Source organism: Aulostomus chinensis, chromosome 3, assembly GCF_037954235.1.
Source record: "Aulostomus chinensis isolate RoL2024-O1b breed Wild chromosome 3, RoL_Achi_v1.0, whole genome shotgun sequence".
Taxonomy (NCBI): Eukaryota; Metazoa; Chordata; class Actinopteri; order Syngnathiformes; family Aulostomidae; genus Aulostomus; species Aulostomus chinensis.
The window spans coordinates 14,704,959-14,777,047 of record NC_141322.1 but is presented as its reverse complement, the minus strand read 5'-3'; the positions used below and the strand labels follow the sequence as shown (position 1 = coordinate 14,777,047).

Genomic DNA, 72,089 nt, shown 5'->3' with positions numbered 1-72,089 from the left:
CATGAACACTCAAACAAAACAACCCCTAATTTTTGTAGAATTATTCAATATTTGGCCTCCAGCTCAATTGTGTTGCATTTGTTTTTATAGCGAACAACAGGTTTGTTCGCTCTCCTGTGTAGAAAGACCTCAAATTAATTAATGTCACTTAATTAATCAGATAAAACCTGTGATATATCACATTGATGACGGAAAGTCTTACTGAAATCTATTAAAAACATGTAGGTGGATGTTGTTGCACGTTAACTTGTACTGTGAGGGAGCATAGTTGCGTTTTTAAAGTGTTATCCAGCCTACCCAACTATTCAAGAATGCACTAGTTTTCTTGGCAACTGATTCGTTGTTATGTGAATAAATTAGATATTTTACGGCGTAGTGAAAACACATAGGCACTTTCCATTAAGGCTGATAGTGATAGGAGTGTTAAGTAAAGGCTACTGGGTTCAAATAAACAAAGCTAACTTGGTCTCTTTAGTGAATGTGCACTATTATGCAAGGAGTTAATCAGGTGAATCCATTATCTGACCTTTGAGCAGCAGTTTGGTTCTACAAATCCATATCTTTAACCTCTGTACTCCTCAAATTACAGGATGTACTTTAATCAATTACAGAGGTTGGGGATATTTATTACGGGATATTACACTGGCACAGGATCATGCACACATAAATCCAACTTCATTCCTTTACAAAATAGTGTCCAAATGAAAAATCTAAATGAATTTGAAAAACAGGATTTTTACATTCTATAAGGGAACTGGTCGCAACCTGCTCTTGGCCTGCGCTGCTATAATACTTGCAAAATAAATAATGATTTATACTCTTGGTATTATTTAATTTATAGCTTACAAACGTGCACACACCATTTTCTGTGGTAGATGGAGAAGTTTGCGTCATGTTTAGAGATGCAATGATATAGATTTTATCAGTACTGATTTAATACACATCAGCTGATACTGATTCTAATACTAAAGTTTATTTTTTTATTTTTTAAAAGATCACTATTACTTTTTTTCATGAAATGTTTATGGTTACATCATGAGGCTGTTGTACCACATCACCTCTTACTCAAGGAGAAAAAAAATATAAACACAAAAACATTCAATTAAATGTATATCAAAGCCAGTTATTTGGAATGTGTGTATGAACGACGTGTGATGTGATGCGTGAGTTCATGGTCCAGCGCAAGCCAAAGCATGGATCAGCGCCATCATCCTGATATCCAATATGTGACCATTGGCAGTATCGGCACCTGATATTCCCGATCTGATATTCCCTCCCAGTTGGGTCAGTGGAGCTTGTAGAAGTCAGGTTAGTTGTTTAAACGGCTTCACAATGCTTCAGCCAAGAAGAGAGAAGTATGCTTCACTGACTCAGTGTTTTGCAACATGCTGTGTCATGTCTGCTAGTGAAAGTGCACACTCAGCTTCACACTGCCATGACTGAACACACCAGCTCATAGCTGCTCTGATAGCTGTGCGAGCACCTTTCCTTTAAGTGGTAAATGGACTCATTTTTATATCGCGCCTTTCTACCTTACCTCACACACTGATGGTTGAAGCGGCCATGTTGCCAACCTACTCATCAGGAGCAATTAGGGGCTCTTGCTCAAGGGTACTTTGTCACGGTCACCGGGGGTAGTGAGGATCAAACCAGTGACCCTTTGGTTGCTAGATGAGCCATGCCGCCCACAAGTGAGGTTGTTCATGATTTACTTCACATTATTTACATTTCACCAACATTAGCCATTAGTTATTACTTATTCAGTTGTTGGTGTTTCTTCCAACATAAACAGCTACTTTATTTGGTCAGTTTTACATGTAACATGGTTGTGCAGCTGTGTGTGTGTTTTTGAAAACTTCCTCTTAAAAAGTACAATTTGTACAAGCTAGCATGTCTTAATTCACACTCCAAATCAACAGGGGGCAGCATTTGACCAGAAAGTTGGGGTGTCTGTCCCATTTGAGAAAAAAAAAAGGATTGTTTTAAATTTTTTAGAATGAGTTGATGGTGAAACTTTCAATTTACAGCTTGATTTACTTCCCAACACTTACAGTTCATAAGCTTTTGTTAGTTAACGAAAGAATGAGACGAATAGAAGCACCTGCAAGGAGCTGCCTCTGCTTCTTGAGCTGATGTAAATAGCCACACGTTGATTTACGAAATACGATGAGTGAAATAGTAGCGACGTGATAGCAGATATTTGGCATTATTTCAAAAAGCTGAGGGAACATTTGTTTTACTTTAAAACAAAAAAAAAAAACGTGAACATTGTCACAAGATGTTTTCATTAAAAGGATTTGTGCTTTGATTTGAGCTGTTTGGAATTATTCAACAATTAGCTAAACATAGTTAGCATTTGTGTTAGTGTTTGTAAATCCTAACAAGAAAATAAAAGAATTATCAACTTTATTGGTTCAGTATATTTACAGATCATTTCAGAGACCCCTGATGCATATGAAACTTTCTGTTGTTTATCCATTGCAATGGAGGTAAGAGTTAATAATTGTTTTAGTGATATCACCAAGCTACTAGCAGGCTCTGTGATTTGTGTGTGTATGTGTGTGTGTGTGTGTGTGTGCGCGTGTTTGGTCCCTCAGGTGTGCTGGCACTCTGGACCCTCATCACCCACGTCATGTACCTGCAGGACTACTGGCGGACTTGGCTGAAGGGGCTCAAGTTCTTCTTCTTCATCGGGTGTGTCTTCTCCGTGCTTGCGGTCGTGGCCTTCATCAGCTTCCTGTCTGTCGCCATCCACAACCATGAGTGTAAGTTGATCCAGCGCAGACCCCTGCACCTACTGGGGGGTCATCATCACCACCACTGTTCCTCTCAGTAACTGACATTTTAGGGTGGCTCACGAAAGAAACATGAGGCTTTTGCAAGTTGCAGTTGGTGATCACGATCCTCATTAAATCAGACTGCAGTTATGCGTCCTGCGTCTCACGCGGGGTCGATAAAACTCAGTGATGGGACTTCTGAGGTTGTTGTCAAATTCTCTTCACAGTTTTCATGATGATTTTTTTTTTTAAAATGTCTGCAAGTCATCATGTTCCCAAATGTAAGACATTTGTGTGCTGTAACAAATCTCCTGGGAGATTGAATTACTAATTTAGTATTAGCTCGCGAATACTAGCTAGTTAGCATGATAAGTGTTTGAATTTTATGTTTCAAGTATTCAACACTGCAGATTCTTGACACGGCTCCATGCATGAATGTGTTTTCAACATAGAACTGTGTTTTCCCTCTTGGTTAACGGTGCCCTAGATGCTTCATTCAGGCACATGACGTGTGTCTCTGCTGCAGCCATCATGTAGCGGTGTTGGGATCCATTCAAAACCCAGGATGAATTAGGCTTTTGTGATGCTATATCAAAAAAGGCTTCATTGTATGTGTGTACTTATTTCAACTAATTTTATTTGTGAATCATAAAGTCACTGATGAGTTTATCACTGGCACTTTTCACGCAGTGCAAGTTGTGTCCGTATTCTTAATACATTTACAGAGACTCAATAATTCCCTCAAGAGCAACCTCTCGGCAACAGCCGTGAGGAAATACTTCCTTGTATGAGGAAGTAACCTTGAGCATCCATCTGCCTGAGAGGGAGAGAGATCAGATATGTGCCATGCACCTTGGGGCACATGCTTTTCACATTCATGCTTCTTGCATGTCTTTACATTGCGTCAATGTGATGTGAGATAAAAGACAAATTGCTTTTATTAGTCTGCTTCCCATCATGCAAGCCCTTACATGCTGTTGAAAAAAGAAGCATCAGAAAATACTTCTCTTTAGTTGATTACACTTCAGATCAACAAGCTCCATAATCAGTTGCTTGAAACACTCAGTAGACCTGTGACTCTGCTCCTCTGTGAGCCAAAAACATGTGTTGAGTGACGCACTCAGCCTGAGGGGTCTCCTGCATACTGAACCAGCTTATCAACATTCCTGATACCTTCTACAACTGAGTGGAAAATGACAAATCATTCCTATCAGTCATTCTAAGTTTTGCCCCCACCAAAAAATCATTCCTGCAACTTGTTGTGGAGGCGTTTGAGTGGCCTGTTGGAAACCTGACCTGGACAGCAGCAGGCCCTCACTAACCCTGCTGGCTGAGGCTAATAGGAAACGCTCCCAGGAGAGTGGAGCCGTTGCAGGATAGAAGCCTGGTGGTTTGGGACCAGCACATATGATTAAATACACATTGTAAACCCTAAATGTAGCAGTGCTTCAAATTCCTCTGTGTGGCCAGTTTAGCATGGAGCTGCTTCTAAAACTGCTTAAATGCTGGATTCTAATCTGTGTGTCTGCCCCCCCCCACAGCCCTGACTGACCCCAGCAGTCTCTACCTGTCTTGTGTTTGGAGCTTCATGAGTCTGAAGTGGTCCTTCCTCTTGTCCTTGACTGCTCATCGCTACCGCAAAGAGTTTGCTGACATCAGCATCCTCAGTGATTTCTAAGGCTCTTGACCGCCACACAGTAACTCTACGGACCGGCTCGCAGCAGCGTGGTGAAGGGATGGAGGACACCTCAGAGGGATCGGACTAGTGGCCCTGGTTACCCCGGGCCCATCTCTCAGCCAGTCAGTGTTTTCATCACATTTGTTAGTGAACCGGTCGCTATATAGACACACCAAACCCTGTTTTTTAGGATCCTTGATAGGTTGTACTCTGCTGGATCTTCACGACCCCTACACTTCTGCCTCATGACACCATGAATCGAAAACAGGGGGCTCTGAAACGAACACCTCAGTGTTTTCTCTTGCAGTTTCATGCATAGCCACTAGAGGGTCTCACTCTTCCAACAATACGACAGAGCGTGTTCTTGAGTCCCAACTTTATGGTATTGCCTCTGTATTTGTTTCTGATGATGACGAAGTTCTGAATGAGTGATGAAGTATTCGTACACATAAAAATAGCTTTTTCACAGAGCGACAACTTTTAAATCTTTATAATTAAGTGTGGATGTACATCATCGTGTGTTGCTCCCTGACAATTCACCACTGATTGTGTGTCAGGTCAGCCAAAAACCCCTCAGCATCAATAGGAATGCGTTCATGTGCAATCTCAAATCAGCACCACATGTCCTGGTTTTTATTTTTATATATATATATATATATATATATATATATATATATATATATATATATATATATATATATATATATATATATATATATATATATATATATATATATATATATATATATATATATATATATATATATATATATATATATATATATATATATATATATATATATATATATATATATATAATGTCCTTGGATCTGAGGTATGACTCTGCATTTTCTATATTATGAAGGATTTTTGTAATGTTTTTTATCAGTGGAACAAAATCAGCGTTTGAAAATGAGTGTAGATGGAATCTCACGGAGGGTTTCAGCTCTCAGAGCAGTGATACCTCTAATATGCATGATTCATGTTTCATATTGTCACATTTATAATATTGTTGCTCAGTGAGATTACTTTGTTGCATTTCTGTATGTCTGCTATGTTTGAAACATGTATCACCTGATTGAAAGTGTATTTGTAGAAGGGTGTGTGTGTGTCTGTGTGTGTGTGCGCGCTCATATGTGCGTGTGTGTGTGTGTGTGCGCGCGCTCATATGTGCGTGTGTGTGTGTGTGCGCGCGCTCATATGTGCGTGTGTGTGTGTGCGCGCGCGCGCGAGAGAGAGCAAGAGAGTCACGGTAATAAAATATGTTTTCTGACAATGCCTCTGCATGAAATCTGAAAACAGCCACGCCAGCAGCTAATAGCGCTTCTTCTTTTTTAGGGAGGAATGTGTTTACAGTTTCTGTTCCTCCACAACATTTCTTTATTTTTCAAAAGAACTGAACAGCAAAAGTGAATTATTCTCCACATTTTCAGGTTTCCGGGTAAAACGAGAAAGAGCCACAGAGGCAGATTGAAGGCATTCTTCTTCCTCGTGAGCCTCAGCCACAAGGGTCAGTGTCGGGCATTAGAGTGGGATTTGCGCCATGAGAGGAATGAACCACTTCTCCCACCCACCCAAGACACATTTCTGAAGAAAAACACCCCACAGCATTCCAATCACAACAGTAAATGCAGAGCAATAACCTGCACTTTGAAGTCAGGCAATTATTTCATCCATCCATATTTTTATTTTGCCCCTCAAAGGGAAGCTGGGGGATGGTTTTAGAGTTTTTTAGTGTATGATTTTTGTTGAGGCAGTCGCCTGATAAAAAGACTTTGAAGTTGATGTGAAAAATATGTGAGTGAATTATTGCCGGCGGAAAAGTTGTACGAAACTCCTGCTATGCTAATCTGGTGTGGAAATTATTCCGAAGCTGCCTTTATCATTATTTCTTTTTCTTCTTCCTTCCTCTGTGTTATAAGGACATTTTTTTGGTGGTACTTATATCTTAATTTCATTACACTGGGTTGTTTGTTAGCCTCCAGAGTCTCATTGCATCAAGGTAGTTGCAATGTTGTGGTTAAATCACCATAGTAACATTTTTTATCTGCCTGTTATAAACTCCAACATTAAGAAGCTGAAAAACAATCCGGCTCACTTTCCACTGAGCAAGCTGGGGGTTTTGGAACCGAATGCGTCCTATTAAGTTTATACACCAGCCCGTAAAATGTGTGTGTGTGTCTGTGTGGTATGTAAAGAGAGGGAGGGGTCTCATTTTATTCAATTATGGGACTCCTTTCTACCCAAATCAAGGAAGGAAGTTGTCTCAAGTGTTGAATGCAGTCTGGCAGAGTGCGGTGAGACTGGAAACAATAGTTTATACTTTCAAATATCCTAAACATCCTGCACAACTGGGCACTAAAAAGCCACAATTATTTGTTTGACAACAGCTGACTTCAAATCTCTAACATTTGGTCTATTGAAAAGAATATTGCTTTACATTTGACACACGCTTTTTTACGCAGATTCTCTGGTGTCCAGCTGTCTGCACCTTTGAATCGGCACCCACATTAAAACGGGTGCAGATTTGACATGATTACAATGTTCTCGCTGTTTTTTAAGAGCCCTGAAAAGATATATTGAAACATTTTGCTGTAAGAAATTTGGTGACACTCCACCAAGAAGTCCATGAAAGTCCTGAATTTAGAGAGCTACTTAAATACTACGTGGAGTTAACCTGTAAATGAATAAAAACTGCATTTACTTTCTGTGAGGCTCAGCCAAAACACATTTCCTCTTTTACTTTACAAATTTGATTTTTGAGGTCATTGAAATCCAATATTTTTTTCATCTGAATGATGTTTGTGTAGGAGGACCTCATGGTGCTCTTTGGATGGGATGTAAACAATTAAAATGCCTTTAATAATGTGGCACGGCCATATTAAACCTTTTAAAACTATGACGCAGTTTGGCATCAAACCTTTGTTGAAGAGGCAAAGAGTTCTGGGATTTTCCGGTGATGTTCCACCATCGGGGATCTTTTGATCAGGCAGGATGTGGTGGCCTTGAGAGGTTGTGTTAGGAGTCATTTTGTCACCCAGATCTGTTTGACACCCTGTTAAATGCTTGATGCCAAAAGACTGAATCTCATCTGAAAAATGTGCACCACGAGGTTTCCGACAGCCTGCAGAAATATATTTTATTTGATAAGTGAAATCCTGTCTTTTCAGCTGACCTCAGACCTCCAGGTCACAACAAGCCGACTGTCAGCCAGCTGACTGGTATTGGGAGATCACCTGATGACCATCGGCATGACAACAACCTGTGCAACCAGGTCAAAGATGGCAGGAGATCACCCAGAAGCTGGGATAGCTGATCGCCACTTGCTAACATTCAGCGTTAGCATCAATTGGGGGTCCAATTAGTGTTGTGTGCTTCTGGGTTCTTTTGCGTAAGGTGGACACGTGGTGCTGTGCTGGGTAACTTTATTAGAAGGAAACTAATTCTTCTCTTTGAAGCAGCTCAGACAGCAGGATCATTGGCACAGACCCGGTGTGAATATTTGAAGTTTCCTGCTCCGCATGTTCACGTGGCACTGGTGAGAGAAGGCTTAAAAGCAGCATTATGTAGTTGTGTTGAGCAGCTGCACCGTCTGCAGTACAAGTACTGCAGTACAGGTTGACTGACTCAAGGTGAGTCATTTGAAGAGTCCCGGATTGTTGCATCACGAAGTGAAACACCTGATTTTGACCACAAGTCCAGAAACATGTCACGTGTTTTACCAGAGGTAAAATGACTTTTGAACTCGTGAACTTAATGGATTTTATAATTGTGACGGTCCATCTGGATTCACTGCAGTTGTGTACCTCAAATGCAGCGCCGTCTGAGCGACTAGCAGTGAGCGAAAGTCTTGTTTTTCTCCGTTGCCTCCTTCGGCGATGTCCTCTTCTTTCTGCCCGTCTTGATTTCTGTTCTGAGAACGCTGAATCGTTGGTACCTGCGAGCTGGACCACGAGTCACTTGTTGAGTGTCTGGCAAGCTGAAGGTGCAGGAGCTCAGAAGAGGAATGAAAAAGCCATCGTATGAGTTATCGCACAAGTCGGCGTGTAGTCAGGATGATGCTACTGTGAAAGCTGAAAATGCTGCATAAATGTGACCTTCATTATAAGTTTTCCCACCCTACAGTTCCCTTCATTGCTACTGCTCCTGTATACTTCGTTTGTCGGTGTTACTGCATCATCCACTGATGACTTGTAGTTGTACATTGCTGAGCTGCTGCACATCTGTCGAACGATAGCGGCGAGGGAAAAAAAAATTCCCTTTGAGATATTGTGTGGTGTGAGTAAGAAAATGGCAGAAAAGTACTTCTAAATTGTACTGAAGCGCAGCGGTTGAGTAAATGTCCCTCTCTAAGAAGACTCACAGGTTTCACTTACGTCTGTGACGTGTGAGGGATTCGATTGCGAAATACGACCGTTGGTATCAATGATACAAACCTGAAGCATCTGACCTAAAAAAAGAAGCATCAGAGAGGGGAAAAAAAAAAAAGCAAAATGAAAAGCAAACATCTTGAATTGGTAGAAAACCAGATGGCCTCTTTGACATTAAGAAGCCGCTTTGGCATTTTAAGAAGGCAGTCCCAGAATGATTTCCGAGGAACTTCCGCAAATTGTGGTACAAAGCCCACAGATATTTAAGCAATATCCATAGCAATTTACTGTTTTATTTACAAACTGAAACACATGTTTCTAGACCTTTGCAGCCGCCTTCCTTCCAGTCTCTCCTTATTACCGCACGGATTTACTGCTGAATGATTTCTCCCACACTCGTTTCTCTCCTTCGTTTTCTCTATCAGTCCCCACTCATCAGTCAGTCAAACCTTTTGTCTTGAGCACAGCACCTTCACACTCGCCTCCCCTGACTCTCAGTGTGTCTGGACTGTCTGCGCCTCTGGAACTAACTTGCATCTGAAACATTTTAGAGAGACACATATTTGCTGTTTTAGAGCACAAAGGGATCTGCCATGGCAGAGGCTGTTTGAAGTGGCTTCACAGGGGGAACCAGAACCAGAGCGAGGGATTTGAAAAACCATAAAGAAATGTTAGCGCAATGTAACTTTGCTAGGATCACCTAATCTAATGGAAGTGGGGATTGATTCAATGTGAAGGCGTGCTCCTTTGAAGCCGGCTGCGGCGCTCTGTTGATGTTTCTAATGCAATAGCTCTGTTGTAGAAACGCAGCATTCCTCTGTACCTTGCAGACAGACAGTGCTTCACTGTACCTTTGGCTGCAGTGGATGCGTGACAGTGCCAAATCCAGGAGATCCCGCGTTGACACTGCTTCCAGTAACTAGTATTTGAAGTGTGAGATTAGAGACGGTACAGTTTGACTCCTTATCTAAAGAAAATTATTTGAAGTTTAGGGGTTGTTTATGTAGAGTCTTTAGATTGAGCGTTTCAAGGTATTTAGAGGTAATCCTACATTCTTAACGGTTTTTGATATAAAGCATAAGAACCAGGATCCAAAAACGTAATGTATGAAAATGTTAGTGGACCATTGGGACAGAGCGTGTTTGACTTAATACATCTATCTAAACATGGGAACCTTTGGAGAGCGGAGAGGATGGATTCACTTAAACGTTTTCATCATGGCTTTAATTTTCCCTTTTATCTAGGATTTCAATATTGTACTGGACGGTCTCATCGTGGTCTCGCCACAGTGTCCAGACGTCAAAGGTTCACCCGTAGAGGCTTGATCAGGAAGATGCAGAGGCCACGCGGCCGTTCGCCTCAGCAAAGACGGTGAACATGTGACTCAGCGCAGAAAATGACTTTCATGTGATAACATCCTGGGTCGCATCAGATGAAAATACTCATCCTTTTGTACTCCAACCATTCTCAGACTTAAGATTGCCACACATCCCAATATGAAACCTGCTCCCCCGAACTTTCAATCGCGGCTCTGATCCGACACAAAGATGAAACGCGTCCTGATGTAGTTTTTATTTCATATGCAGAACAATTCGATGAACCTTTTTTTTCCCGATCCGTGCATCTTGATCGTCTTTAGTGAGCTTTCTCATCAAATCATGGACGCTGTCAAATTTCTGTTTGAAGTTTTTGTCCAAAGATAAGTTCAAGCTTGTAATCTTTTCATCAAGCATCTTCTCCAGGTTATTATTCATTCCAACGATACGCTCATTTACTTCCCCTAATTCTTTTATGAAGACCTGATTTTCTTTTGATTCCCACTTTTCTCAGCGCTGGTTGCGTTATACTTGCAGATTCTTCAGCGAGTAAATCATACAAAATTGATTTGTCTTTCCAGGATGTGATTAATCTCGATGCAAGGTCTTTGTTTGGTGTTTTATCCAAATTAAACTAAACTAAACTATTCATCCATGCACGTAAACGCTATTCATAAAGCAACAAAAATGTGAGAAAGCACAAATCCTGAATGGTTGAAAATGCATCCCAGCTGTTTAATGCTCCACAATGATAAGCCACCTAAAAGTTTCACAGCTTCACAATGTATTAAACATTCAATCATAACTATTTTCATAGTTGTCTTTCATTTAAGTTCTCAGCAAAAAAAAAAATAAAAAAAATAAAAAATTAAAATCGACCTTGTAGTACCATCATGGCCCACTAGGGGGCTGCTGCCTTCACAAAGGGAATTACTGTACTTCAATATGAGGGGGGAAAAAAAAAGGAAAAAAGTCTGTTCTGTTCTGAGGTGTTCAGGTTCCTTCCTGTATGTTTCCCATTATCACGACACACGACCTGCTGTTGACACGTGACGCAACACCAACACAACCTTTCCCTCTCTCACACTCTGTCACACACACTCACACACACGGAGACAATTTCTATGTTAATGAAATGTCATTTCAACCTTCCGATGCGGCATCCTTTCCAAAGGGATCACAAGTGGTGTTATTCGTGTAATTTATGCATTGCCACTCAGTTTCAAACTATAAATAAATAACACTCAAACTTTTGGTTTGGATATCTGGCTACATCTAGAAAAGGAAGTCCATTTATTAAAAAAGTAATTTCAAACCCTCCTATTATTACCAGAAAGATTAGCACCATATTTCCCAACAAAGCAACCACAAATGTGTTCCTAATGCTGACTCGTGTGTAGAGCAACGTAAAGCCATTAGTTATGACCCTCAAATCCTCTCATGTCCTGGAAAGTGGTACTAAAATTTGTCCACACTGGATGTCCGCTTGTAACAATCATGCACTGCTTCCTCCTCGACAAATGTCCCAGAGTGAGACGCATGAATTACACCCCGCACACTCCTGCCCAGCATGTTGTGTTTCCAGCTCAGCTGTGAGCTCCGCTGGGACGGTTGGTAATGTGCCATGGTCGGACCCCAGCACTTAAACACTGTAATCAGAGCCAGGGCAGGATATTAGCTAAATTACACATGAAAGCAGGGACATTTGAAGGAAGCTTGAGCACTAAATATTATGATAAATTACGGTCTAATGCGAGAAGATAAGTCAAAGCTAAACAAGAATAATACCAGCAGGCACGCAGCGGGGGAGGGATGGTGTTTTTGATGTAAGATGGCAGGTTGTTATTTTCGTTTTTGTTTTTCATTCATTTCAAAAAACATTGAGGTGAAATAAAAATTGTTGATAAAATTTTGATAAAACCGTCTTTCCTCATGATTCATTTAGTCACTGTTTCAGAGATTCCGATCTGAGTAAATGATGATCACCAGATGGAAGTTGCTATTTTTCCACTGAATTAGTGATAAATGCCCAGACTGCTGCCTCTTAAATATAGCACTACATGACTGTTTCCTGACAAAACTCAGTTTCTTGAGAATTCAACAAAAAGACAGAAGTAGATAGAAAGTACTGTGATTTCACATACTTCCTATGGAAGAGCTGTGGTAACCGGATCCTTCACGCTTAGGTGATTTCAGATTGGGAAGAGGAGTAACACACTTCTGCTCCTCCTGCTGACAGGTGAATGATGTGCAGGTAACGTTAGCTTAGTTTGACGTCAAGCTTGGAAACAGCTTGCCTACGTGTGCTAAACCCACCTGTCAGTATGTTCATTAATTAACATGTTACACAGGTATTGGTGAACAAAGTTCCAAAAACACCTGAGGAACCCAGAATGTCCCACAGGGAGCGTTTTTGAGAACTCTGAAAAACAGGTTTAACATCACTCGACATGGCAAAAAAATTTGTGGTGAAAGATGAGAAACAAACTCGCTCCGACTCGGAGTCCTTTTGTGTTTAATTTAGTTTGTACAGGTCAGTCCAGTTGAATGTCAAACAAGCAACACTTCACAGTTTACTTTTGTAATTTGTCTTGCAGCGAGTGTTGTGTTGCTAATGCCTCGTGCACGCTAGATCTCCAAGTCACATCTGATTTTAAAAACTTGGGAGACCTGAAAATTCATACCACATGATCGCAGAGAGTGGATTCCATGCAGAATCTCCGTGAAACTCACATGATCAGAATGAAACATACATGGCAGCAGGCGGTTGTTGTAAACTGTTTTCTGTTATTGTTGGTCTCAACTGTGGCTAATGCTAGCCTCCGTTACAATTTAAATACTCAACATCGGTTGGCTCGCCCCAGACAGCTTGCTCCCAGTGGCTATCACAGGTTCAGTATTGTGTTCCTTTGACACGACAGGATTTTAATTTCCATTTGAGCTTCAGATCCAGGTGAAAACACTGAGATCAGGTCGGTAACCCCACACGTCACCTGAACAGGTGATCTGCTCAGATTAGCTTTGAATCAGGAGCATCCCTTCGACCGTTGGCAGCGGTGAAGTTGCCCTAGAATCCCATCGTGCGTTTTATCATTTTATTTGGAGCTTTTCTGCTGTCAAATGACAAATTGGCATTTTACACACCGTTTTTTTGTCTAGAAAAGTAAAGGAGGAAAAACCATTTTAAGAGCTTTTTAACCTTTGGGCACAATCATGTTAACAGCTTCCCTCAAAGTATTTATGCTAAACAAAGTTAGGCTAAACTAAAAGCTGCTGGCAGTGGCTTCACATGGTCGTGTCATAGTTGTGTCAACCTTCTCTCTCTCTCAGCATATTTCCCATGATGCCGAGCTGTTCCTTTAATCCAGCGGGTCATCAGCCAGAGAGGCAGGTGAAGATCAGATTTTGCTCAGCGTCTTCATCATCATCATCACTCAGCTTCCTCTCGGACTGCTTATCATCCACACCTTTCATCCTCATTATCAGTTTGTAGCCCCCCGCCCCCCACCCATCATCGCCACCCCCCACCTACCAAGCACCTTCAACCCCTTCAACCCCCCCCAACCCGTCCTCCTCCCGAACCACTCTAAGTGGATACCCCACAGGAAGGGCTTCTCCAGGGGGGAAATGGGTCCCAGATGTCTGCCTTTGTGCCACTAGGCTCCTCGGGAGGGATGGAGCTGTGGAAGGATGGGTGAGGGGGGCGTTGGTGTGTGTGCGTGCGTGTGTGTGTGTGTGTGTGCGCGTGCGTGCGTGTGCAAACATCAATAACAGCAGCCAAGAGGGTGAAGAAACTCCCAGGGTGAGGCTGAGGAGGAATTTTATGATTGGTTCCTTTTGTTGAGCCTGTATGGATTTCCAAACACATCAATTATAATTGGTCACACTGTTGCGCACCTACTAGCTGGGTCCATCGCCGCGCCGCTCCGACCTTTTGCCATATGATGGTAATTGAATTGACTGCATTATGAACTTAAAGAAACGTTTTTTTTCCCTCCTCCTTTTCCTGGAGCACTTCAAAAGTTTCAACATGGCCGCTCTTAGGGGCCGTATTTCATTTCAGAGCGAACCATATGGCGGAGAGACGAAAGAGACAATACGTATCTGTCTGCTTTGATGTTTAAGCCCCCTATCTGTGAGTGTAAGCCAATATATATATTGATATATAGATATATCTATGATCTATTTTCAGCTCTAGAAAGGGTTAATTATGACCCCCGTGGAAATAAAACAATGAGGAGAGCGAGGCCTGAGTGTTTAGTGAAACATTATGTCAAGACTCTGACAGGAAAATGAAATGTGCAACATCAATCAGCCGACGAGGACAGAGATCAAACGAGCCTCCACACTCCTGCATCTGGTTCTGTTTGGACAGCCTCACTTTTTTCCCTCCGTCTCCCGCTCCTTTCTTGTCCTTTCCTCTTTCCCCCTTTTCTTATTCTTCTCCCATTCTCTCTCTCTCTTTTTTCTCTCCCTCTGTTCTTCTACAAAAACGTCCGTGCCACGACATTCTTGTTGGCCCGTTCCCTTTGTTAGCTCATTTTTTCCATCATGGTGGCACGACGCCATGTTTTCACTGAAGGTAAAGCGGCAGCAACAATGACTTTCCTGTCCCTCCGCTGTCTCTACCAGAGCTCCCATTAAACCCAACTCTAATACCAGTTAATCCTAGAGTTGACTTGGCCTGTTATGTAAATACAACCTCGTATAATTCACTGTCTCCCCTCTTTGATGGCCAGATGAGTCCTTTTTTTTTCTCTTCTTCTTTCTTCCAAGTTGATTGAACCCAACTGGGATGGAGCTACTTTCCGTTGAATGAATGAAATGTAAACCAGCGCAATCATGGGGCTCATCAAAAATCTTCTGAAGCGCTCTCCCCGCACACACACGGCCCTTCAATCCACCCAAGGCTGCTCCAATCACGTCCGTATTGTCAGCGAAAAACCGTCAAGATTAAAATAAAGGACGAATCCTTGAAGCATGTGTTGGTGAATGCCATGTCTTTACACTGGTGTTGGATTTGTGACAAATAAAAGTGCTGAAACAGGAAGTCTCCTATTAAGACTGCCGTCATCAAAAAGTACATTTTTAACTCCCCCTAACGTGACCCAGGCGTGACTCACTCATCGTGACGCATGACGGTATAAATGGACTCGATGTTGGGAAACAGATCTGGATTCAAAGGTAGCTTTACGCAAGAGTTAGTCATTTAAATTGCAGGTTGTGCTATCTGGACGCCCTCGGCGGTCCAGTAAGAACCAGCGATGTCATTCCTTCGAGAGGACCCTCTGCTGTGTCACGACTGCCGGTTAGGAGAAAACGTATTTAAATGGCTGCAGACTGGAGGTGGAACATGTGTCTGCTGCCCCGAGGACATGGATCGCACAATTAGGTGCTCTCTCACCTCTGCAGACTGAGGGTCTCCAGGCCAGGGGGGTCAGGGGGTTACTCGGGGTCTGTGCATCCGACAGAGCGAACCAGGACAGCTGATGTCTTCGAGCCCTGCTCAGGTGTTAAGACGTCCTCAGAGGTCTTAGCTCATCTTGGGAAATTCCCCCCGTTTGCACAACCTTGCATGTGAAACCCCTGCAGAGTAATGAAAAATCGATTTTGCGCTTTACAGGACTTCACACTCTGTCATCGTTTGTGCCAATTCTCAACATAAATTCCACATCATAAACTGCATTAAACTGTAAACGCCCGTCCTTTTATTCTCACCGTGATCACGCGGTTCAGCAGATCAGCTTTTATGGGATCGACACGGCCGGGATGACAGCTGATGACAGCTTTTGTTAATTCAAACTGTTGCTAAAGTTGAAAAATAAAGAACATTTAGCACGACATCAATGCGTGGGTCTCTGTTACTGCACATTTGCTCCAAAAAAAAAAGAAGAGCTTTCCGTAATGGTTGTTTACAGTAACGCACGCAATTCAACATTAAAGTTCTCCTCTGATCACTTTCAGAAATAAAAGGTTTGGATTATTTCTGTCCTATTGATGAATCTGATGAATGAGAGTGCAGACACGAGGGTGCATGTGGACTGACGCTCCAGCCCAAATCTGGAACCCATAAAGGCTCAGACATCCCTGCAACATTAGCCAGAGTCCTTCTTATTGGCTGGGACGACCACTTACCCCCTTCCTCTATCGCCCGCCCTGCTAACGCACACTTCCTGCTTTCCCGCCTGGCTCGGGCCGCACCACGCCTTCTGGAAGTCCGCTGGGCCAATGAGACGAGGCTGCAGGCCCTGGATTAGCGTTTGGGTTTAAAAGGAGCAGAGGTGGACCGGCTTGTCAGATGGTTTGTTGTTGTTCCGTCTGCCAGGTTGAGAGGGGAATGTGAAAGTGACAAGTTTAATAAAGCGATCGGGGAACGGGACGTCCTGATGTTCAGTCCGATGGAGATTCAGCAGCCGTGACTTTCTTTGACGGGGGAAAAGATTTTTCTTACGCCGGCCTGTCAAGCTGAGTAAAAAGAGAGTTTCTGACTTTGCGGTGGACTTTGGAAGGTTTTCAGAGGACGGTACAATGAGAGAAGAGGTGTCCTGCACTAACTCCCCAGAAGGAGGCCTGGGGGCCAGCGAGGAGGAAATGGAGAGGGGGTCAAAGAAGACCCTCCAACCAGGAAATCGAAAACGATCCCCACACCCCAAGAAGGACAACCTGGGTCAAACGGAGGAGAGCGGCACCAGCAGTCCCACCAGCCTGCTGCCGTCGGGGCCCAAGAGGTTGAAGAAAAGCCCCTCGTCAGTGGTGACTCTGGCCCCCACGTCACTGGGCCCCCGGCCAGAGCAGCCCTTTGAGGACCTCCACTCTCAGCGTGTCATTGCCAACGTACGGGAGCGCCAACGCACCCAGTCCCTGAACGACGCCTTTGCCTCACTACGCAAGATCATCCCCACGCTGCCGTCAGACAAGCTGAGCAAGATCCAGATCCTGAAACTGGCCTCGCGCTACATCGACTTCCTGTACCAGGTGCTGCAGAGTGACGAGATGGACGCTAAGCTGGCCAGCTGCAACTACCTGGCCCACGAAAGACTGAGCTACGCCTTCTCCGTCTGGAGGATGGAGGGTGCCTGGGCCATGTCCACCAGCCACTAGGGTCCCCTCCGTCTCCTCAACCCTCTCGTGTCCACATCTCCACCCCGCCGCCTCTGTCTGTGTTTGCTTCCTGACCTCTGACCCTCTTAAACCTTCCAGTCTGATCTTAATCTTTTTTTTTTTTTTTTTTAAATTTTAATCTGAAATCTTTGCATTTCCTGCTTGATCTCATGCTTGTCCAGCAGCTGGACCACCCTCCCCCCAACCATGTCTCCCCTGCAACCGCTCCACCCTTGTTTGTCCCACAGTTTACAGTCCGCTGCAGCCCCTCAGGTACACACACACACACACACACACACACACACACACACACACGGACACACATGTTTATTTTGACTATATAAACACTGAAGGAGCATTTTGGTTCAGAATTTGTCTTCAGTGCAGCAAATAAATGCTGAGTGAAAAGTGACGCTTCTCACTCCATCGCTGATGAAACCGAAGCACAAACATTAAAAAAAAATACATCTCCTGAATATTTTTTTAAATGTTTCTGCATGACACGAAGCACATTATGCAGGAATGTTTCATACACGCTACAGAGTCTGAATTTGCCAAACATAAAATATTATGAACAAATTATCAAACCGCCCCACAAACATTTAAGTGTGTTTACAGGTTGAGTGAGTCAGTTGGATTTCCAACTCCTGAAACTTAGCATTCAGGTTCATGAAGATAAACACATTTTCCTTTTTGAAATTTCTTTGCAAAAATAAAACGATTTATGTAAAAGAAACAAAAATGTCAAGTATAAAATTCTGTCCGTTTTTTTTTTCCCTTTCATAAACGTTTCAAAGTAATTTCACTTTTCCAAAGTATTTTGTATCAGATCATTTTATTTGTGCCATTATTTTGGGCGATTGTAAGAATTTAATATGGCACCTGGAGTTACCAGCTGCTTGAGTGATGTTGCATGAAAGTTATTTTGTTGTTTTGCGGCTCAGAAAACGTGTGAACAGTCAGATTAAAAGTGAGAGGCGGATTCAAGAGTTATGCTGCCATTTTTAGGCCATTCAAGTAGGCAGCTGAAGATTAAACTGGCAAATCTTGAGGAAACGTTCGCCAACGCATTTCATGATAAATGATAGCAAATTGAAATGAGCACCATTGTAAAATTGAAATTGAAAACATGGTGTCTCAACATTCAGAGAAACTTTTCTGTAAAATGCTTTCTGCGGCTGCTGAGTTTAAATCCACAACCACAAAAGCATCAGCAACCTGGAATAATAATAATAATAGTAATAATGATAATAATAATGATAATAATAATAACAACAATAAGAAGAAGAAAACTAATAATATTTATAATGATAATGGTATTAATATTGGAAACATGGATAAAAGCTTGGTGGTGTGTCCCTATTTTCTAAACCCATCAGGCTTCTCTGCAGTTTGACAGACCTCTGATGTATCAAAGACAAATGTTGTGCTTCACAATCTTCAGGATCGACTTCACACCGTTTCTTTTTCAAACATTTTAACAGAAACCAGATTCCTGCTCAGGTATGGCATGAAAGGAGGAAAAGAGTGAAAGTGAAGAAAGTGCAGGCCCATCTCTCTCTCTCTCTCTCTCTCTCTCTCTCTCTCTCTCTCTCGTCTCTCTCTCTCTCTCGTCTCTCTCTCTCCCTCCCTCTCTCTCTCTCTCTCTCTCTGTCCCTCTCTCTCTCTCTCTCTCTCAGGGTCTTGTATCCAGTGTCGTGCAATCAGGCCGCGTCGAGGCCCAGACAAGCAGGAACCTTTAGATTGGAAACAGTTGTGAGCTATTGGGAAGGTGTGTGTGCTCGGGTTAGGGTCACCAACACGGACGTGTATGTGTGTGTGAGTGAGTGAGTGTGTGTGTGTGTGTGTGTGTGTGTGTGCGTGTGCGTGCTAGTTTGTCATAAGCTTTAATTAGCTCTGCAGCAGTATGTCTGTGTGTGTGTGTGTGTGTGTGTGCATGCACACCAGAATTAGTAAACACACTTGCAGATGTTGTTTTAGTGATTTTTATCTCCGGGTTTTAGCTGTTGCAACATTTTGTCCTGCAGGAACATGAACAGCATAAATCCCAAGGAGAGGAACCCACTTTTAGATGACGAGTCAACAGACATGAATGCACACACACACACACACACACACACACACACACCTGTGAACAGACATGGAAATGATTTCATGCAGCATTCACACGTGCGCACACACACACACACACACACACACACACACACACACATTTCTAGCTGTGGGGGAATGAGTGGAACAGATAATTCTTTGAAGCATTGATAACAGTCTTCTACTGTAGGATGGTATATTGCACAGGGACGCATGACGCTGTCCAGACACACACACACACACACACACACACACACACGCAGCCGCTGGCCATGTGCACGCTGCAGGTGTTCCCCTGTGTTATTATTAAACCTCCAGTGGCCTCTGCAGTAGACGCTGAGGGCCTCAGCATTGTGCACACAGAGCCAAGGCCCCTGCACGTGGAGCAGAGCGTCCTTGAACGCAGCGCGGGAGCCATTAGCCTCCACTTTGCCTGCTCTGCCTGTTATCAGCAGCTCTGCAGGGGCTGTCACACAACATGCTAGAAAGTCAACAGGCCAAAACGTCTTTTCAGAAGTTTAGGAAACAGAGGCGTGTGTGTGTGTGAGTGAGTGTGTGTGTGTGTGTGTGTGTGTGTGTGTGTGTGTGTGTGTGTGTGTGTGTGTGTGTGTGTGTGTGTGTTGATTTAGCTGCTCACGCTTCGTTTTTTTTAACTGTCTTATTTGAAGGAATGACTGACTGGTCTCAGAAGAAATGCAAATGCAAAAGAATAAATAAATCAAATTATCCTACAAATTATAGAGAGCAACAGTCGAAACATAAGAAAAGCAGCAGGTTTTTTGCAGCGCTCTAGTCTTTTTTCTTAATTTCTTCTGATTGAAATTGAAATATCTGATACTCTGCAGGCTCGTTTATGGACCAGTTCTCCTCTTCTGGATCTCATCTCAGGAGTTGGTTACTTCAGCCAAATGAAGATGCATTGAGAGGATAAAAAAAGAACTTTTCAAATCAGTATCGGGCTGTTTTCTCAGGAACTAAATTTCAGATGTTTGATCCGTCTCATACAGAAGTTAAAATCAGCTCATATATATCTGGGAGAATTAGACGAGGTATTGTATTTTATTAGCGTGTGTAAGCTCATCAGTCATACGTGTGAAAATCAACAAAACGTTTTATATAAGAAAGGTGCCGTCAACATGTGGATGTCTTTGAAGGAACGGCCGTTTTTAGATCATGGCGTCATCCCTGCAACAGTGCTCTTGTCATTTGGATGTGAAAAGGAAAAATATTTTGTTGTTTCTATATTCCCTTGGAGAGATGCCACACACACACACACACACACACATGCACACAAGTTCAGAGTGGTCAGTCCTCTGATGAACACAGGACATGTGTGAGTCTGGCTCCAGAATAAGAGAATTGTTCTGTTTGAGCTGGAAAAAACAATACTCTTCTTTCTGTTTACACTATAATCAAAATGCCCGTCACTGCTCTTTCCTCTGTTGAAACCCCTGGCCCTGCTGCATGTGTGTGTGTGTGTGTGTGTGTGTGTGTGTGTGTGTGTGTGTGTGTGTGGGTGCGTGTGTGTGTGTGTGTGTGTGTGTGTGTGTGTGTGTGTGTGTGTGTGTTGTACAGTTTGGACTGACCAGCTGTTGGATGCTCTTCTGTGCATATTAAATCTCTGGCTGTCACTCTGGACTGATCTGGGACCAGATGTACAGTCCTCTGCGGCTCATCTGTGTTTTAAAATCATCCAGAAGTTGTGGTTTCTGATAGTCATCTTTATTTTTAGAGAGCCGAGCGCAGGCATGAGGGTTGTGTGTGTGTGTGTGTGTGTGTGTGTGTGTTGATTGTTGTGTGTGCATGTATTTGTACATGTTACGTGCATGCGTGTGTGTGTGTGCGTGCGTGTGTGTGTGTGCGCGTGTGTCGGCCATGCAGCTGCAGGAATAGTGAGCCACAGAGGAATGACTTCTTGTTTGACACGTAGGCAAGCGAACGCCACATAACCGAAGATGAATCAGGATCTGTCAAACATTATTCAAGTGCTGAGTTTTATTCACTTAAAGGCGTGACTTCCAATAATAGCATTTTAGTGTGTAAAAAGGAAGAAATACAACTAAAAATACCTCAAGAAGCACCTTTACGTTTTGTTGTTTTATAAACATTTGATGTCCATCTGCCTCTGCTGATAAGAACTATAAATAACAACATAAAACCCTGAAATATGATTTAAAAATTAAGCTTCATTTTCACTAAAACAAAGAAAATTTTGTGCGAGCAAAAAAAATATTTACCGTCAAAATTCAAGTTAAAAGCAAAAACAATTAAATTCAACTGAAAGATTCCCGTTTACGGCGTAGTAATGTCATGTGACAAGACAACAGCCGCAAACAGTGGAGACTTGTGTTCACTGGACTTCGTCTGTGTCGCTCTCCAAGCGTGGAGAGACAGGCTCTAATTATGGAGAACCGAGAACGCTCCGAGAAATGTTTGTTAAAAACAAGAGAGGAGATGGTTCTTTTTTCCACTAATCAGAGAGAGGCGGTTGTTTATTTCTCCCTTTGCGTTTCTCACGTTCACCACCACCTCAAGTGTGAAATGTCTTCCTGTGTGTTCACGTGTGATGCTCACGCTCCTTTTATCTCTCGTCTCTGCAGAAAACTGACAAATGGAAAATTCTCTGCTCTCAAAGATGAAACGTTTCCCCGCCTTGCCAGTCGTCCCCCGCTTTTTTTTTTCTTTTTTTTTTAAACAACAACCTTTGAATAAACTCTTTCCTGCTTGGACACGTGCTCGACTCATGACACTGAGATGTCTTCCTCAAGCTTCATTGCTCATCAGTGAGTGTTTGTGAGGAGACACGACGGTCAAGCACTGAACCTTTCTAATGATGAACAAACTCACAGCTGGCCTGCGGTGACAATGAAAACAAAATGGCTGCTGGTTCGAGTGCCTTGAGTAACAACACCGTGATCACCGTCATCCGCTCGCTGACGGGTGAAGGCGGATGACTCAGTGCCGGACAGACATTTAAGATGATAATGGCACTGAAGTGGTCAGAGGGCGGTCACAGCCAATGAATGTTTACAGCTAAAATGCTAATAAGCTAATCGCTCTCAAAGGCCCAACATGTGGGAAAAGGAAGAGCACGAGGAACCTGATCTTCTCTGTAGTAACTGGATAGCTTTATTGTGTATTTTGTTGTGTATCTGTTTGTGAATTTAGTGTATGCACACTGTATTACTGCAACTCGGCTTTTGCATCAAACATGTCAAAGGGAAACTGTCTTAGTAAACCAGGAACCACTGATCACGGTTGAGCCGCTCCTACGTTGTAACACAATCAATGTACGTCTGCTACGTCCTGCAGCTTTAACAATTATCTGAGCGTTTCCTAAGAACAACATCCAAGTAAAGGAATGAAATGACTACAGCCACATTATAGAGGACTCACTTGTAATCATAAGTACTGAAATTGCTGTTTAATTTTTTTTCTGCTTGTGATCATCTTTATTGTGTCAGCTCCTGTGGTCAATAAATCGATGATTCTAAATGAAGTGTGTGGTGAAAAGTGAATAAATAAAAGAGCATTTAGAGAGAAGTGAATGAATACAACAGACCTTTATTAAAGGGGTTTTTTTTTGGGGGGGAACAAAAAAAAAAAAGAGTAGAAAAGACAAACACAAACAGGCGAATGTATTTACACTGTACAGAAACGACATCAGACAGGAGAGAAAACTGAAGTGCAGTTTTAATGCGGATCCAGTTTTTTTTTTTTTTTTAAGGCTACCTTCACACAGGTTGGTCAGCATGATACTTCAAGGCACATGGGCTCATCGTTTGGTCTCTTAAGTACACACACACACACGATACGACTGAGATCAAATACAAAAATAAGTCATTAAGTGGGCTAAAATCGTAAGACATGAGTTAAGTGTCAAAGTAAAGCGGAGCGTGATATCCATTCATCTCGTTTCACATTTTCATGACGTTAACGTCGGCGTGTTTTCGCACACGATCCAACAAAAAAGAACGATAGAAACAAAAGAGCAAACATTCTGGATTTTTCAAAAATAATCCGTAGCACCGTCAACCTCGTGTTGGACATGCAAAGAGCACTTCAAAGACAGAATCTGAATGTATAAATAGATTTTTTTTTTTTTTGATAAATGGTTTTGCTTATAGATCTGTTCTGTGCTTTTGGCGCTTTTCAACAGTTTGGATAAATAAAAGAAACATTCACAAACCCTTGAAAGTTTTTGAAGTTCTTTAAGCTATGCCAGTCCAGAGACGGCACATTGTTCTCATCAACTTTGGTTAAACTCGGAGCTGAACCTGTGTCCACTTGTCTGGATAAGCACCCATCTGAGCGGTGGCGCTCCGTCCTACATGACGACGGTGCCGTTTGGTTCGGGGACGGTCGGCACAGCAGCCTCGTGTCCCAGAGGGAAACTCACTGTGCCCTTGTTCATAAATACAAGTAGAAAAGAAGTTTACAAAATACAGCAGGAATGCTCATCCACAGGTAGAAAAAAATACATCAAACATCGGATTTTAAGACCCAAATCAGCGTGACCCTCGTTCCCCGAGGGCACAGTAAGTGCACTTGGTGTGTGGCTTTGGACTCGTGACAGAAGATCAAGCGTCACATCTATAATCGTTCCTCAGGCCTCATGGGAGTCTTTGGTTTTGACTGACATGATAAAGACGCTGGTTCTGACCCCATGTTCATCTCTCACGGCGTCTCTACAGCACAGAGATACTGTAGATGGACTTTGTCAAGACGGCTGCGTCTTCTTCGGTCCTTCAGGGACAATAACAAGAACTTGCTGCATGTGCTCACCCAGCATGCCAAGAAAGAACTAAAATATGTGGACATACAAACCAATATGAAACATATGTATCTCAGGCTTCGCCGTGGCTTCACTCGCGCTGGACACAGACGTGTGAGCCAGGGGTCAAACTGATGAATATTCAAACCGAGTCCAACTGATTGTCAGCGTGGAGATGTGGCTGTGTTGTGTCTGCGTCACATCACAGTGCGAGAAGATCAGAGAAGCTCCTGATCTCTTCCTTTATTGGACCCTGTCACACGCACATGCGTGACATCACAATAAGTGCAGAGGACACGTCTGCTCTCCTTCACAGGCACATCCTGCAGAGACGACTCCTTCCACTCCGAGCAATTGGCTCCGGTAAGCCGAGGTGACCTTTGACCCCGTCTTCAAGGTTACAGCAGTCCAAGTGGTCTCGCGCAGGTCTTGTGGGAGTCATTTACAAGGTGAATGTTTAAAAGTAACAGAGCTGTTCAATGTCAGGTGTATGCTGATGCTACATCACGCTGCTCCCAGAGACAGAGACACTCCTACATCTCTCAATGGTCTCTGAGTCCAGTGACTGATGCCCAGGTGTGTTTGAGTCAGAGTGGTTAGATGGTGGTGAGGTGATGAGTACAGTGGTCGCTTCCAGTGATGGTCCTAATGCATAGCTTTATATAGTTGTGTGTGCGTGTGTTTGTGTGTGTGTGTCCACTGAGACCTATTTGGGGACAACTGTCAGGTGATTCCTTCTTTACGGTGACTGACATTTCTCTGTCAGTTTTTCTTGATGTTTCCTGAATAAACGAGAGAGAGCGGGGGAGAGAGAGAGAGAGGGGGAGAGAGAGAGAGGTGTTTTATGACTCTCACATTCTGCTGAGACAGAGCTGATCAAACCTGACGTCGCTGTCCTCACCTGTCAGCTCCCATCGACAGCGAGGCGATGCCGCTGATGGCCTCGCTGTGCGAGTCTCGTCTCAGCCGCCGTCTCTGGGCCTGCAGGTAGGACAGGTCTGCCGTGGCGGCTGAGTCCTTCACACTCTGCCAGTACTCACCTGCATGGAAACAAGCAGGGAGATGAGCGGCCTCCATCGATGCTATTTTAATGTTTTCATCCTGACAACTTCCTTGAGGAAAAGTACCACCGGTGGGTGTCACCATCTGGCTGTAGCTGTTTGATGTGAATATAAGCACCGACTGATATAAACAGCCCAGGGTCAAACATCCATGTTGATCATTTCTGAAATGTAAACTCAAAGTCCGTCTGTTCTCAGGACCAGCTTCAGTCCTGGGACACACGGTGGAAGGAGAAAAAAAAAAAATCAACCGGTGTTCAGCCAGTGTGTTCGTCTCTGAGTGTGTGTGTGCGCGTGTGCGTGTTCCGGTTCTTTGTGTGTTAGGAGCATGCAACTCACATATATTTCACCCCCGGCCTAAATTATGGGCTTAACATTCTTGTGGCTTTGCAAATATTTTTAATTAATCTAATTTGGTTGGGATAACATTTGTGTGCAATCAGGAGGGGATGTTGCGAAGGTCGTGTGCCAGAGAAGTGTTTGAAGATAATTGGAGCCAGGGCGGCCATGTGAGTGTGTGTCTGTGTGTGGGACGGCTGGAGGGAGGGATGAGAGACAGGGATGTAAAGGAGGAGTGGTGGGCAGGAGACAGAAGGAGGAGAGGACTACACCAAGAACCAAGGAGGCAAAAATGGAGGGACAGGAAACACATCAATGACGAGCAGAATATCTTCTCTCGAAGGTTCTGTGTGTAGCATCCAGGACGGAACCTCCAACTTCACAAGTACATAATCACCGAAAGCTCGTGCTCTCAATCTTTAGAGCTGGTCGAGCCGGTGAAAATGTTGTGAGAGGTCGAATGTTAGTGGCTGGATGGCTGCTCTGACCTCTTCATACAGGCACTGAGGTTCTCTTGGCACACGCAGGGCTCACATGGCCGTCATGACGACCACAATACACAAAGAGACGAGGAAGAGCGTCGGGTCCAGACAACAGAGGCCGAGGGACGAGAGGATGCTGTTTATTGGTTGGCTGGTGAGGACGGTGAGAGACTTCAGCCAGTGTGGTGTGTTAGCACTGACGTGGCTGCAGAGACACTCTGGGCCCTGACACCTCTGTTAGCTTTCAGGCTGTTCAGGTGTAGAGGACTCAGTCACATGACCATGGACCATAGCCGAATATCCAATGTCAGGTTCATTCTTCACCGAGTTGTTGTTGATGTTTACGTAGCCCTTCCTTGTGTGACATGATCTCCTCTGGTTGTCGGGAAAATTCTGAGAGGAAACCTTTCGAAAAAAGTGGGCTGAGAGAGAGGAAGGAGTTAAGGTGAGGATTCACCGCCACAAGACCCTACGTCCAACACAGTGCTTCTTAAATTTCAATTAACTGGAATCTTGAGAACTTCCCTACCTAAAGATTGGGAATATCAAAAAAGCTCAAAGTGGAGTTTGAAAGTTGCCTTGAGTGAAGCTGTTGTGTTGCGGAGGTTGTGTTAGCCTGTCTCTGGGCTCATGGAGGTGATGCTGCAGCTCCATCTCTCCGCTTGGAGGCAGATGTGGGATCGTACACACAAATATATACCTAAAATATGACCTGACTTTAAAAAGCTGACGAGTAATCATGACATTACCCAGCAGCCAATCACAGCTACGCCAAACAACCACGTACAGATGATTTTTTTTTCTTCTGGGTACACTTTTTTTTTCGTCTTCACATTAGAGAAATGTGTTTATTCAATCAAAATCAACCAGTGAGAGTCTGGGTTGTGAAATGTATTGTGACATTTCATGAGCGATTGTCAAATGTGCTTGTCATCTGAAACAGATTACGGGGCTCATCTTTCTCTGCTGGTGCAAATCCAGCGCTAGTGTAAACATCGTCTCTGTGCAATTTTCCCCAAACTCAAGTCTATTTTTTGCATCTGTGCCTGTTTGGTAACTTGCAGGTGGCAGGAGAGTCACGGAGGAGGCTGCCTTCACTCTGATGAGGCGGTGCAGGAACTCAGCTGATGGAGAGCACAGCAGAGGAAACGGTATTTTTGATTACTGATGATCACCATCGTGTTTTCAATCCAGGTTCAAACTCAGCATGGTGAAGATGTTTTCTGTCATGCAAACACAAGAATTACAATGAGTTTTCCTAATGATTTGCGGAAGTGGGTCGAGGAAATGGAAAGGCTTCCTTATCATCGGTGTGTCAAACCCCTCAGGCGGTGCTTCCTCGACCCCGTCAAACACACAATGAACAGGGGAGCTGATTTTAGAACGGAGTCTGTAACTCTGGAGGCAGGGATGGAGGAGATGGAAGCCGACGTCTCCTCTCATTTGATCCGTCACATTCAGTCCTCTTGTCACTGTCTTTTCTTTTCTTGTATCATTTACACCACATTGATAATCTGGATCTCCCTCTGGAGTTATTTTTGTTGTCGTTTGCGAACGCTAGATATTAAGAGCATAATATTCTTCACTTTATTGCAGAAATACCCTGATATATAATGATATTACTTAAAGGCCATTGTTTCCTTGTGTGGTCTGCAACTTCGCTGTTTTGATTCACAAGCACTTCTCTCTCCTCGCAGTGTCATTTGTAATCGGAGCAGACAGCTACTTTTAAAGAGAAAAAAAAATATCTAAAATCCCACTCTTCACTTCCTGCTCAACAGTAAACAGTTAGAAGCTCGGTGGGGAACACAGTGGAGCGTTTAGCAGCTCAAGAGCCAAATATTTCCCATGAGAGTTGCTAGCAACCAAAAAAACAGCAAGAGAGTGCCGTCCTCTACTACTGGAGACAGAGGAACACATCGGCCTGCCATCGGTGGTGGGTAGAGATTATGAATCTGAGAGCACGTTTACAGACCGTGCACATGGATTTGTAAATACACAGTACACATTTACACAAATGTCTTTTCCTCAGATATCACAGTCAGACATCTCGAATAATTTTGTTTGCCTGGACCACAACTCAGTCTGTTTTGTATTGATTTCTTGTTCTTCCTTTAATAGAGGCGGAAAGTGAATTGTTTCATGCATCCAGTTAAAAACAAGGATGCATTTTCTCTTGGTGAACTGAAACAATGTATGTATTTGCATATAGAGATCCAGTCGCATGCGATCACTGGAGATGCATCTGGAGCTGTAAGTTATGCCAGCTTGTTACAGCCACATCTCTGGAATGTGAGTCCTGATAACAGGGTCCATCAAAACTCTTGATGGTAGAGATTATCTTCATGTATCAATCAAAATCTGCAGGAAGGACAGAACTGAACCAAGTGAGGCCTGGAAGTTAATTTCCTGCTCCTCATTACTTCAACCCCTCCACACTCACCCCTGTCAGTGAGGAGGGCACCGAGTGGAGGATGCTCTGGTACTCTGAATTGTAGGCTTGACACCCAGTGACAACCTAGTAGACCTGCAGTTGATGAGTCATTTATGGTGGTGGTGGTGGTGTGTGTGTGTGTGTGTGTGTGTGTGTGTGTGTGTGTGGGGGGGGGGGGGGGTACAATAACTGTGGGCCTGCCTCACTATGTCTATGGCTATGTAGCACAGTGGGTGCGTGTGTCAAGGGTCCCAGCAGTGGCCTGGGCGTCTTCCCCTGTCACACCTTACATAGCATGAGTGTTGAGATGACCACAATTCTCTGTACCAATAGTTTGGAAGACATTTCAGCGCAGGGTGGAAGCATCTATGGTGGAGGCAGTCGGAACAGTATGTCCAGCACCTACACCCAGCGATGCAGGTGTCAGCTCCAGTCTGAGGAAAGCTAAGCTAGTTAGCCAAAGATACAAGAAGAAAACTCACTTCTGACCAGAAAGGATGTGACGCAATGAAGAGTTTTGTTGAGTTGCAAGCCACTCGGGGTTGCCATGATGGGAATAAAAGCTTCTCTGAACACAAGGAGTTGAAGCATCCAAAGGTGAAACCTCACAACAAGTAGAATTAGAAGCAGAAACAGAAACTTCCCACTTTGAGCCTGCACCATGAGCCCTCAGAATGCTGCTGACAGATGTGTGCGCTACTCACCTTGAACCTGGATGACTCTTTGTAGCGACTGCACAGCGTTTTCACAAGGCCTTTGGTCCAGCACCGACTGGGACAGAGGCTCCACCTGTAGCACAACCCAGAACAGGTGGAGAGATGATGGAACATTAACGGTACAGATGCAGGATTACCCAAACACACACACACACACACACACACACACACACACACACACACCAACATGTCTCACCTCCATGCCCAACAGCGCGCTGACACAGGCTTCAGAGGCGTCACAGATGGCCTTGAGGTCATGCCCCCCCTCCAGAGCCAGTACCACCCGTCCTCCGGCCAGTGACATCAGCTGTCTGGTCAGGAAGCCAAAACCTGGAAGAGAACAAATGCAGGTTAAGCCAGACATCAACTGGTCAGCAATTCCTTCAGAAATGTGGATTCATTTGATTCAAATATTCCTCTAGCTAAGATGAAATGATCAAGATGAAGCAAGACTTTCCATGCAAGCCTCCCACTCACAAAGTTGATGCGACCCTGAACTTCTAACTGGCCGCTAATGTCTGGCATCAATATGTCAAGTTCAGCTGGAAAGATTATTTTTGAACTTAAACTGATTCAGCAAGCTTTATCAGTCTGTGATTTGTCATACAAATTAAATGGAAATACTTGTTTATACAAGCTTGGTCTGAATCACCAAATACTCTAAATAAATTTCAAATGTAAAAATAAAAACTTATTCAGGCCCTGTTAAGCAAAATGTGTTGAAGAGAGGGGCTCCACTGATCACAGCACAGGATGCTGCATGTGAATGAGAGGCTGACTGTGTCTTACACTTGGCTGTGACCTTGTAGCCTCCAAGTGGGGACGAATGACCTTCAACGGCATCAAAGCCAGCAGACACCAGCACCACTTCGGGAGAAAACTCGTGGGCGATGGGCATCACTACAGCTCTGAGGAAAGGAAAAACAAAAAGTTCACTTTGCATGTCCATTGACTCAGCCCTGTGGCCAAAATATAATTGGAACGAGACTTTAAGAAATTATGTGCATACGTTTCAAAGGAAACGATACCCACGACAGTGAGTAAAACATAATTTGAGAGAGGAAGTCATACTGCAGTTTATTACTGTAATAAACTGAATTTTAAATTGCCAGTAAAGTAAAAAATAATTCAAAACTGGAATTTATCACATCAAGGTGGAGGAGACAGATGTATTCTTCCCTCTTCTGGAATATCAAATGCAAATATTAATTTGACCATGAAAGTAAAATCAGGCATTTGAATTTGATGAAAGTAATGATTCATGTTAGAAGTGTTTCATCTCTGCTCTTGATCTGCTCTTTTTAAGTGTCTAAAATGATAAGGTGGAATCGCTCCGAGGTGTGAATGTGTGCAATTGTTTAAATGTGAAGCAGAACTGTTTAAAAAAAAAAGAAAAAAGAAGAAGAAACACTCATTCTCTGCAAACCTTTCCTGGTTACATGGACATGAATCCAAAAACCATCAGATCAAAGACCCATAATCACACAGCTAAAGGTGGACAGCAAACACTGAAAAGTTGCTGTTTCTGTGAATGACACAAACAGATAAAAATGAGACCTTTGACATATCTGGACCGAGAAGCTCCCGCGCTCTCAGCAGAGAGCACTTTCCTTGCTTCTATCTTCTCTATTCCTCTCTTCTCAGGCTGCCAGTTATTCAGCCAGAGCGCACGGCCCATGCCGCGTTTGATTCTCTCTCTCTCCCTCGCTCTCTTTCAGCGGCAGTTCAAAGGCGTTTGTGCGCGTCTGGTTCCTATTAGGAGCTCGTCCCTCTTCTCACGTCACTGACAGCCAGCCATCTGGGATCCATTGGGCCTAATTACGCCGCCTTTGGATTCTCTAACAATGCACCCCCCACTTCTTCTCCTCTCTCCTGCTCTCCTCCTCTGGACTCGCCTTCATAGTTTGTGATTCGTCATTAGCCACCTAGAAATGAACATATGCACACACGCACGAGCATGCACTTCCTTTGAAACGGGATGTTTCATGTGTGCGCTGTGCTACTGGTGATTAGAGTGACCTTAAACGCTGACCACCTTGGTAATCCTCCACACATACATGCACTACGTCATGACACTTAATCTCAACGCAGCTGAGCTTTGTCTTGATTGTACTCGAGTCTCACCACCGCTCTAAACCACAATATTTCCCCTGTCACTAACACACACCCAAAAACAGATACACATCATCAACGACATCAGTCTGGCTCATTCTCCGCTCCGTCCTGAGGAGAGTCTGGAACACCCTGCCGTCTGAATTATGTATTCAAATTGGATTACAGAACTGGCACCAAACTAGATATTTAATTGCATAAATGTGGATTCACAATGCGTTAAATTGTGTATGTTGAGCGTGTTATGCATGTATTCACACCAGGTAATGAAAAAAACAAAAGGTGGCAAAATCCACTGAAAAAATATCCAAAACTCAAGTGTTTTTAACTGAAACTGTCCTTAAGAAGTTTTGTTGATTCTGCTTCTTCAAAATCTCAACTATCTAGCTGCACTTTTCCAACCTTGTTTTACCATTAATGCAACTTTCTTTAGCTTTTGAAAAATAAAAATAATAATAACAATGTACCTCAAACCACTGAACCACCAGAGACAAGGACGAGCAAACTACTTTTGTGTAGCACACACGTGCACATGGCGACTCAGTCTGCTTCATAGAACAAAACAAAAAAGGATCAAAGAAAGAAGAAAACAAAATGAAACAACAAAAACATTACAAAGGCATCTTAATTGTCATGCACCAAGAGAAAATCAGTTTATAAGAGACAAGCGTGAACTTTCATGGAGTGGCACACATTCTGGTAGAGTACTACAGTGTGGTTAGCTGAGGAAGTTTTACACATGAAAACACTTGCCATTTCCCAAACTGGGTGAAAAATCCCAAAACCAGACGGCTGCTCAGGAAAGGACCAGTTGTTCCCTAATTACCAGCCAGAACTCCAGTAAACACTGGACTTAGTGTTTCCGAGCCTGCCTAGTGGGCCTATGGTTTTTTTTTTACCAGTACGGGTTACCTCATTAGCATTTTTCCTTTGACGAGGGGCCCACCCACCGTGAGCGCCGCATGTAGAACCATGCAGATCTCTAATGCTGTTTCATCATCTGGTGGTGAGCCAGTGTTGCTGACATGAGTTGGTTACAGTAAAGAGCCGAAGCAACACATATTCATGCAAAAGAAGCTCAAAATTGCAGGGGGAAGCAAAGGTGTGCTTACTGACACACTCACATGTGGATATATGTTTTTATTTTCAGAATGACATTTGCCAGGACTCTCACAACAGACTCCCCATTGACTGACAGACATTTTTCACAAGCACAGAATCGGGCATGAAGCCTGTTATAGAACTGCTGCTTTTAATCAACTGCATTAAACAAGGTACATCCTTAATTAATCATTGCAAGGCACTGTAGTCAAAACTGTGCAAGTGCATTCCAGGACTTCAACCAAGAGGAGAAAAATATAGCTTTTAGTTAGCCATCCTGGCACAAACAGTTACCGTTTATAGTGGTCAATAGCCACTCTTACTACAGTGTTGGATGCTTCACCTCAGTAGAGCACTGGAATCCAGGTAAAGAATCAGTTAAGGCACAGACCAGGTAGAAAGTTCTGGTTACTGATTAATCAGCTTTTGGTGTTTCCATCTGATATCTGCTGGCTGAGTGGAATCAGATTTGATTTGTCTTCAACTAACAGACGATGCAGGGACCAGTGCAGAGTCATTTTCAGTCCGTCCCTTATTTAGATCCAACCCCCAGTAGGAGATAAGGACCACTGTGACTAACCTGGAGTAAAGGAAAATTCCACGTGTGCATTTAGTGGTGTTATAGTGCTGACAGAGTGAGCAGCATGAGGCGAAAATCGTCTTCCTGATTTTGAATTACTTGAAATAATCGTCCAGCCTAGAGTGCACACTAAGCGAAGTACCGATGTGATGTCAGTGGTAGCCAGCTAGCGACAATACATAAAGAAATAGGATTATGCTAATTGTGGTTAAAATGAGTTTTACCTGAATGCAGCCAGGTATTCAGCATCACCCATGGGAGGGTTCAAACCACCTGTCCATCCTACATTCACATTGAAGCCCTCGCCTTCACCTGCACCGACCTGGATGGAAAGAGGAGAGAGAGAAAATATGTCAACGTATGAATGTCAAGAAATTCAACAACTCGCAGAGAAAGAAGAGAAACTGCCTGACAGTGACTGATTTGAGCCCAATATTCACAAAATCAGCACCTCTGTTACACTCCAGCAATGGAGAGAAAGTGAGCACAGGTCTTTAAGGAAACACAGGGGAGTGATTATGATTTCTAAATGAAAGACGGATGGCTACTAATTCAGCACCCCGTCCCTCCATCTTGATTTTGATACAATTTGTCAAATGGCCTCATAAATCACTGAGCCACAGCAAGTTACACCCGTTTATGATTCCCATGCCTCAGGCTACAAATATACTGAGAAATATTTCACATTTGTCAACTGTTGCACTCCCTGATAAATAAAGACAGCGTAGCAGAATCACAGAAATAAATGATTTATATTTCAAATGTATTATTTGTCTATAGACAGAATGAGTGTACACTATGTGTTGAATATAAGGAGGAATATCATTTCAACATTGCTATTTACCCAATATGCTCATTACACAACATGCTGAATATGATTATATCATAAGCAGAATATGACTGCTTTCCTCAAGAAGCAAGGCAGGGCCAAGAGAGCTTTTCCAAATTTGACCTCACATATCAGTGATCGTAAGTGAACTGGGGCGCAGGTCTTAAAATGAAGGTCCAAGGATTCTTTGCTCTTTGTAGTCCTGCAGCCATTTAACTGTTCTCTAAGCCCTTCCTCATCAGTCAATGTGTCAGTTTGAGAGGAGAGTGAGGAGGCTGACTGACGCACTCTTGGCAGCAAGGTGTGGTAATTTCCTTTGTGCATGCATACGTGTGTGTGTGTGTGTGTGTGTGTGTGTGTGTGTGTGTGTGTGTGTATGTTCATGGGTGTGAGAGGATGCTTGAAAGAGAAAGAATGCTGATGAGCATTGCAGAGCGTCTGTCTTCATTCTTCTCTCAGTGGACGGGATGTTCACAGGCCAAACCAAAAACACATGATGCCTCCTGTCCTCTGCCAACTGGTAATGTACCCTCATGCACACGCACATTCACACACACAAACACTCCCACTATTCCTTCTATTGCTCCAAGTATCTTGCACTCCTCTCTGTCCTTTTTCTCTCTTTCATGTTTAAAGAGTTGCTGGAATGGATTAGGCCTTTTCTGGTTACTGTGTGGTACTCGGCACTTTGTGTTACGGCTATGACATCACACTGCTACCCCATGGTGTGCTATATACCTACATGGGGGACAGTGAGACTCCAGAGGTTTACCACACAGCTCAACAGAGGTTGAGGGGCCACTTAAGGCAAAGCCACATCCAAGCCAGCAGAGAGTTTTATGTACTGTCCCTCATCAGGGGATTTTAGGGGAAAACATTGACTATTTTACCCTCATTACTGTTGGGGGAGGTGGGGGAATAAGCGGAAGGGGTTGCGGAAGATTGAATGGGCTGTGAATGCCACCATGGGTTGGGGTCAGTTCATCTGAAAGAGGATAGTGATCACACTGGGTTTCTGGTGAGACCGCAGGCAGAATTCATAGGCATCTCAATTTCCTGTATGCAAACATAGGCATGCACTTCAACTGTACACATCCTGTTGTGAAGTTCGAACATCCGAAGCTCTGACATTTCTCCAATAAACTCAACATGGAAGTACACACAGTGTACACACACACACACACACACACACACACACACACACACACACACACACACACACACACACACACAGTCATCTGCTCACGGTGTGTTTACTGGATAAACACAAGTGCAGCTTTTATGCGTCAAAAAAACTCTCCACTGCCATAATTGTATCCCTGTTGATAATGGCTTTGAAAAAGTTGATGATACATTTAATGATTTATTGATGAACACTTAATACACTGATGTTTATTTTAAACTGTTCAAGTTACATGATCTGATTATTCAGATTCCAGCAGAAAAAGGAAGTCTTTCAATTTCATTCTTCATCAAGGCAACACATCTACAGTAACCTGTCCAATGTTTTTTCCCCTGAGTAGTGTAGAATCTGAAATGAAAAATAATCATCAAGGCCAAACTCGGGTTTGGATTTGAAATAATTAAACAATTAATTGAACAAAAGAAAATTAAACGTCAACTTCTTTGATAATTAATCATCTCAGTCTATTTTCAAGCAATAATGTCAACATCTGCTGGGTCTCAGATGTAAGAATTTGCTGCTTTCTTGCTATTAGTGAGAGAAAATGGAGAGTCTCTGGATGGACAAAAGAAGCAATCTGAACCTGCCACTTTTGACACCAGGAAATTGCAATGTGCATTCTTCAATTTTTTTTGGACATTTTATAGACTAAGAAAAAATTGAATCAATTAATTGTAAAATTACTTAGCCGATTAATTCATACAATTATTAGTTGCAGCTCAGTTAGATTAAGACTGGTCTTAAATCTTGTAGCTTTTCCCTTGATTTATTATTACAATCATTCTTACAATTTGACAAGTACAGTACATGCTAAATACAAGGCTCTTGAGCTCTATTTCATATAATCCCATAATTACCGCCTGTTTCTATGCCAACATATATCTTCACATGAAACGTGGGTGGCAAAATAATGAACTGTGTCACGAGAAAATGGCAGCTTGTGTTCTGATAGTGGCCAAAAGGCCATGAGAACATAAGTGGTGGACTGTTGAGCACCAACCTCACTGGGATGTCCGCTACCAGGGAAGAAGTTGCCATTGTCGTAGCGATGTAGAGAGATATAGAGGACACTTGGGTCGTTATAGAAGGCTTCCTGGGTGCCATTGCCATGGTGAACATCCTGGACAATGATTATAAGACTGGTTAGGAAAATCAGGTATTTCCCACACAACAAAAACTTCACCAGTTTAAAAACAATCCCTAGCGCTGTGTCTTTAAAGCCAAAATGAAAAAGCTCTCCTTGTCAAATACCAACATGTTTTAGTTGTAAGCATTTGTGATCAAAGAGGAATATCTCAGACAGTCCAGTGTGTGTAAAGACATGGTGCAGGCTCATACACACACACACACACACACACACACACACACACACACACACACACACACACACACACACACACACACACACACACACACACACACATGCACAACAGAGACGATGACGTGGCTGTGGATGAAAATTAGCATGTGTGTTTCTGGATGTGTGTTCATGTGACTGTGTGTGTCTTCTCTACGCATACGAGACAGACACATGACGGCCACAGTTAACAATTTCGACATGAACTAAACGACACGTCGCGCGCTACTACTGTATGCAGTGCTGCTGTGGGTCTGGGACCCTCTTCTATATGCTTGATCCATTTGTCAACCTTTGTGTGCGTCTGTCTATTCCTGTCCATGTGGGGACCAGGGATGCTGGTCACGTGGTGCACCCTCACCCAGTCCACGATGAGGATCTTGCTGATGTTAAGTTTGTGCTGGAGTTGCTTGGCAGCGATGGCTACGGAGTTGAAGAAACAGAAGCCCCTGTGGACAAACAGAAAAGAAGAGAGGCAGCCACATGTGTTTATTGGGACATCTTCAGTAAATTAAAATGAAACAATCACCATATGGAGCCTTGAAAACAAGTCATGTGGTGGCTATTCAGTCCAGGTTGTGACAGTCAAAGTATTGACTCTGATGTGTCATATATTTACAAGGCAAAGAAACTCTTGACACGCAAACGCTGATGTCAATATTTGAGAAATGAGGATGTTATATATATATTTTTTAGTATCTCCCCTTCCACTGCTGGCAAACACAAACTAGTTTTTAAATTAGAACATCATGCTGAGTCAAAAATCCAGTACTCGTGAGAAATGAAAACCCACAGATTTTGTGATAAACAGAAACACAAATTCATCATAAAATGCACCCCACAAAACAAATGATAACACAGTGTGAATGTCTGGCAGGGACAGGCGAGATGAGTTCAGAGAAATAAACTCACAATGTGGTGCAGCAGCACTTACTGTCTACAGTAAAGGTATGCAAAAAGAAAAAAAAAACTGTTGATGTACGAAAAACAATGGAAGAATGTCGGTGTCAGCATGGGTCGTAAAAGTGCAAGTGTCTGTGTGTGCGTGCCTGTGTGGACGGTTTATTATATATGCTGTCCAAATTTTGCTCATAAAGAAAAGTCAATCATCCCATAAATAACTGGTGACATGCACTGCTGAGCACACACACACAGTCCCAGCTGAATATGATTACTTGGCTAATGCCTCCTATCAAAGAATGTCACAAATCTACACACACACACACACACACACACACACACACACACACACACACACACACACACACACACGCTGAATTCTTCTGAGGTACTTTGCATCTTAAGGGCTTACTATTAGAGAAGAAGGTAGCTCGCCTGGGGCGTCACGCAAGTAGAACACAAAACACAGTATTAAGATACACATGTATATATAAGGTCACTTTTTAAACATTTTGAGAGAATTTCTGGTTCTGTGATCGTGCGTGTGTGTGTGTGTGTGTTTGCGTGTGTGTGCCAGCGTGCTGCTGTCCTTACAGGGGAGAGGAGTGACTTGCATGGTGTCCAGGGGGCCTCACCACTGCAAAGCCATTCTGTGAGAGAAGAGGAGAAACTTTAGCACCTTGCTTCTTTCATAAACCAGACGTCAGCTCGACGAGCTCACATCCAGTTGTGCTGTTGTAGTTATTATACATGAAACAATACCAGTGAAATATCCAAAGCAGCTACTTGGGTAAATCAGGGTGTTCCCCTCAACCTGTTAAGCTGCAGCTCTGTAATTCCTGGGAAAGCAAATGTCAGAGCTGACAGGGTATTTAGAAATGAAGACACACCTTCAGCTCTCCTTGTGTCACCTTCATTGCCAGGTCTGTGACACAGCCGGCAGCAATACGGGAAGCTGCTGATGTGTGAAGCTCATTCCAGATTGTATCAACATCTACCTGTCAGTAACACAACAATGAGACAATAATTAGATTACGCTTATAGGAACACTAAGTTTAGTCTAACATAATTTAGTCTCTATGAATCTATCAAAATACACTTCTTTATAAGAGGCTAAAAACTTGCTGCGTGTTTTTTTTCTTCTTTTAAATTGCACCTGAAATTCACATTTGAAAAAGCCCCAGGAAAGCTGCAGCCAGGCAGTATATTGACAGTGCTGTCTGTGAGAATTTGCATTCATTACAGTTTAAAAAAATATTGTATTAAATGAAGTTAATAGTTACTACTGTTTGGTCAGATATGTTCTCTTTCCTGCATTCTCAGTAATTCTTGTGTTTCTATGATAGTCCATGTTTTTGACTCACATTTATGGGAGTGTGCCACAGTGGAACAATGAAATCAGAGGAATTTCTTTTATCACAGACGTTGCCATCTTGTTCCAATAACCCTGTTCACAAGCGCAGTCATGGGCCGGAAATCCAGGCAGATCAGTCGTCTTATCAACAGACACCCAGCCCCCCTTCTTCTTTCTCTACCTCCTCTCCTCTCTACTTCTCTGCTATTCTCTTGTCTCACTCGTCTGTTCTCATTGTTCTTCACAACAGTTTCTCTTGGGCATCATTACTTGTTTTTAGCTGCACTTAGGTTTTTTTGGACTTTTAAAAAAAAATTCTCGCTGTTGTTCCTCATCATATCTTGTGTATTAGTTGTTCTTCTTAGCAACCCTCTTTTTCTTCTTCTGTGTCTTCATTCCATGTCTCTCCACGCCCAATCCCTGCACATAAACCCAGTTCCACTGGCACGCAACCCTCCAACCTGCGAGCGCTTGTGTACCCTATTCTAGTGTCTTCTTCTGCCTTTCTCCCATCGACCTCCACACAGCCTTTGATTTCTTAGCCAGAAACAATAGCATTATATCAATAGCAATTTGTAGTACTATTAGCATAATTGTGTAATGAGGCATAATCATTCATGTAATATTTGCTATTCATTGATGCAATTAGGTAAGTGGAAAGATTCCCACATGACTAGTGTTTTAAAATGTGGTGTGTGTGTGTGTGTGAGTGAGTAACACTGACCCCCACGCCTCCACAGGGTAACATCACAAAAATCCGTTGCGATAAAATTCCTGCAGCAAATAATGGATGTGAGTAAATAAAGGTATATTTTTATTCTACTTAGTGTTGTTGATGTTGTTCATCTTACCAGCCAACTTGGGGTTATCCAGTTTGAGGCGGTGGAGAGGGTTGGTGCCATATAGAAGAACATGTTTTTCTGAATGGACTGACTGCAACTCTTCAAGAGTGGCCTTCCTACTGCGAATACGCTACAACACACACACACACACAAACACACACACACACACACACACACACAAAATATTGAAATATGTATTATATTTCTAATTGAAGACCGAACTATTTAATTGAGGCAATGTTTGAAAAAATTAACTGAAGTAATAAAATAAAATGGGGAGTTGAAGACATTTTTTTCCCACGGACTTCATATCCTGACAACAGAAGTCACTGGCCGTTGGTCATTAGGATGAATGCAGCTTCATTTATTAGGCCAGAAATGCTCTCCATTCAATATACAATCATTAACTGCACCCTGGTCTGTATGCATCCATAGCTATAATCCCTTCACCTTCTAAACCCCTCCGAGGCACATTTAAGAGTTTAGATTATATAAATAGAACTGACTTGTGTTTGAGTGTGTGATAGAGTGTTTGTATCATACCTCACACTGGCTCCTGAGGCCCCTTTCATGAAGTCTGGACCAAATGCTCTGGACCCTCCCAGCATGCTCAGGGTGGAGGCTGTTGTTCCCACAGGTACACTGATGCTTCTGCATCTGAGCATCATAAACCAGACCTAAACACACACATTGGTCATTAAAAATGAATTGTACCAAATATAAAATGACTGACGTCTTCTTTTCACAGTTCCTGACTGAACCTGTGGTGTGGTGCAGCTGGACATCTGCAGTTGGACTGGATAGTGACAGGGAAGGTATGGGTGGGGGTGGATGTGAAGGAAGAGGCAGGGAGGTGGAGGCTGGAGAGGACTGGGTCCGACCAAGAGGCTGGTGAGGCCAAATCAGAACAGGCGCATTGGAGGAGTCCAGCTGGAACCCTGGTCTGTGAATCAGCTGTCTCTGTGATTCCCAGGGCAGCGGGTGAAGGACAGAACAGGGAATGAAGGAATATTTCAGTCCAGCAGTACATGGTGAGACTATCTTATACACATAGGTCCATAACCGCTCTGTGGAATACTTCAACTACTCATCATTTGCTCAATTTAATACTGCACATGTTGAAAGACCAGCAGTGTCGAGCAGGCTGCCACAGTACTGTCTTTTAGTCTTGTATAAATAAAGCTATAGCACCCCCTTTTGTCAAAAACAAGGCTCAACCAAGTAAGATCACGTACAGTAAAGTCCCACGAGTATTGAAAATGTAACTGTTTCTCAATCTCATTGACATTAGTACAATGACAATTCATTCTACTGATTAAAAGAAAAAAATTAACATAAAATGATTCGCAAGAATACATAATACAGCAAGTAAACAGGACGTTTACCTAAGCAGCACCCTACCATCCTACTCGTATCACCCTGGTTATTTTGCATTTGAGGAAAAACAGTAATGCAACATCTTCACAAGCTGAGTGTGTGCAGACACATCAGTATGTTGATATTACCTGACTGACAGGAAGTGAGGTCTCGATCAAGCTCTCATGTGAGGAGGTAGTGGACTCTGTGTCATAAACAGAGTCTGTGCTGGCAGTGCTCTGCCTCCTGCAGTAGCTGTCCTCACACGCAGAGCCTGGCTCTGAGCCACACACAGACCCTGGTCCTGACCCTGACCCCGACCCCGACCCAATCTCTTCCAGGTCCATGTCCTCTGATGGGATCTGTGTCAGACGAGGCTTCTCAATGGACTTTATGGGCTGTTCATAAAGTAGAAATTTTACAGTTTTGCAGTTGCAACTGTAACTTTGCAAATATTGCGATGCAATCTAATATGCAATATTGTATGAAATATCTTTCAAAATAACTGACAAAAGGAATAATTTTTATGTTTACATATATATATTTTTACTTAAAGCTGTCAGTCAACTAACTAGTATATCTGTGTGTGTGTATGTGTGTGTGTGTGTGTGTGTGTGTGTGTGTGTGGGTGTGTGTGTGTGTGTGCTCTCTCACCTTGCTCAGGAGTGCATTCATCTTGAACCTGTGGCATTGCTGGGGCAGCTGGTGCTGGGTGTGAGAGGGATGGTTGGAGTGAAAAAGAAGTGGAGAGTGACTGTAAGGCGGAGGCTCTGAGCGTGTTCGTTCCAAGGGTCTGTGGGAGGAAAAGGTGACTACACCCTCCCTTCTGGTGGGAGAGGACAAGTGGGGCTGCTGTTGCAGAGGAACAGGACTCAAACCTTGAAATGTGGAGACGAGAAGAGGGAGGAACAGGATACATATAATATTAGATATATAATGTGACTAGGGCCAACAGGTAGATAAGAGGTAGAGGAGTATATGCACAACAATAAAAAAAACAATGAGGATAGAGATAAACATAAAATTGCTGATAATATTTTCCAATTAAATGAAGAGGATTTTCAACTAAAAAGGGGATGAATGCATGATAAGTTGGAATCAATCAATGATTAACAATTAATAATAATAATACAAATTAATAATTCATTTTTATTTGTTTTACCAGAGAATAAAAAATTGCAGATTGAAATACAGTGGTCCCTCGCTATAACGCGGTTCACCTATCGCGGCCTCACTGTTTTGCGGATTTTTTTAGTGTAATTTTGCATCCTTTTTTTTACAGCGTACAGGATGAATGCGCATTGTGTTTGGCATCCTGACTGGCTAAGGGAGAACCGCACGTGTTCTGCGTCCTGATTAGCTAAGGGAGTACAGAATGTGTTCGGCTAGCCAGATTTACATAAATGTTCAATCACTAGCAGTGTGACTTTGAAGTCGCTGTATGTTTGCAAGTTTTCTACTTAAAACTTAAAAGCTTAAAACTTGGTTTCGGGTAGAAAACTTGCACCAAGGCCTTCAGAGGAAAAAGACGTTGCAGCGGAGCAGCGCCAGGACAAAGAGGTACCGTCAGAGGAACTGTGACATACGCGTGAGTTACTGGTAATAATTTCGTATGTGTCAAACCTCGTAGATTGATCATTGAAGTTAAATTTGTTAAAAATGTTTGGGCTTGAAAACAGGTTTTGAGCTTTGATTTCATTTACTAATATTGTACTTATTTTTTTAAATCTGCAAAAGTTTGAACTTTGAGAGTGTTTAAATAAGAGAGAACTGTGAGAAAATGTTAATGCCTGTCTGAGAAAAGTGTATAAAAGTGTGTGGTTAGGGGTTTTACGGCCTTAAAACATGTATAATAATTGTAAGAAATAAAGCTGATTACTTCGCGGATTTCGTCTATTGCGGGTTATTTTACGAACGTATCCCCCGCGATAAACGAGGGACCACTGTATACCATATTTTGTGCTTTTTCAAAACATCATTTCTCTAGAATAGGGCGGCATGGCTTGGAGGTAGAGTGGCCATCCAGCAACCAAAGGGTCACTGGTTCGATCCTCACTTCCACCAGTGATCCTGTTGAAGTGTCCTTGAGCAAGATACTGGACCCCTAATTGCTCCTGATGGCCCTGTGACGGACTGGTGACCCGTCCAGAGTGAACCCCGCCTCTCACCCAATGTCAGCTGGGATAGGATCCAGCCCCCCCCACAAAACCATCCATTCATCTATCCATTTTCTTCCTCTTATCCTGTTAAGGGTCGTGGGGGCTGGAGCCTATCCCAGCAGCTTTCAGGTGAGAGGCAGGTTCCCCCTGGACAGGTCACCAGTCCATCACAGGGCCAACACATAGAGACAGACAACCATTCACACTCACAGTCACACCTACGGTCAATTTAGAGTATCAATCAGCCTCGTCCTCTCTTGATGTCTTTGGACTGTGGGAGGAAGCTGGAGTACCAGAGAGAACCCACAAAGGAACAGGGAGAACATGGAGACTCACACAGAAAGATCCTGTGCTGGAGCAGTGCTAACCACTGCACCACCGCGCACCCCCACAAAACCCTTAACGAATAAGCAGTATTGAAAATGGATGGATGGACGGAAATATACAAGTGTTTACATATCTGTCTCTTTGATAAAAAAGTATCAGCGCTAGGTGGCCAGTAGAGGGCGCCATGGTGCTGTTTAAAATATACAGACACAACTGATGAAGCACAATGGACATTTTCTTACCTTCACCCTTGGATTTGAATTTTAAAATTTTTAGTGGCTGACAGGACTTAAATAGAGACACAGGTAAGCAATTGCAAATGTTTCACCCCAGATGAAAAAAAAAAACAATAACCTTTTTTCTTTCAATGTATTAATTCAATCTTAACCAACCAAGCTAAAGATAAATTTTATTGATCCCCGATGAGGATATTCACACATTACAGCAGCAAACTCAATCCTGCTCATACTGGGTTTATTTTTTACAGATATTGTAATTGCAATATGACTCATGAGTTTAGTGAGAATGGTAATTTTTTAATTTTATTTTTCACTGAAAAAGAATAAAAATGATGTGATTTTTGCTGCTGTATGTAGCTAACAAGCACAATCCCTTCCATCTCGAGAATGTCAGTTGTTGGCCAGGGCATCTCTGTGGCACGTCAATCAACAACTTCCTGCTTTTTGGATTCTGTACTTGGCCATATTGTGATTGCAATAATATTCTAACCAAGTGTACAACCCTACAACCAGCCTAACAATTATCCAACTCACGAGAAACAAGTTGTGAGTGCACCAGTCCGGTATGAGGTTCAAGCACCAGGACAGGCTGCAGGTGCTGAGCCAGGGCCGGGCCGCTTCCATCCAGAGGTAGGTAGACCTGAGGCAGAGTAGATACTGCCAGGGACCTGGCTACTCGCAGGTCAGCCTGAAGTGAGAAGAGCAGAGACAGAGACAAGAGAGGAAGGATGGTGATTTAAAAAAAACAACAAAACCTTACATTACCAGTTTATCATAGCACTGCATGCCACACATTGATTTAGTCATTCCCGCATTCCCACCATCTCTGTTACAAACACATCTGACCAAATCCCATCTTTTGATTTGAAGACACATTACTCATTATTTTCTCACAGGCTTCTATTCAGCTAGGCAGCTTCTGCAAACACGCTCGTCACCCTCTGCTGGCCATAACAAAGAAGACACTTGCACACCAGTGTCGCGTCAATGTTTGTTTCACACCCTACAGTTAGACAACCACAGATATAACAGCTCACCTGTGCAGGCAATCCCGCACTGATGTTGGGCATGGCAGTTGGATTGGGGGGCAAGGTGAAGTGGGCCAATCTACCATCCTTCAGCAGAAGTCGCTGAGCCTGAAAGAGACAGAAATATTGATTATTAAACTTGACTGCGCCATATGCAAGTACCAGTGACGTGCGATCAGGGGAGGCAAGTGAGGCCGTGCCTCACCTGTCATCATGGAAAGAAAAAAATGTAAATTGAAAAAAATAAATGTAATTATTGTATTCATCCTTTGATTTGTACTATAAAGTTATTTTGCTTTTAACTAAACCAGTTTCAAGTTATTTTTATTCAAAATCACAGATTTTTCATATTTATCGTTCAAGTACTGAGAAGAGACGTGCGGTGAGGCACCAGGCAGCTGAGCCTCACCAGGGACTGCGCAATGACTCGGCTAACTGTGCTGCATGCTACGCAGTGAGCCCGCATTGCTGTCTCTCTCTATGTCGCTATTAAAATGTTCAAATACTTTTGCTATATAAACTACATTTCTATAGTTTAGCTGGTGAATATAATGTATAGTGATTTTGTCGAAAACTGTATGTGTGTGTAACGTGTTGTCTAACGGCTGCTAAAGGTGCCAGGTGAAGCACGCAGTTCTCCTGCCTCATGGAGGAGGCGCTAGTGAGCCCAGGGATTCTGCTTGCGCCTCCTCCACTCCGCTGCAGAATAAGTGACAGCGAGCTACAATTTACTGTAAGGAAAGTCAAGTGCAGTCATTCAGTTATTTTTTTTTTCTCCTGAGTGGCCATAATGTCACAATGGAGGATTACATTTCTGAGCTAAAACAATTTTCTAAATTGGATTTTCAATCCAAGCAGGAGGTTCACGCTAAAGTATCCAAAGCGCTGAAGAAGCTATGGCAGACAGAAGCCAAAACATGGAGAACATTTTTTGTCAGTTTTTTATTATTAAATGCATTTTTTTTTCATATGTTTACAGATCTGATTGTGATGAAGTCAGTGCCTCACCAGCCATGAACCTCACCGCACGTCACTGGCAAGTAGCATTTGCTGAGAACATGGATTGAGTTTACGGGAAAAACAATTCAAACATATGACAAATAGTGTTCATAGATCTTAACACTGAGAAACCAATAATATTATTATTCTACCCATTAAGGACAATGAGGAAATGTGTAGGGATTAGAGATTTCATTTATATCAACATTTTAAATAGAAAAGGCATGATCATGTTACCTGTGCTTTTGCCACATCTGACCTTCTCAATTCTCCATGTTTAAAGGATAGGGAACCACTACTGTGCAGCGTTACACGCCCCATTAACATTAAAAGAGTAAAATTACCAGGAACACCAACGTGATCAAGGACTGCTCTGTAATATTAAACACAGTTGGGAGCCTGTGCCTTTACAATTTAACCTTTTTAAATAGAACTACAATTACACCTTAAGGTCAGACGTCTCCAATAAACAGTGAAGGTACAGGTTACATACATCTTTGTCCAGCCTTTTGTAATTTGACTATTTAAAAGTATAAAGAGAAAATGATGGGACATTGATAAGCTGAGTAATACTAATGGTGATTTATAGTTTGAACTGCTCTCTTCAATATAAAATGTGAAAAATAAGAGTAAACAAAGGAGGGTGGGCCATCTGTGTCTTTAATTTATGTTATTATTAAGACAGAGACGATTATTATAAGGCCTTCTTCTTCCTGCTTCTGTTTGTTCAAGGTATGTGTAGAATTATCCTGATATAAAAGTGTAACATGTATAACTATGTTATTATATGCTGAAATGAGCAAATGAACCTATACGGATGAAACAAAAATGAATGAATGAACAAATATACTGTATGTAGTGCAAACTTCAAATGAATTTCATAAAAGGTTTTAAGTATCTTTTTGGCAACATGGAGCTCATCATTATTTCCTCAAGGTGCGACTGACATGGAGTTGAATAATAGAGAGGTGGTACAGAACATTATAATCAATGGCACAAAAGGGTTGAGCTCCACCTTACAAAACTGTTCTTTATCTTATTCACTGGTGTAATAGTCAGGAAAAGTTCTGTTCCAGCAAGAAGGGACTTGAACCCAGAGAACACCATGTCTGAACTCCTTTTTGTTCTCTATCTGAGAGTCCCTCCTTGATGCAACAGAACATTATAATGTGTCACTTAAGTTGATCTTGGACCTTTGGAACATGAAATGGGGTATGGCATACTGATCGTTTCCTAAGAAGTATCTAGTCCAGAAAATCTGTACGTATTAGGCAGTGCCTCACCACGCGTTTCCAAACACAGCTCAAGTGTACATTCGCTCCAGATGTTGCTGAGATATCATGTTCACAATGCCAAAAATGTGTTCTAATTGGTCATCCACGAGTAAATATTTGACCCAAATATGAAGTTAGTTCCTAAGGGTGTTCTTGAGATATCTTGTTAACAAGGCAAAACCTGCTTTGTGAGGTCAAAGTGAACTTGATACAATGCCTACAGGTAATAATAGCACAACAGAAATAAAAAGCACCTGATCTTTCAGAACAAAGAATGAAGTGGATGAGGGTGTTAGTATCACAGTTGTTGTCCACCAGTCAGACGTACATTAGCATAACATTATATGTTAATATGGACTAGACAGATCAGACAAATAAACAGGAACAATATCAATGTACCTCATGGGCCAGTGGGAGGGCCCCATTGTCTGAGTGGAGGCTGTCATTGGGAGAGCTGCACCCTGATGCTGGGGTGCTGCTGGGAGAGGAATCTGGACGACAGAGGGGAGACTATCAACTCATGCCAGTCAACAACTACTTGATATGTGTTGCTTAAGATTGATTACTGTCTTGTTTTGTAAAGTAATACAGAACGGGGAGGCATATGTATCAATAATAAGTAGCTAAAAAGAGCTATAGAATAGAAGCACAGAGGAGAGTGATGCTGCTAAGTGTGGATGCTTTACCCAGAGTTTCTGTCCTGTGCTTGATGGCAGGAGGGGCGCTAATCTTACGTTGCAATGGGTTTGGCCTCGTACTGATGAGCTTCTTTAACTTCAACTTTAAAGTCGGTTCAGATACTGCACAGACACATGAATGTACGCACCCACCCACACACACACACACACACCCACACACACACCCACACAGCTCAATACACAAAGGAGGACATGCTAACATGGAGAGATTTAGATGTAACTATCCCAAGAGATCTCTTAAAAAAGGAAACATGCATATATCTCATATACTTACAGCTTGACGAAGCAATGACTGATATATATCTTATATGATGCATCAGCAGGAATGCACTCACTCAGTAATGCATTAACCATAACGATGCAGTCATTTTCTCTGACAGGGTCAGGTTAAAGCAGTCTGAACCACAGCCGGACAAAGCAAATGCCTTAACCATGGTCAATAGCATAAAACAACTCTAATATTGTTATTGGTCAGTCTCCAATAAGCCCAAAGAAAATAATCAATCAGTGGCTAGCTCAAAGCAGATAAAAGGCAGCTTTGTGTTGTCCCTGAGCCAAAAAAACACAGAAGGGTGTGTGTGTGTGTGTGTGTGTGTGTGTGTGTGTGTGTGTGTGTGTGTGTGTGTGTGTGTGTGCGCGTGTGTATGAGAGAGAGCTGGCACCAAAAGGTTCTAAGACAAATCAAACAAATAATTGCATTTTGAATGGTTGGCGTACCAGCAGAGATGTAGAGGGAGATGAAGCCACTCCCATGCTCATTCACATGGTAAGAGAAACCTGCTCTAGACTCTCACGCAGTTTATTTTACACAGATCTTGGTTGAAGTTATGTAACTGGTTTGGTCTCTGTTGATTTTATGGCTCTTAGTTGTATGTCTGTTGCCCTGCAGTCCTGGTGCTTCATGACTTTCATTCACCCTGCTGGTAAATACACTCCTAAGTGTGCTCACCGTCTCATTCTTCAGTCAAGAGAATGTAATGTAATGACAGTTTGCTGGGACACAAAAAGGGATCACACTGAACAAAACATAATGAGCTATGCAGTCAGATGACTTTGGGTCCAACTCAAATTACACTGAACACATCACAAGAGAGAGATGGAAAATCACCAGTGACCTTCACTGTTTGAACCTCAAGGTGACAGCCACAGGTACAGTATCTCACCTGTCCTTCGCAGGACCAGTTCCTTACGATGGTCACAGGGTGGGGGCTGCACCTTAGGGGACATGTCTGGAACAGGTAGCCTTGGCAATAAAAACAATAACAAGTGAATGAGGAGAATTTGAACACGTACATTACGTTGAATTGAACTGATCATTCATTGTGAAGTCAGCAGTAATGGAGTGTTTGGCTCACCTGTATCTGGGTGTAAGACTGCTGTGGTTGTTTACAACTCTCTCATGGGCGGGCTGGTTCTTCATGATTATGTGCTCCCGAAGTTTCTGCCTTACTAGGGGACTTGCTACAGCACCTGCCAGTCATCATTAGGAACAAGTCAGTGACACGGGTCATGCAAATTTTACTCAACTGTGTATGTATTAGTCTATCTGACTATATTGTGGTTTTGTTGTTGTTGTTTTTTTATTTGTAACAAGTCTAGAACCACACGGAAATATTTTTGTGGGAGTGTGACAGGACTAAAGTAAAAATCAACTTCAGTGCACCCTTTACAAAAAAGAAGGGTGCAGGATATTTGTAACTTTCCTGTATGCTGTCTCCACTTCCTCTAGAGGGTAAAAATAAAAAAGTTTAAAAACAAATCTAAAAGTTTCCTGAAACAAGCATGCTGGTTAGACTTTGGTTTGATATAAATACAATTTCCTTGAAATCTAAGAATGCTAGTCACAGTCGAGTAGGAAATCCCCTTCTTTCATTTTCAACTGTTTCATGACTCAGATGAAGAACATGTCAACAATTATGGTCTTCCAGTGAGAGTAAGAAATAGTGGCGTTGAAGTATCATCATGGTCCCCTGCTAAATCCATTATTATAACTAATGATGATAACTGATCATTTTCTCTTTTTGGTTTTAATTTGTAATTTTGGCAAATACATTCTTACATATCGTCTCATACAGTTTACGGCTGTACTCCTGATAAAGTCGCAGAACATGTTTTTGAGACTTTCCATTCTTCAAATATCAAAATGTTGCCCTTCCAAAGTATTTTTTTTCAAACCATAGGGAAAGGTAACTACATATAATCGAACATGGGAAGCTCTTCACTCCATTGTTCACCACAGGTTTATGGTAGAGAATGATAATTGATCATTTTCAACGCCTCAAAAGTAGCAGAAATGGGATTTGATTCAATATTTTCACACGGACTGTTACATTTCTATGAACTCACAAATACATACAAAATTAGATTAAATTAGTAAATGTCAAATACAGTTGTCATACGCAGTTAAAAATGTCAAAGTACAAAAATAAAATACATGAGTTATTATTGAGCAGTGCAAATAAATGTGCCTACACGACTGGCATGTCCATGACACAAGAGAGGAAAATAAGGTTAACACTAATCAAGGCTTTACTTGACTGCAGCAAGCTTACACTACAAGGAGAGGCAGAAAATGTTGGAAAAGATAAATGCGCATGCATCAGAGCATATGCTACTTGGTCAAAGAGCGATGGATTTTTAGACCCCTATTACAAAAGTACATTACAGTATGAAGACATACGAGTAATACTCACTTTGCTCGTTTTTACTCTTTTGTATGAGCTGTTGTAGCTCTTCTCTTTTCTCTTCCTCCATCTCTCGTTGCCTTTGTTCAGTGTTATACTTGATAGGAAAGAATAAGGAGATGTTAAACTGGGTTGGATTGTGCATTGGAGGGACTGAAAAGTACAAAAATATGTCTTGCTTGCTAGTCTTAGACAAACATCACTGCAATAAACACACTAAAAAATGTCAGACATGAGCACTTATGAATGAACTAAGAGTGTACCATACCAATCCGGTGATCAATGAATGTTTGTCAAATTAATGTTGATAAATTGGTCTGTTTACAGTTATGTGAGCCTCACCCTGACATTTTCTCCTGAGCATGCAAACTGTGTAAAAAAACATGCAGTGAAGTGCGGTTGTGTGGCTTGCTCTTGTTGGATAACGTGGCAAGAGGGCCATGTGCTTTGTAGTTTTATCAAAATAAAATGTTTTTTGCTATGGTATTTCATGTTTTCACTGAATTTGCTTATTTCAAGTCAAGTCAAGTCAGTTTTATTTGTTTAGCGCCAAATCAAAACAAAGGTTATCTCATGGCACTTCACTAGAAGAGCAGGTCCAGCACCACACTCCTTCAATGAATTTACACCCAACAGTTCTCCATGAGCAAGCACTTCCTGCAGTAGCAGCGATGACAACCTCCCTTTTAACATCAAGCAGATCCAGGCTCAATGGGAACGGCCATCTGCTTTGACTGGTTGGGGGGGTCATTCATTGGTCAATACGCCTCTTTTAATAGCTACAGTATTCATTGTATCACTGCACTCAGTCTCAGCCTCTCCACATATTCTGCTGCTTGCGCAGAGAGCGTTGTTCTCCAGAGTCACACGTTTGTCCTTACCTGCAAGTGATGTTGGGAAAACTGAAAGCAATGCTGAGAGGAGAGGGGTCCCAAGAAGAAGGGAGGGTGGGGAGCCAGCATAGCCGAATCTGGGCCTGGATGTACCAACCTCTGGGAGACACTTAGATCCATGGGCTTCTCCCCACTGTTAATTAATGGACCTTTATCTCTGATGATCACATCCACTACAGAGACCGAGAGAGAGAAAAAACAAAACAAAACATCATCATTTTTGTTGGAAGAATCACGTCCTGTTTCCAGCAAAGGATTACTTATGGGATACAATATAATTTAAAATTTTCTGGAGTATCTGTTCCTCAAAGGCTTTTTGAATAATCTTTTCAAGTTTGTCTTAAAACAAAGGTCTGCTTTCCATCTGCGTATTGAAACAGCTTTATTTTGCTTTAGTCATTCTTTTTCTTCATACTGATCATTTGGGGATTGCTCCACAGTATGCTTTCAGTGCTGTGAGCAAAAATGTATTCAAATGTTTATTATGACACATAAATCAAGTGAATATGTCAACAAGTTATATTATTTACCATGTAAAATTTCATAGATTTCTCCTGGAAGAGAAAGAGGATCTTTACACTTACTGCTGAAGCCAATAACTAAACACATAACTTTAAGAAAAAGTTTGGTGTGAATTTTTACCACAATGTAACACCTAAGTTCTGTTGACAATCAAGAAGGGATTGACTTGTCTCCTCTACTGGGACTTTATCAGGGTTGAACGTCTTGGTCAGGGCCAAGAACTGAAACTGATGGTGTTATTGTAACAAACTGCACACTTCTTCTCTTGGATACGTAAAAGCCAAATGTCAAATTTTCTTATCATATACTATCAATGGCTAAAAGTAGTACTTCTGTGTCTCAGGGTGTCAAAGAAGGTCACCTTAAGTTTGACAGATATTTACTGGGATGTCCGTTTTCTTTGCGTTTAATAACAATAGGGGTGCACTCACTTTATTTGGCATAAATGTGTGCCAAGATATGTATTTGTACTTGAACTCTGCACATTTGCTAGTCCTATTTCATTTCAACTGCCTCAAGTGAATTGGCCACCATCCAACATTGCATTCAAGAAAGCAAGGAGAGGGGTGTTTGTATGTGCTTGGGTTAGACGAGCACAAAAGAGAGAGAATGAAGGAAACAGGGTGAGGAGTGAATTTAAACATGATGTGGTCAAAGCTTTCAGGTCCGGTACATTAATCTGTTAATTCCCGTCCAGGTTTTACTTTAACAAAAGAACTAAAAAGCCTACATGCAGCATCAGTGATACAACTGAATCAAACTTCCATGTCAACAACAGACATATAGTTTCTATAGGTGCACAGGGGATAAGTGAGAGAAGAGTTTGATCCATTGCAATCCTACTTTCACTGCAAATGACTTAAATGAAGTACGACCTGAAGATACAAGCTATAACTCACAAAACAAGACAAGCTACACAAAGAGACTAATGACAAGTAGTAGCAAGGAAACATCAGCCTTCAGTTATTCTTGATGTTTGTGATGCATCATGTATCAACAAGACAAAAACACGTGTCAATGCAACGGTCACCTGAACCCAATAAACATGCTGAGGAATGTTTCTGTGTTGGTACAAAAGACACCTTGCTCGCTCTGGGGTAGCGAGATGGGGGGGTAGAGAGACGGGGGATGGGAGAGACGACTGGAAATTTACTGAAGCCTTACACCTGCTAATGACTGCAGGTAGCAACCAAAATATTACTCAACATTACTCATGTAATAACCAGCAAACTGCTGCTAGTTTCCTGGCAAGACAGGCGCCACTGTGGAACATGCTGTTACAATTTTACAGCGGCAACACTACCACATACGTCACAGTCCTTTGATTTAAACACACTTGAGTTAATCAGACGTTTTGAGGAATAAAAAAGAAAAAAACATTTCGTTGATTTGAATGTGTTTAGGTCAAATCTATTGCTTGTGTACTCTTAAAAAAAAAAACAGTTGAACACATAAATTTTACAGGCATGGATGCATGGTTTTTCAATCTCTGCTATTAAAGTGCACGACTACAAGCCAATATTATCAAATCTGAATTTCGCAATGCAACATCCCAGTCCAAAGTAAACTTCTAAAGGCAGAATGCACACTGAATATCCCTCCTGTCTGAACCATATGCTACACAGACCCTAGCAACTTTATTTGGCTGTTATTTCCAACAGCAAGACTGACCTGGGGAGAGACAAATTGTGGTGCCTGAGAAGTCATTCTGAGTTGACAGAATTCCTCTGAAGAAGAAAACACTCCCACACTGTTAGTACTGTATGTGATGTGAGGCTTAGACACAGTAGAACATTGAACAACCATGCGGGAGTTAATAAAACCCCGAAGTAAAACAAGAAAAGCTGTAATGTCAAACAGTTAAAGTGGATTCAGTTCTTCTACACAACGAAGTTCACAGGGACAGTCATGAGTTTCTGTGTTTTCTGCATACATGGGAAATAAAAATAAAAGCTTAGATATTCTCAATGACAGAACTAGAATTTTTGTGCATGAATGTTTTTACAGACCAGAGACATACAGTAACAAAAGATAACATGTAAATATAACCCTGCAGCTTACAGGCTTTTTGCTTGACAGTTCCCTTACATCACTGGAATCCTACCTTACCAGGTGACTCAAGTGAGCCAAGATATGCCAGAGAGCCCTTCTTCACAGAGAAACTCAGAGGTATTTCTATCTGTCACATGTTCAGCTTGTTAATGTATGTGTGACAGTGGGCCACACTGTGGAGTTTTGTATGAAAAATGTCAGGGCGTTTCTTTAAAAAAAAAAAAAAAAGTACATTAGAACATCAATAATGGGCGAGTGGGATGGTGGTGGGGGAATCTGTGTAGGCTCTCTCTCTTATTCACATTGATGTGAATGCACTCGTTCACACACACACACACACACACACACACACACACACACACACACACACACACACACACACACAGAGTAACCAAACATGTTGCTCCCCTGAGAGAAAGGAAGTCAGTCTTACTTCTCATCTAAACAGGGTAGAAACACCTGCAGTCGTACCCAAACACTTACGTGCACAGCATGCTGCTGCAAACGGTTATTCACTTTGAACAATACAAGACTGCAGACATACAATATGCAGAAATATTTACATCTTTGTGTGTTGTTGTTCTTTAAAGAAAAGCCTAGAGTTCTTAACAAATAAATGTTTGTCTTCTCTGTGTAGTTTCAAGCCAGAGTTTTCGGAGAATTACATGCGACTAACTGACTGGATACAAAACTACTGCTTTTTTAATTTTTAAGAGCACATATCCTCATTTGAAGGTTCCTTAAAAAAATGAACTTACCAAGAGCAGCGCTAAAGTGCAGATGTACAGGTTGTTTTTTTGTTTTTTTTTAAAGATTATTCATAATCTGCTGTTCCAAAGTTATACGCAAACAAATGCTGCATACAAATTTTAAAACTGAAAAGAGAGGTTTATTACATGATAGAATCTGGAGCTGCATCTAGATAAGATCAGTATGAGGGCTTCTGTCTCTCATTTCAAAATTGTGGTGCTAAAAATAGACAGGAGACAAACTTCTGGTTTCTGTAATAGCATATTGCTTTCACAACCATCATCCTCTTTCGGTGGGCCTTCTGCAGCACTAACACACACACAAACACAAATATATAGACACACTCTTACACAGAAACAGTGACTTCCTGTTTCTAAAGTTAGTCTGCACCATAACATCCTCTTGGTTCATTTAGGCAAGCAGAAGCAGCTATTTCAGTCGAATGGCTTCTTTGGCTGGTTTCTGCAGTTTGAGAGTTACAGATGTCCGTCCGTCAGTAGTATTTATATCCTCACTGTGGCCTGTAAATGTGCTTTGTTTATTGTTGGGCTGGAGTGAACGCCACATTGGTATTGGATGGAGATCAGTTTGGAAGTGTCACATCAGGTTAAGTGCAAGTATACATAAACACTGGCAACAGAGTTGATGTTTGAACCTGGTGAATGTCTTAAAATATAAACAAATCATTTATCAAGCATGTCCAAGTCTGTGTGAATTCAGGTTTCTGAACAGGCTGCTCTTTGTATCAACATAACATACCCACACCCACACTCACACAATAGCATTTTAAAGACAGCTTCTCTACCATGTTGCCCACCTTCAGCCGTTCCCCCTGCCTATCTGTCACCTATCCCTCCATCTTTGCCTCTGTCTCTGCCCCCATCCTTATGTTTAGAGGAATCCACAGCTGTTGGGGACATTCTGTCCCTCTGCTTCCTAGCAGCTGGAGTATCAATCTCCTTATGTGTGCATCCATATGTGTGTGTACTTGTGTGTGTCCACCCAAATGCGCGCCAAGATATTAATAGGTTGCAGTTGTTTCTTTTGAGTGTACACAGCAGGTCTTTGTGTTTGCATAAGAAGGATCTGCGTGTGCGACAGTTGAGGGAGCATGTACATGTGTATCAGTGCTGGTGTGTGTTGGTGTCAGTGTATTAATAGTGCCCATTTGTTTCCTCTGAAAGAACTCCTGTATGCCTTTGTGCGAGTCTCCATATATGCAGCTGAGGCAGCTTATTTTTAGTGTCACCTGTCAGTACGCATATGTTGCTGTGTGTAATCAAGAAAGTGTTGCTGTATGTTTGCTGACACTGAATTTGTGTGTTGCCATTTCTCTACTTATTAATAGCATAGTACCACTTGTTTTTATGAGTGAGTGGCGTGTGTGTGTGTGTGTATGTTCTTGTAAATGTATTAATAGCAGTTCCAATTGCCCACACACACACATTAGCAGGTAGCAATTATTAAAAGGAGCTTTGTATAGCTCAGCTAACTACAAATGAATGTGAAGAGAGAACATGTTTACTACAAACACCTATGGGTAGAAACAACAAAATCACATTAGAACGGCTTAGATGTCGATCAAGCAAAAGGTGAAGATTTGATAGCTCTAACAAGTAGTGTCAAAATTTCAATTGTAAATTAGAAATAGATCATTCCACTTTGTCTCACAAGCAGGATTGTCCCCGCACCAGTAACAGATGCTGAAGACACCACAGCCGCAGTGGAATTAAGGGACGACAGAGCAACGGCTGTTGTAAATGGATACTGTTTACGGATTGTACACTACTGTACGGTGCTTCACAAAACAATATTATATTTTTTAAGGGAAATATGAGATCTTGTAATTGTCAGGCAATTTCTTTGTTTCTCTCATACTTCATAGTCAGTCATCAGTGTTTTCTACAGTCCATGTCACTCTTACAAAGACCTCTTTCAATGTTGTGTCTCTAAGAGGAGGTGAACAGCTCACTGTAGAATGTGTGTATAGGAGACAGTGTCATAAGCTGGCAAGCTCTTTAGAGTGACTCTACAAGTTTAATTCTCACAGCTCAAACAGGCTCTTAAAATGGCTTCATTATTTCTTCCCAAAGGTCATCCTTTGAGGATAGGACATTTTCAATCTGGCCTAGGGTGTTGTCATGAGGGTGGCATGAGACTGAAACGAATACAAATATGTGTTACTGCTAAAATAATTGACACAAGTGATCACGCTACACATGACAGGTATCTCATTCATACCAAAGTGATGCAACACAATACATAAGTAGCAATACACACCCACAGTCAAATTTGCCACATGCAAATCATTACCTTAGCACTGCCTTCAATTATGCAAATAAAGACAGGAACCACAGTTTGACTTAACAAGAATACTGGCTGGCTTCCTTTTTGGACTACATCAATGGACTTTAACTTGCACTGCCTACTTCAGTAAGCAGTGCAAGTTAAAGTCCTGGTTACCTAGTCTCCACTCATTAACATCCAAACCTGCTAAAATTAATTTTACTGATACCATCTGGGTAATATGACTGATATCACTGATTGACCTGTGGTATGATGTGGCAAACTGTACTTTCATCTAGCTACTACACTTGGCCATATACTAATTCAGATTATATTTCAATTAATTGTGCAACTCTATCTGAAAGAATGTGGCCTTTACACACCCACACACAGAAATGTTGCCATGCATTTGTGCTTCACATAAGAAAACCCAATACACGGCGTGAGGATGGAAAATGATTTGACTGAGAAAACAGGTTCTCATGCCCCACTTCCTACTATAAGTCACGTCGGTGTCGACAGAATATGTACCACGGTGTATTATTACATACTAAGTTAGATGTCTGTTGACACAGAAGGGTTTCTTTGATTCAACTGTACCCTGCAGTCAGGAAAAAGAAGGCTGCTGTCTTCTGGTACTAGCCTGCTTCACTGCTGGTTTTGATAAACTGACTGTCTTCTGACAATTTTCTCAATGCTCTCCATCTTTTCCACAAACACACAAAATACACAAGTACAGTTGTTCTCCTTTTGCTCCCATTTCACTGTTTTTGAGGAGGAGGATTGTATCAGTAGTCAGATGAGTTGAACTTAAATCAGGAACAGGAAATGTGATCTGGGGCTGTGGCCGGTCCAGAACACTGTGTCTATTGTCAGCACACTGCTGTGGCTCACATTGGGAAAACACAAGGGACTTTTAAAGGTTATCTGTCCTGGGAAAAGGTTGATATTCACATTCACAACAAGTCTGCGGTAGAAATGTATAACGAAAATGGATACTGGTGATGTCACTCTGGCATGTAATAGACTATTCTGGTCATTGATACTTACGAATAATCTACTTCTCATGCTACTGTTAAGACAACCAATTAATTTCAAATTTTCACATTTTACAAACAAATACAAGTTCATGCACATGAGGGTAAGAAAGGCTGAAATGTAGTGAGCAAAGATAAATATTAATATTCCGCCACTCTGACCTCATCAAATTTACCTGATGTCAATATTGTTAACGAGAATAGTTCTTCTCAAAGCTTGTAATAATTAACACCTGAATGTAAAGATACTAGAATTAACATGGAAATAACACAAACAAAATCCCACTTGCCATATCTCTTTTTCTCTGCCATGATGTTTCCTTTCAGTCGCATCAGACTCAAACATAACATAGTGATGTTACCATGCTGATGCTAAATGTACAATACTAATGCTGCCACGCTAGTGATGCTACCACACTCATGCCCTTTCTTAAACCACAGACTACACCTTCCCTATGTGTTTACTATGCACTACAGTCAAAGCCACGTAATGAGTAGCATCTCAGTAAGACAGAGGTTTCTTTTTAAAACAGTCTTTCCACTTATCCTCCTCTTCCTCTGCTGACGTCACTGCATGCAGGCTGCAGGCACCCTCTGTTCCAAACAATGCTAAGCTAACACATTCTACATCCGAGCAACTCTGATTTTAGCTGATCCCTGCAAAAATGCATTTTTTTAAGCAAAACAACATGAAATAAACACAGCAAAATAAAATAAGAAAAAATAAAAACAGCAGAAACAACTTAGTGGTGGGTTCCAACCAATAAGGAGGACTATTTTATATTACGAAAAGGGGTCCACATCTGACTCATTGAGATCAATTCATATGTATCTTCATATATGTTTAAATATAAAGTCCATTTTCAATGTATTTTCAACAGCTTAAGAGAAGATAGACGGCAGTGGATGGGTAGGAGACAGTGGAAACATTAAGATGTATCTATATACCAAGTGTATCATCCATTTGGCAGTGACTTGCAGCATTTTTTTTCAACCAATATTAGCTCTCTAAATAGATGTAGCCCATTTTGAAAAAAAAAATTTCACGCCATCTTGGTACATCAGTGAGTCTTCCAACCTCAAGGAATTTAACATTTTTCATTTGAGAACCTCTAAGTGTTCTGTTATGCTCTAAATGTGAACCATCAGAATCCTGGGTTGGAACTACCTAAAGAACAGACTCTATACATTGTTGCTGCTTTAAAAAATATATAAATTTGATTTGTTTTGTTCCATTCAATAGATGAACAACTAGATTTTGTATTCTTTCATGTCAAATTGTCATTTGAGCTATCAACCCCATGATCACACACTTAGGACAACATGTGCCTCAGTCATGCAGAATTCAGAAAATTTTAAATATACATTAGAGAATTTGGAGACAAATAAATCAAATTCTGGAAAAAAATTCAAACAGATTTAACAAGGGACGATAAGCAGAATTATCCCTCACCACAATGAAAGTCAACTGCAGAAACAGCAATCAGGTACAGTAAACTTATTTTCTTCTCTGCCTGCGTTTTGTTTGTCTGCCAGCTGTCTCCAGGGCTGTGTTCTGTAACTTTGTGCCTGACAAAAGTGGGTGGATGTTTGATAAACACCAACAGACAACAGTGTTTAGAAACTGCAGTTTAGAAAAACATAACAGTATAAACATGCATTCATATGTGTCTTATTCTCATGCAAAAAATGAAACTTGCTCTTTCCAGTGGAAACCTTTTGTGGAGGTGAGTCCACACAACATATGGGCATGATGGCATTCTGTCCCATCAAGAACCCAACCTCAGTAATTACACATCTTTACAGGAAAAGGAATGGCACCCATACTTCACCATTGCCCAAGATAATGTGCTAAGTGTTCATCTACACGAGAAAAAAGCTGAAGGATGTCCCAGTTAAATTGACTGGGTGATCAACCATTTGGGTAAGGTAAGACCATTCATGTGGAATAAAATCACAGTCATTATTCTTCTTCTGTGAACCCAGCATACACATCTGTACACAGTCTTTGCCTGCTGCAAATACAACCACGCAAGCACACAGGGAAAATGTTATTCACCCGCTCAAGAGCAACAATGATCTCTGCTATTCATGTGAAAGTATGAGAGGAAAAGTTTAAGTGATCTGAGAGGCAACAGAAACTGGATAGAGCAGTGTAGGTGGTGTCGATTCCTTTAGCAAGGCCAACATGAAACTAATGTAACTGAATCCCCACAACAGCACTGAGGCTATGACCTCATCCATGCAGAGAGAGAGAGAGAGAGAGAGAGAGAGAGAGAGAGAGAGAGAGAGAGAACCTGGACACATGAGAGCATTATTCCATGCATGGCTGCCTGTGTGGGTGTGTGTAACCATGTATGCATGCATGTGTGTTTTTATTTTCAAGGGCTAGGGTGGGATCTAAAATTTTATGACTTCTGTCATAATAATGCGCACACTTAAATACAGCTGCCCAACCACAGGGCCATCAAACAACCAAACATTTGTTGCCTAGCAGTGAATGAGTCAAGCACTTCAATTACATTAGGGGCAGAAATGCATCCGGTGAAAAATTCTACTCTGGCAATGTTACATTTACACATTAGCTTGATTTATTACCTCACACTAGTTTTAATGTGTCAGGTCCACCACCTAATGTTAAAGTCAGTCATTAATTTCCCTTATGGGGGTCCCATACGCAATTATAATTTACATGTCTTGATAATAACATAAATTAATACAATTTTTAAACAAAAGACCAAAAAAACTAAACCGTCAGACAAAATTTGTCCTAAAATGGCATGTTAAGATGGTCAGATACCAATTATTACAGTTGCTTAGGTAGATCTTTACTTTTCCTCATTTAACAAAACACAACCACCAACCAACCAAAACAGACAAACACACAAAACAATATTTGCAAGTGTAAATCTCAGCTAGGTTAGCTAATACGGAGGCGATGGGCTTTTAACTTTTAATATTACAAATACAATTTTGTATTTGGACGAACTAACTTATCTGGTATACAACAACAACAAAATAAGTAGCCTTAAATACTATTTTAGAATAAATCAATAGTTTATATTAAAAGTAATTACTAGCACCTTTGCTAGCTTCTATGGCAAATAAACTTACCTGTAGCAGGTGAGGTGCGTTTGAGGTTGAATACGGTGGTGAATGGGAGTGACAGACAGAGTAAATGTGGTCCTACCGAGTCAAACAAGGGTCAGGAGATGTAAAAACTTGGTCCAGGTGTCCGTCCATGCCACCGCCTCGGTACTTAGACTACTCTAGTGGCCGTTAACGTCAGCGAGAGAAAACAGGAGTCTGCCTCCAACCGTCGGGTCGGCACGTGCTGCTGTCAGGAGAACTGTGTGTACATCCAGAGAGAGAGAACCTCACGATGTCTCCTCTGTTACACAGGGGGACAGAAAAGTGTGTCCGCAGTGACCGAGGACTGATCTGCGTTTCGCTGTTTCGCCGTGTGAGCGTGTGTTCGTCTCTCTCTCTCTCTCTCTCTCTCTCTCTCTCTCTCTCTCTCTCTCTCTCTCTCTCTCGGTGGCGAAACCGCTGATAAACGTCTCGCTGCGCCGTCTCACCTTGTATGTGTGTGTGTGTGTGTGTGCTGGTGCGAGGGCTCCATCTGCTGAGCTCAGCTGCCAGGATGCTGTGTGTGTGTGTGTGTGTTTGTTTTCGCGCGCACGCGCGCGTGTGTAATAAGGGTGTGTGATAAGAGGTTGGTGGTTATGGTTATAGCTGGTGTGTGTGTGTGTGTGTGTGTGTGTGTGTGTGTGTGTGTGTGTGTGTGTGTTTGTGTGTGTGAGTGTTTTTGCCTTTGCTCCTTTTGTTTCACATCTGGGATAACAGTCGAGAGTAACCAGCCTACTCAAAATACTTCTACTCTCTGCTAATTTAACATTAACTACCATAGAGGAAGTTCTCAAAGTTCTCAGAAGTACATAGAGTAATATACAGTATAGTACCAGTAAAAGTTCTTCTATATATTTGCAGTAAGAGTAAAGCAGTGCTGGAAGAAGTACAAAGCTGCTCAAGTAAAAGCAGAGAAGTATTTGATGTTCGGTTTAGTTAAGATTAAAAGCATACATTCTTAAAGTTGTCAAGGGTCAAATTTGAAAGTACATCATCTTCATCATGTGTTGCCATGTGTACTATTCAAAATACTTTTTCTTCAAAGTAAACACTAACTGATGCATTCAGATACAAGTGGAATAAAAGTAGGCCTGTCAGGTCCTCAAGAATACAAATACAGTAGAGATACCTTTTCATTGCAATTAAGTACAGTACTTGAGTAAAAAAACTACTTCACCACTGCTGTAAAGGAAAGGTGCTCATCAAATGTTGAGTTTTCCTGAGGCTCCATTTAGGCATTAGTACTGTGATATTTTAGTGTCCCTTGTACCTACAATGCCCTTCTTTACAAAATTATACTTCATCATCAAAAACAGAACGATACTCGACTCTGTCCTTCTTAGGCTTCTCAATAGTTGGAGTTTTTGAGATACAAGCAAACAGCCAGCCAAAAGCCATGTTAAAGTTCCATGAGATACAAACTATTTTGTCAGAGGAAATTATTCAGATATATTCAAGTATCATCCTGCTCTCATGAAGTCACTAGTTGCCATGACAACACAGGTACCAGGTAAGGTTAGTCACTCTCGTTTTACTCCGACTAAAAACCCGACTGGAACATCAGGAATACAATAATGATTTGGATGATGCCGCTTGATTAATAATCAGCACTCAAGTGCTTCCATAAGCCTAAACACTCAGACCTTTGTTTATCTACTTTGTGGAAACAGAAACAATGTTTCACTATATCCTACACAAATTAAACGCAGATGATTAATTCAGTTAGCCAGCTAAGTCTGCAGACGGGATAAACAGAGCTGAAATACTAGCATCATTAGTATGAGCACAGCAGTTGGTGTAAGAACAGAACCTAAGACAAATTAGTTTGCTATTCTCCTGCAAAAATCTTAACAAGTATATGTACTTCTTCCTAATCAAAGCGCAAGTTCACTGACAGTGCAAGAGAATGAGCGATAACACCAGAAATGAACACTGAATTTGAGGAGAAGCTTGATAGTTCCTCCTGACAAGAAATATGTTTTGCTTGTAACTGTTGACCATAGTTGCTAAAAGGACAAGAGGTGATTTGTTTGTTCCATTTCTTCAAAAAAGATTAGTTCTCTAAAAATAAGTCACTCCGACTCACTGCAATGCTCCTTCAGATTGCTCTCATATCACATGTAATGAGATACATTTCAATAGTTTGAGTTGAATGTGAGGACGTGATGATATGGTTCATGGCCATCTCCTGAGGATAGTTTTCATTACTCGGAAATCGATGGAACTTTTTTTTTTTTTTAAATTTCTGGTTTTACAACAATTACATCCTCCAGCAACGCAACATCTGTGTAACTTTGGGACTCTTTTATGGCATCAGACAGGATATTTTAAAGTGGAAAAAAGGAAGCCTTTGGCTCCTATCAGGCCCTCTCTCACAAGCCAAGGATATAGTTAAAATGCCTTTACTGGTTAGGGTATATCACAGTCAAGTAACGGAGGAACGTGGCCAGTTTTCCTGGTGCTACATCTTCAAGCAACACCGTATCTAAGTAACTTTGGCCAAAAGAAACAAAACTGCAAATATGGATGATAAAATAACTGGAAAACTATAGTATAAGCCATTCCAAGTAGGCTGAAGGCTTACAGGAGAGATATGTTTACATTTGATTTATATCAAACTCCACACACACACACATATACTGTATATGTATATATGTATATGTATATACAGTACATATGCAAACTCATAGTGGAACCTTCACATGCTACTGCTTTACCTTCACATATCATTTGATGTCTCCACTGTACTACGATGTGTGTACTTTTCCTGCATGTACAATGAATTTACGATGTATTTGTAACATGCTCAAGTCTTGTCGCATGTTTCATATGAACACTTGTAGAAACGTCAATCTCAGGGAAGCTCACCGAGTGAGCCAGCCTTTGCCACTGCTGGCTCTGGTCTTTTGTGTCCTGTGATGCAGGCTCTGCACGCTTTACTGTTGTAGAGCTAATGGTATAAGGGGAAAGTTATAGGCTGTATTAGAAACATTGCTTTGCACTAACAACACTAATTTAAGCAGCCGTACGTCTTTTCCCTTGCAATCTTGGCAGTCCATCCCCCGAGTCATGGGGTTGTCTGGATCTTGAATAATTTGAGATATGTACAAGCAAATTGAATTTCATAGCACTTTTTCCATTTTGAACAGCACATGGTTGAGACAGAGTGTCCTCTCTTTGCAAATAGTGTGCGTAATAGTGTGTGCTTAGTAACTGTTGCCACTTACGTTACGTTTTCCATGAAATTAGCTCATTCAAAAACAGTTTCCATTTAAAAATCATTATAGAAAACAAAATAATTTACTTGTGATTTGGTATGGCCTTCACGGATAATTTCAGCAATCATAAAGCACTGAGTAAAGTGATCTGATGTTTTGGGACAAGTTATGCAGGAGCTGAAAAGCTACTGAAGTTCATCAATCTGAACCCTGAGGTTGTTCGTGTCCACCTGCGGAGGATTGGATGCTGCACTCTGATGTGAAGGACACATTTGGAGGGAGATTATTTTAAAAGGCTTGCTTTTGAAATGGAAAACAGCCTGAATGAGTTTTGAGCTACAGATTGAGTTATTTAGAAATTTTTAAAATAATCAGCCTTCTTGGAACCCATACAGACACTAATACCTAATATGATACATCTGTGACTAGTCAGTGTTTATTAGCAGGACTGATGAATTTGGCTCTGTAGTTGGTGTTTCTGTACACACGTCATCAGATGTCAACCATGCTCTCCCTTCTTATCTGTCCCCCTCACGCTACTTCTCCGCGGTGTCTGCCGTATTAAGGGCAGTGCCACTGCCGGCTTGTGTGTAGGTGTTTGTGTGTATGCGTGAGTGACGTACTGATGGCGAGATTTATCACCCCTTCTGCGTAAATTCTGCTCATCTTAGAGTACAATGAATGATGCTGCAGAAAAAAAGAAAACATCCCTCCAAGACGCTTAAAGATGTTCAAACGGGCTGGAGCTCGCACTGAATCCCCAGTATGACTCTAAAACTTCAAACCTGGATGGTGAAGAGGGGAAAAGACACATATGGCACCCATGGGTAGGACTCCAAGGTAGAGATCTGTGGCCAGTAGGGCTTATTCCCTTTCCAGTTACAGGAAGCCAGTAGGAATGAGAGGAATGCAGTCAGGCAATACGGTGAAGGAGAGAGCAGCGGTTGAAGGGCAGATTGCCAAAAAAGAATGAAAGAAGAAGAGTCAGGGGAAAGATAGGGAGAGTTAGACAGTAATTAGAGAGTGGAAAGGCACAGGTGTGAATGATTAAGCATGCCTCCACAACAGCATCGACGCGCTCACACACCAAAATAAGCGGCATGTAGCGGCGGCTGTAGCTGCATGCAGAGCAGCAACTGTTGTCTCGGATATTGACGGTTTACTGTCCATCATCTGTGACGTGAAATGCAGAAATTCCACAGAACATTACTGGGACTGACTTCCTTGTAGAAGACAGAGTTTCATAAACAAGAATTTGTTTTTTTACTATCCAGAAGGGGGTCCACTTGGTTCTTATGCACATTCATGCACATCACGTGCATGCAGTGACCTCATCAGACACGCACACTCATGCACGACATGGCTAATGATGTCATTAAGATTCTCACCACGTAGCGATCCGTTTGTATTTGTTTTTAAAACCAGTCTTTGAAGCTACAGTCAATCTTCTCCCTGCACAAAGTCAAATATAGCCAAGTTATGTATTGACTTTCTAGTTACAGTAAATGATCTGATTATACCTAAAATGAGACAGCATAGCTTAACAAGTAGCTTCTCAGTAAGATAAATGGCCTTTAAAAAAAAAGAAAAAGTCATATGTCTAGAAAAATATTCACATGTTGGTTATTCCATGAACATGATTTATTATGAGCAAAGAACATTCTGCTGAATAGGTTTTGGCTTAATCTGTACCGCAATATGTAAAATGTACCAATTAATATTTCTTTAGAAAAATTAGATTGAAATCATCTCCTGTATCTTACTTAGGGTTCGGGTGACCATATTTTGATTTCCAAAATGCCCAGCCTACGTCACAGGTAACACAGTACCGTAGTATTCTGTGCAAAGCGCCAGTCAATTTCAACACGCGCTAATTGGTCCCGTGAAAAACAATGAAAACCAGACATTTTCATGAATTTATAAAACCCCCCCGGACAGGCTGAAAAAAGTGGACATGCCCGGGCAAAAGAGGACATTTGGTCATCCTAACTTAGATGCTTCTTGTTAAGCCATTCTGTGTCATATTTAGCATCATAAGATCCTTTGACATGAAATTAGACCATTATGCTTGGTGCGATTTGTTCAGCCCTCAAACTCCACTCTGTCCTTTGATGCGGATGAGGGGGAATTGTACAAAAACAAATCACTTGACTGTCCTTTTCAATATATTGTCTTACTTTGATGTATCTAACAAAATACAAACCCTCTGACCTTAGATTTCATGAGAAAAACCCTTTAAGAACCCTAAGGCAGAAATCTCTAAAAGAGCTAAAAGTTGAATAGGAGAAAGCAGCTGCAGCAGAAGCAGCGTTCATGGTATGTGAGCTCGTCCCACTGGATGACGGGATGTCAACCAACACAGAAAGAAATTCAGCTACACAAACAGTCTGACAACCTTCACAAGACTGAAAAACATCCATATTGTGTACCAAAAATTGGTTTTGGAAATGTTTTGTCTTGTTTTCACTGACTTGTGTTGTGAATAATAAAGAGCGTAGCACGTGTTCAGGAAGGCTCCGCTCGGCTCAAGCTAGCAGCTGTGTGGTAACTTTGAACCGAGGAGGTACTGAGAGCTGCTCGCAGTGGTGGGTCGCCTCGAAAAGCCTTTCCATTCCCAACGTCAGAGCGAAGTCAACCCACAGAGGGGAGAGATAGCGCTCAGCGCTCGTCTAGTTTCTCTGGAAACTAACTGTGGTGCGGGAGAGTGCTGCTTTACGACGCCTTCACAATCCCGTGTGCACATGTGTGGGAAAAGGTTAAACATTCAGTTCAGAAAGTTGTGTACACGCATGAAAAGGTTGGCTTTTAAAACCGAACAAAACTCTGAGACTTTCACAATGGCTGCTGCTCACCTTGAAAAACATCTCAGGATGTCTTTGAGTAAAGATAAAAGGAGAATATTCATGAGGTTAAAGGTCAAAACATAGAATATAAAATCAAATATGGAAAATCATATTCCAAAAAACATCTTGATTTCTAAAATAAGGCTTGTATTTGAATGTAAACAGAAAAAGAGAGTGGAGAAAGCCCAAATATATTATTTAAATGTATTATATGTCCTACTAATAAGAGTTTCCATCTCTGAAAAAAAATAATTTCCGAAACTATCTAGTTAAACTGCTTCCTCCATGACGAAATCCCTCTGACAATCTTTCCTTGCACAATTAGACTTCCCCTGGCAGTCACTTTACTATGAGATCACAGTCTCTTGATCAGCTTCTTGCAGTGATAATGTTTTTCCACCAGGGGGTGGTACTCAAATAATTGGCTGAGGTTTTAGTTAATTTAAAAGAAACATGTTCAGGTGTCAGAGATGGACGTTAAGTCGTGAGCATCATGGACATCAATCACTAATCTGCAGTTTTTCCTCTCTACAGGACTAAGTCGACCTCAGGTGGCAGCAGCCTTGAGTCTCATGAGGAGCCCTTTCCAGACCAGGGTGGACGTAATTAGAGGTGATCCATTTTAGATCGCCATGTGCAGCCAAGTTACTGTGCAGTCCTTCAGAGTCTTGGAAAAAGTGACGGAACTGATGCAAGTCCAAAAGTCATTTTGGTAATTGAAAACAATATATTTAGGTTTTGGCAGGATTTGTCCTCTCAGGGAAACAAAAACCTTTAGAGAAAGCAATTATGGATGAAGAATTGTGAGGACAAATCACTGGCCACTTAATAAGCTACACCTGTACCGTGTAATATAATTCAAAACAGCAAGTCTGCCATGAATTCTGCTTTTATGAAGCTCGTAAGTTTTCAGTTTTTTGTCAACCTGTCAGAAAGGTCATAATTCTACTTCATGTTCATTTCTGGTCGTCGTGGGTGGGTTGTTTTTTTTTTGTTTTGTTTTACTGATGTGTATTATATTGAAAGGTTTCTAATATTTCCACTTTTCATGTTGGATTGGCAAAAACATTAAAAACATGTCACTGTAATGTAACCCAGTTAAACAAGACCGCAAGCCACAACATCAATAATAGTTCAAACATGTAGTTAAAGTGATATTTCCCCCAAAAAGTAAAACGATTTTGCCTGTCAGAATACTTTTACTTTTCCAAATAGGTGTCTTGCTCATGAACATGTTTTGTTTTTACTCCTGCATCACTTCTTTATGGCTCAAAAATGCAGAAAGAGCCAGCTGTGTATATTTGGCTCAAAGCTAATGGCACCTCAAGGTCATTAACGACTTCCAACAGCAAAAATGTACATAGTAACGTACAAACAAATGTACATATGGTGTTCATCGGCAGTAGCACTAAGAACGACCAGCTGGTGATTGCGGTCAGACAAACCTGCGCTCGTGCGCAATACCGCTGCACCTGCATCGTTTGTTTAAACCCCAAATGAAAGTGTGAACACACGTGAGAATACGACGTGGATTAAACCAGACTGTGTGCCTGATAGTTTGTGAACAGATTGGTTTTTGGGGACAGTTTTCTTCTGTTTGTAGTTGCTGGCCAGAGAGCGTTGTTAGCTTCAAGCTAAATACGTGTGTCTGGTTCTTTATGCATTTTGGAGTGACAAAGATGTGACGCAGCAGTTAAAAAAATGTCACCTTTCTTGAACTTTAAAATACATGGGGGGGGGACGGGACGTATTGCTTCAATTTAAAACCTCTCTGAGAGTGTCAATCAAAACCGAACACTTATATTTGTAAAGGCAGAATTGAAGTCGGAGTTCTTGTTTAGGATCTACTAGATTGTAAAAAGAGGACACAGTGAAGTAGCCTGACCATTTCTTCTTTTTGCTGATGTAAACAAAACCAACAAGTTGCGTTTTTAAAACTGAAAGACACAACATTCCAGTCCCGCCGCGTCCTCAGCTGACACGCTTGATTTAGACACCTAAGGCACGACTCCTTGACTGAGAAGTAGTATGAGTCAGAAGAAGGAGAGTCATGTCCCCGAGGGCCACTTCCAGCTGACTGTGGCCTCTTAACCTGCTGCCCCTTGACCTCCGCAAACTAAACACACCCGCACTTTGTTGATTTATCACAAAGTTAGAAATTCAGACTCTTTAGTTCACCAAGTTAGACCAGACTCCAGTGTTGAGTGAGACTGGGATTTTCAGGAAGGACACTGACACAGGGACTTTTTACACGCACTGTATTTCCCAGATTTTTGACACCACAAGCAAATAATGAAATCCGAGGAAATCCTTCAGTGTTGATTTCTGGAAATACTCTCACGTTTTTTTCTCCTGACTTCTGGGGGGGTGAAGTGGGGGTGGGGGCTGTCAACCCTTAGTTTAGGAACCCTTGATCTATATCACACCTTTTAGCAGAGTCTCTTGTCTATAAAAAAAAGAAAGAAAAAGAAATACAAGTTGACAGCAGTTGCAGTTTTTGTGTAATAACCCAGAATTTGGTGTCTCTCAGCTCAATCCTTAACTTGTTTAGGTAAAACTAAGCAGTTAGCATCACCATGGCAACCTTGAACTGCAGCTGGGTCTAGCCAACTGCTTCCATATGCTTCTCTGGTGTTTGTGGAGTTAACCTGACTGTCATAGAAGTATTCAACATCTGAGTGAGCCGTGGATCTCCTTGGAGTGCAATTTGACTTGAATATTGCTTCACTTTTTAACACATTTGCCACACAAATCTTAGACAAGTATGACTGGAGAAGCAGAACAGTACAAATCCTTCTCTATAATATACCTCCAACGTTTTCAGTTCAACAGCGTTTGACTCTAAATTGTGACATACAGCAATAATCTGAGGTACATTTGAGTGAAAATGCAACATATAGGACCTGTAATTTATGAAAAGAAGTTATCAGCCTAAGCGTTCCAAAAGCCAAATCCTTTTTGAGGTCAAAACATCACTTTTTTAACCAAATAAAGTCATAGATTATTCTTGGAGAGGTCGTACAGGAATGTAGGTCTGATGATGTAGCCCAAAATATATATATAATATATATAGCCCAAAGTCTCTAAAAATGGAGCAACAACAGTAAGTAAAAATAACGCAAATGGAGAGTTTTAGAAGCAAACTGAAACCAGCATTTGTTCCGTGCAGTGGGACGCGTACACATGCATGAAGAGATGAAAATAAAAGAGCGAGGAGGAAATAAACGGCTTTCTGTCTAACATTGTTGGGTTGGTTATAAGAGACAGAGGACCAGTTGATGAAGCTTCACGCCACAGACCTCCCATCAGTGATTTCAAGTATATTGGTGATGTGATTTACATGCCGCGAGAAGGTTTTTGTGTACATGCGCCAGAGAGATTCAGAGAGGGTTTTTTCAATCTCTCTCTCTCTTTTTTTTTTTTTTTTTTACCAGAAAGGACAGCTGGTGTTTTGACAGCGACTTCATAATTCTCCTGGTTGCAGACTTCTACGATCTATCTCCTCTGTTTGATCTCTTGTCTCCTACATTGGGGGACGGTTGTTGTGCGTCTCCTCATTCTTTTTTGCATGGACACTCTCCAGGGTGGGTGGGTCTGTTTCCAATTTGCTCCCCTTCCCCGACCTGAGAGACAACACCTCCAAAACCAAACAAACATACGCCCCCCCCCCTTCAAAAAAATGAGGGACCATTATTTTTTTCAGACCGCAGTGGTCTTGTGCTTAGTGTAAGTGATTTAAAAGAATTTGCTCTGAACAAGGTTCTCAGAGCTGAAGCAGACCACCGCATTGGTAAAACTACAACAGTTGAGTCCTCCCCTCAGACTATAAAAGCCTGACATAGTTTTTGTGGGGATATAAAAGTACAATGTACACAAGTGTTAAAAGGTTTGTTTACAGATACAAGGTGTGTAATATCGCCTACCAGTTTTGGTTGTTGACATCCAGTAATAGTTTCCTCTGTGTTCCCACAGCAGTCCAGTCAATCAGCGAGGCAGCAGACAGGCTGGGAGGCTCGAGGGGAAGATAGATCCTGCTCTGACAGGGGAGTGGTGCTGAAGCGCTGGAGCCTGGCTCTGCTCTGACACAGGGAGTCACAACCAGCTCTGACTCCCTCTGTCTTGCACTTCCTCTCATGTGAGCTAAGCAGCCGTCTCTCTCTCTCTCTCTCTCTCGCTCTCTCTCCCTCTCTCGCTCTCTCTCACTTACTCCCTCCCTCTAAATTCTATTTTTCAGAGAAGACAGTTGCTCTGCTGTATCAGCCCCCTGTAAGTTTTCGGTGCTACCCCTGCACCAGAAGCTACAGGGCGGGAGGGAGATTTGTGTGTGTGTGTGTGTGTGTGTGTGTGTGTGTGTGTGTGTGTGTGTGAGTATGAGTGTGTTGGAGAGACAGAGAGAGTAACAGATTGTGTTGTGGCTTGTGTCAGGCAGACAATAGCAGGAAGTGTTGGTATAGGATGCAAAACGCACGGAGGATTGAAAATAAGAGGGTTTATCAAGCATTCCATGACTCAGAGGCCTTTATAAAGTAGTTTTACACTGTGTTTTAGAACATCTGATAAATAAAACAGAAAGAATAAAACTCCAAAGTAAGTGTGTTATTTGGGGTTCTTTGATTAGACGTAAGAAATGTAGCAGAAATGTGTTCTGGCGGGATAAAAACCTCCTGTGAGAAGAGTACGGGTCCCTTTACAGGAAAATAATAACAATGATTTATCTCATTAACTTTAATGTAATTTAGTTACTTATTATTTGAGCATTTGAGAAAGGTGTGCTCATCCACACTCAAACAGGCAGTCATACACTGTTTCAGCAGCGTGCTGCAAGGTTTTTTGAGGAGAAAAATACAGCGAATATACGACATTCAGGGTGAACAAAACACATTTTTTACAAGATACTAGAGAACTGCAGTTTCCTCATGGGGCTTATCAAAGGCAGATAACTATAGTATGTAGGGCTGAGCCTTAAGAGAAAAAAAAACCCTCTATGTGAAGCTTTTACTTGTGTGGAGCATACAAATGGAGCATTCAGGGTGATTACTTACACAAGGCAACATATTGCATGCGGGCAATTACATTTCAGCCTGAGTGAAACCAAGCAGGGCGAAAACAGCCAGAATGCTGGTGATTTAGAAGAGAACGTTGTTACATGCACCAAATTGATGAGTTTGTTTATCCCTGCAAATCTACGGATCAGCTGC

General features: G+C 41.9%; 3 protein-coding genes across 11 annotated transcripts in view; 2 read left to right on the top strand and 1 right to left on the bottom strand.

Moving 5' to 3' along the window:
• Positions 1–5,127, top strand: part of slc48a1b (solute carrier family 48 member 1b) — a 5,681-nt gene extending 554 nt beyond the window's left edge. The window contains exons 2-3 of the mRNA XM_086198873.1: positions 2,598–2,765; positions 4,319–5,127. Coding sequence (XP_086054999.1) covers positions 2,598–2,765; positions 4,319–4,455 — 305 coding nt within the window. The 3' untranslated portion in view covers positions 4,456–5,127. The remainder of the gene's footprint in view (positions 1–2,597; positions 2,766–4,318) is intronic.
• An 11,328-nt stretch (positions 5,128–16,455) lies between these two features.
• Positions 16,456–23,723, top strand: LOC147267804 (twist-related protein 2-like). Of its 4 annotated transcripts, none has more exons than XM_086198869.1 (3): positions 16,456–17,297; positions 17,428–17,515; positions 21,934–23,722. In XM_086198869.1, exon 1 carries the CDS (start codon positions 16,670–16,672, stop codon positions 17,240–17,242), a length of 573 nt encoding a protein of 190 aa, XP_086054995.1. In that variant the 5' UTR covers positions 16,456–16,669; the 3' UTR covers positions 17,243–17,297; positions 17,428–17,515; positions 21,934–23,722. The 4 variants fall into 4 exon arrangements, with proteins under 4 accessions (XP_086054995.1, XP_086054996.1, XP_086054994.1 ...); XM_086198870.1 differs by having other exon boundaries at positions 17,425–17,515; XM_086198868.1 differs by having other exon boundaries at positions 16,456–17,515; positions 21,934–23,723.
• Positions 22,866–70,958, bottom strand: LOC147267803 (histone deacetylase 7-like). Of its 6 annotated transcripts, none has more exons than XM_086198863.1 (25): positions 59,155–59,249; positions 51,043–51,227; positions 50,171–50,258; positions 48,833–48,947; positions 48,641–48,720; positions 47,466–47,579; positions 47,179–47,270; positions 44,516–44,614; positions 44,013–44,166; positions 41,408–41,631; positions 40,903–41,151; positions 40,159–40,357; positions 39,941–40,074; positions 39,407–39,527; positions 39,280–39,329; positions 38,092–38,199; positions 37,796–37,851; positions 36,663–36,750; positions 35,945–36,064; positions 33,157–33,254; positions 29,929–30,047; positions 29,336–29,469; positions 29,128–29,212; positions 25,009–25,147; positions 22,866–24,889 (listed from the first exon to the last, which is right to left on the bottom strand). In XM_086198863.1, exons 2-25 carry the CDS (start codon positions 51,172–51,174, stop codon positions 24,847–24,849), a joined length of 2,841 nt encoding a protein of 946 aa, XP_086054989.1. In that variant the 5' UTR covers positions 51,175–51,227; positions 59,155–59,249; the 3' UTR covers positions 22,866–24,846. The 6 variants fall into 6 exon arrangements, with proteins under 6 accessions (XP_086054989.1, XP_086054993.1, XP_086054988.1 ...); XM_086198867.1 differs by lacking the exons at positions 22,866–24,889; positions 25,009–25,147 and adding exons at positions 25,160–27,113; positions 60,816–61,219 and having other exon boundaries at positions 59,155–59,270; XM_086198862.1 differs by lacking the exons at positions 22,866–24,889; positions 25,009–25,147 and adding exons at positions 25,160–27,113; positions 60,892–61,219 and having other exon boundaries at positions 59,155–59,270.
• Positions 70,959–72,089: the final 1,131 nt, after the last annotated feature.

Excerpts from the sequence above, each read along its gene's own strand:
- LOC147267804 (XM_086198868.1), top strand. The coding sequence starts at position 16,670 with ATGAGAGAAGAGGTGTCCTGCACTAACTCCCCAGAAGGAGGCCTGGGG.
- LOC147267803 (XM_086198862.1), bottom strand. The coding sequence starts at position 60,944 with ATGGACGGACACCTGGACCAAGTTTTTACATCTCCTGACCCTTGTTTG. Across the intron at positions 44,167-44,515 it reads GTGCGGGATTGCCTGCACAG|GCTGACCTGCGAGTAGCCAG; the intron begins GTGAGCTGTTAT and ends TTCTCACTTCAG. Across the intron at positions 36,065-36,662 it reads AGATCCTCATCGTGGACTGG|GATGTTCACCATGGCAATGG; the intron begins GTGAGGGTGCAC and ends ATCATTGTCCAG.